The following is a 72,089-nucleotide window of genomic DNA, read 5'->3' as shown; positions in this document are numbered from 1 at the left end:
GCCAACGTTTACCGGAAACAGGCTCGACTTACTACTGGCAATGCGAACCAGACTCCTGCCCCGTTTGTACAAGGACCGGATAGCACCTAGTAGCGCGCCACCAATCCCGTACTCCCGGAGCACCCCCCAAAGGACGCCACGAGGGACACGGTCGAATGCCTTTTCCAGATCCACAAAGCACATGTAGACTGGTTGGGCAAACTCCCATGCACCCTCAAGCACCCTCGTGAGGGTATAGAGCTGGTCCAGTGTTCCACGACCAGGACGGAAACCGCATTGGACCTCTTGTATCAGAGGTTCTACCAACGGTCGTACCCTTCTCTCCAGCACCCTGGAATAGACTTTCCCAGGGAGGCTGTGTTCCCCTGTAGTTGGAACACACCCTCCGGTCACCCTTCTTGAAAAGGGGGACCACCGCCCCGGTCTGCCTATCCAAAGGTACTGTTCCCGACTTCCATGCAATGTTGAAGAGACGTGTCAGCCAAGACAGTCCCTCAACATCCAGAGCCTTGAGGAATTCTGGGCGGAACTCGTCCACCCCCGGAGCTTTTCCACTGGGGAGCGTCTTAACCACCCCAGATACCTCAGCCACGGTGATGGCACTGTCCATGTATGTGTCCTCAGACTCTGCTTCCTCTATGGAAGGTATGTCAGTGGGATTGAGAAGGGCCTCAAAGTATTCCTTCCACCGTCCAACTACATCCCCAGTCGAGGTCAGCAGGCCCCCGTCTCCACTGTAAACAGTGTGGACTGGGCACTGCTTCCCTTTTCTGAGGCGCCGGATGGTTTGCCAGAACCTCTTTGAGGCCGACCGAAAGTCGTGCTCCATGGCCTCACCGAATTCCTCCCACACCCGAGTTTTTGCCTCGACAACCGCCGAAGCCGCGAACCGTTTGGCCTGCCGGTACCTGTCAGCTGCTTCCGGAGTCCCACAAGCCATCAAAGCTCGATAGAACTCCTTCTTCAGCTTGACGGCAGCCCTGACCTCTGGTGTCCACCATCGGGTTCAGGGCCTGCCGCCGCGTCTGGCACCGACCGCCTTGCGGCCGCAGCTCCGGTCAGCTGCCTCAGCAATGGAGGCACGGAATATGGCCCATTCGGATTCAATATCCCGGTCCTCCCCCGGGATGCAGGTGAAGCTCTGCCGGAGGTGACAGTTGAAGACTCGACAAACGGGAGACTCTGCCAGACGTTCCCAGCACACCTTCACTACTCGTTTGGGTCTACCAGGTCTGTCCAGCATCCTCCCTCGCCATCTAATCTAACTCATCACCAGGTGGTGATCAGTTGACAGCTCAGCCCCTCTCTTCACCCGTGAGTCCAGAACATGCGGACGCAGGTCTGATGATACGACTACAAAGTCGATCATAGACCTGCGGCCTAGGGTGTCCTGGTGCCAAGTGCACTTATGGACATCCCTATGTTCGAACATGGTGTTAGTTATGGACAAACTGTGGTTCGCACAGAAGTCCAATAACATCACACCACACGAGTTCAGATCAGGGAGGTCGTTCCTCCCAATCACGCCCCTCCAGGTCACACTGTCATTGCCCACATGGGCGTTGAAGTCTCCCAGTAGAACGACGGAGTCACCAGCTGGGGTGCTCTCCAGCACCCCCCTGATGGACTCCAAGAAGGCCGGGTACTCCGAACTGCCATTTGGCGCGTACGCACAAATGACAGTCAGGACCCTTTCCCCACCCCGAAGGCATAGGGAAATGACCCTCTCGTTCACCGGGGCTGACTCCAACACAGAGGCACCAAGCCGGGGGGCTATTAATAAGCCCACACCAGCTCGACGCCTCTCCCCTGCAGCAACTCCAGAGTAGAACAAGGTCCAGCCCCTCTCGAGGAGTTTGGTTCCGGAACCCAAACTGTGGGTCGAGGTGAGTCCGACTATGTCTAGTGGGAATATCTCAACCTCTCGCACAAGTTCAGGTTCTTTCCCCACCAGAGAAGTGACATTCCATGTCCCAAGAACCAGATTTGGCTGCCGAAGACCAGGTCGCCTACGCACCCGCCCTTGACCGCCACCCAACACACAATGCACCGGACCCTTATGCTTGCCCCCGTAGGTGGTGGGTTTGCGAGGGGGAGATCCCATGTGGCTTCTTCGGGCTGGGCCCGGCCGGGCCATCCCGACTTGGGGGATGGATTCAAGAAAAAAAATCGTCTAAAGAAGCAACTCCAACACCTCAAATAAGACACAAATTGTTCTCTTTGGTGCTGCTTAGCGTTATCAAAATGTGTTCACATAAGTGAACACATGTCAATGAATTCAATGAATGTCAAGAGCTTTTAAATCAAATTAATTAAAGGTGATGTAAAACAATTGTTTTTGGGGGGTTAAATTGTGTGTACGCTTTTTATGTTTTGTAAAATTGAGAGCATAAATTGCTTATGGCTGTAGTAGTGTCTGACTACAGTATGTTTCCTTCTGCAGCAATAATAATTAAGACAACAAAGCCAGCTTCGGCTACTGTTGGCACGTGGGACCCCGGCTTCCTCCCAGACATTTCACAACCAAAGTTCTCCGAAAGTCTACGCCTTTAATAGTGTATCTTGCCCTGCAGCAGGAAGCTCCCTGGCTCTCACCTACACATGTGGGACAGGCATCCTTCGCAATTGGTGAGGGGGTGACTTTTATTTCTTTTTGGTTCATTATTTTATTGCTCCAAGAGTCTTCTTGGGATCCCAGTGGTGATTCACAGAGTTCGCTTGCAAGTTGCAACCCTTTGCATCTTCTGCATGAGCCAACCGCTTCACACTTCTCCTCCTCTTCTTCTTCTTCTTCCTAGTCAGTGAGCTGGCTGTCCTCTTTTTCTACGTGACTCACAAACAAATGCACTGATATAGATGTTCTCTGAGGCTGGTTAGTGCTCCCTTCTACCATTAACGGCTGCTAATGTAACATTAGCTGCATTTACATTGCAGAGTATGCAATTCTTATTCTGTATCTGTCCATTTACATATACTGTAGTCACTTCTATCTCTTTACAAGAAAGGTTTGGTTTTCTGCTGGTGATGGTAGAGTAGAATTTAGGTTGTCTGCATGAGGTTAGATCCACAGGGAAAGTGTTTTTAATTGGCCCACGTCACTTAAAAAGCATATTTTAACAAGAAAACAAAAAATAAAATTTTAAACAGCAAAAATGAAAACATCTTAATAAATTAATTAAATTAATTAAATCTTGATTTACAAGAATGAAGTAAATTTATTAAAATATTAAAAAATCTAACAAGAAAAACCAAAAAATAAAAGAATGTTGCAATGTTCACTGCAATTGATTTTAGTAGCATAAAGTTCAACTAGAAGGAGAAAAGGACAAAGTTATACTGTTTGAATAATAAAGTCATAATTATGAAAATAAATATTATTTTTTTAAATATTGTAATATTATGACCAAACACAAAATATTTATTTTTATATATATTATTAATATTTTGGGGGAATTAGGTTTGGGAAAAGGTATAATATTATGGAAATAAAGTAAACAGCAAAAATGGAAAAATCTGCAGTGATTTTACAAGAATAAAGTTAAAATATTAAAATAAAAAACACAAGAAAAATTCAAAAAATAATGTTGTAATGTTCATCGCAATTCATGTCATTTTAGTAGCATAAAGTTCAACTATTAAAGGAGAAAAAGACAAAGTTATTGTCACGCCCTGTGTGGGTTCGTGCGTGACAGTTTGTCTATGTTCTCTGTCTGGGCTATGGTTTCCCTTTTGAAGACTCTTATTTTGTACTTGACTTCCTGTTTTGCCGCCTCTGCCTTTGTTGCCATAGCTACCCACACCTGTCCCTAATTTGTGCGGTCTATTTAGTTCAGGTGTGTGCTTCTCGTTGTGTTGGATCATTATCATTTGTCCGTCAGCAAGTTGTGTTGCCTTATTTTCCTGCTGCTGCAATTAATGCTAAAAATAAATATTATTTACCGGCATTTGGTCCTGCTCTCTGCATCCTGGGGTCGCACCGCAACAAAGACATGCCCCGCCGTGACAGAATGATCCAACCATATGACGACGACCTCGCGGAGAGCGATTTTTGGACCTGGCAGCTCATCAAGGCCATGGAGGAAGAGGAGACGGCGATGCCGCCATGGGAGATGGAGGACTTGGTGTGCGGTCCGGACGACACGTTCGTTTCCACGGCTTGGCTGCATCCCGGACCCACCGACGGCACTCCAAACCCTCCGCGACGCCAACGCAAGCCGCGGCGCCACAGAGCGAAGCCAAGCTCGTCCTCCCCTCCACGCCAAGCGAAGGTGCACCCGTCCTCATGCCCTGCCGGAGTTCGACGAATGGACCCGGCAGTTTTTCAAGGCGATGGAGCAGGAGTGTGCAAGGTACACCCCGGAGGAACTGGAGACCATGGTGTGGGGGCCGGACGGCACCCTAGTGCCCATGGCGTCGGTGTTCCCGGTACCCGCTGCACACCCTCCGACGCGGCGGCGTCGCCGGCGCACGGCACGTCGCCAAGAGGTGTGGCCGCCCTCTTCCGCCTCGCCATGTCACGCCACGGCACAGCTCAGTCCTCTCGCTGCTGCCGAGTTGCAGCCCGTCGTGCATTCCCCGACGGCTCCCGTGCCAAGTGGCGAGGCGTCTCAGTTTCTTCCAGTGCCCAAGCCATACAGCCCCATGGGTTTCCAAGACCCGGCTCCCGTGCCAAGCTGCGTGGCGTCACAGATTCCTCCAGTTCCCAAGCCACGCAGCCCCAGGGGTTTCCAAGACCCGGCTCCCGTGCCAAGCTGCGTGGCCTCACAGATTCCTCCAGTCCCCAAGCCACGCAGCTTCAAGGTTCCTCAAACCCCGGCTCTCGCACAAAGCTGCGTGACTCCACAGATTCCTCCAGTCCCTAAGCCACGCAGCCCCAGGTGTTTCCAAGACCCGGCTCCCGTGCCAAGCTGCGTGGCATCCCGGATTCCGCCTGTGCCCAAGCCGCGCAGCCACTGGGGTTCCCAAGACCCGGCTCCCGTGCCAAGCTGCGTGGCATCCCTGATCCCGCCCGTGCCCAAGCCGCGCGGTCTCAAGCCTAAACAAGTGGCTGCGGCCGGGACTGCTGACCTGGAGGAGCCAGTGACCCTCCTCCAAGCCTCCCTCCTCCCTTCCCTGGTTTCGGCTCCCTCTGATGACGGCGTCTGGGATCCGCCTACGAGAGGGGGGGCTAGTACCACCTGCTGGGCTACGCTGGAGGCACAGCCCAGCCTGCCAATAGAAAGGGAGGATGGCGCCACCTGTGGGGGGAGTGAAAAGGCACAGCCCACTCTGCCGGCAAGACGAGGAGCAGGGCCTGCTGGAGCAGATGGAGAGGCTCTGGCAGGGCCGGACGCCTACTTCTTCGCCGTCTCCGCGTCAGGGCCGGACGCCTGCTTCTTCGCCGTCTCCGCGTCAGGGCCGGACGCCTGCTTCTTCGCCGTCTCCGCGTCAGGGCCGGACGCCTGCTTCTTCGCCGTCTCCGCGTCAGGGCCGGACGCCTGCTTCTTCGCCGTCTCCGCGTCAGGGCCGGACGCCTGCTTCTTCGCCGTCTCCGCGTCAGGGCCGGACGCCGCCTACCTCTAGACTCTCTGCCGGGGCTCAGGTTCTGCACCCAGGGCGCCCCCCTGAGGAGGCCTATCCCGCGCATAGTCGAGGAGAGTGCTTGCCACCTCCGCCGACCCAACCATTCCCTCCATCACTTGGAGGGGTCGTGCTGGCTCTGCCGGACCTGCCGCCCCGGCCGGCCCCCAGAAGGGTCCCGTCGGCGACCCACCTCCGGTCCCCCCACCACCCATCCCTCTTTGACTGAGAATTGTTTTGGACGTCTAGGATCCGTCCTTGAGGGGGGTGTACTGTCACGCCCTGTGTGGGTTCGTGCGTGACAGTTTGTCTATGTTCTCTGTCTGGGCTATGGTTTCCCTTTTGAAGACTCTTATTTTGTACTTGACTTCCTGTTTTGCCGCCTCTGCCTTTGTTGCCATAGCTACCCACACCTGTCCCTAATTTGTGCGGTCTATTTAGTTCAGGTGTGTGCTTCTCGTTGTGTTGGATCATTATCATTTGTCCGTCAGCAAGTTGTGTTGCCTTATTTTCCTGCTGCTGCAATTAATGCTAAAAATAAATATTATTTACCGGCATTTGGTCCTGCTCTCTGCATCCTGGGGTCGCACCGCAACAAAGACATGCCCCGCCGTGACAGTTATACTGTTTGGAAAATAAAGTCATAATTATGAAGATAAATATATTTTTTTAAATATTTTATTGTAATATTATGACCAAAAACAAAATATTTATTTTTATAGTATATTAATATTTTGGGGGAATTGGGTTTGGGAAAAAGTTATAATATTATAGAAATAAAGTCCCATAAACATAAAGAGAAATTTAAGACACAAAAAAAGAGAAAATTGCACATTTTTGTGCTTCACTGGGAAAAGTTGAATTATAACACTATATGCACATAAGTAGGACATGCATATATGTACGTACACGTCTACTGTACATCTTCATATACAGTAGGTGCCCACCCCATAACCTTATGTACCGCATGCTGAAATACCATCAAGACTTTTCAAGCACACCCAATGTGCCTCTGGGTTTATTAAAGTGAGGAAAGGGTGGTTCCTCCAGAGAAAAGGAGGAGGTGTGATGGCATCCTTCCTTTGAGGAAGCATATGGAGCGAGTTGGAGAGGAAACCTCGTTCCTCCAGAAGGCTAAAGCAACAGAGAGAGGAAGTCCAATTAATGAGATGGAATGTCAGCCATTTATTTGAGCTTGGTAATCCAACAGACACTTCTGAGGGTCTTTTTATGGGGAAAAACACGCCATTTCTTGAGGTTTTGTTCCTTCTATATATGAAAAGATTGTACTTTACAGTAGCAGTTCGAACATTGTGCCTTCACTTGATTGCGGCTTTTCATAAACGAAATCATTAATACATAATCGGCCTATTATTAGTCCAAAAATATGCATATTTAACCAAATTTTACATGGCCGAAATGTGCATTTTCAAGCATAAGAATGGCTAAATGTCCATCCATTCTTTTTCTATGCCACTTATCCTCATTAATGTTACAGGGGTATGCAGGAGCCTATCCCAGCTGACTTTGGGCACCTGGACTGTACTGGTCACCAGCCAATCACAGGGCACATATAAACAAACAACCATTCACACTCACATTCATACCTATGGACAATTTGGAGTCGCCAATTAACCTAGCATGTTTTTGGAATGTGGGAGGAAACCGGAGTACCATGAGAAAACCCATGCATGCCGGGGAGAACATGCAAACTCCACACAGAGATGCTCATCTGCAGATTCGAACCCAGGTTCTCCCAATGCTTCCCAACTGGGAACAAGAATAGATATTAATAGTAATCATAATCATAATACTTGCTCCAATTGTAGCCATAAGTCTAAAACTCATTTCTGTCTGAAGGTATTTGCTCAATTGTGCTAGCTAAAGACATAATATATAAGGTATAAGACATAGTCTCACAAATACAGACAAAAGATACTTATACACTCACCCACACAAAAAAAGAACTAACGTGACAACTGACAGTTAAGGTGGAAACATCGAGTACGCATATGACAGTTTGCTTTGCAACAAAGGAAAAGCAGAATGTTCCAGACGCCTTGATGCCCCTGCAAAGGAAAAGACGCCTTGATGCCCCTGCAAAGGAAAGATGCCTTGATGCCCCTGCAAAGGAAAGATGTCTTGATGCCACAGCAAACAAACAAAAGGAGAAACACCATGAAAGCGGTTCAAGCAAGGGCAGTGGCGAAAGCTGATTGGTCCAGGACTCCAACCTCGAGGCCGGGCAGGGAACGGAAGGGTGCTTTTTTGCAGCTGCGCTGTAATAAGACCCGCTTACTTGTAGGCATACAGGGACTGCAGATAAGCCCGGACGTTTGTAATAGGTATTGTTGTCAGGAATAAACAATCTGGTTCTCATTCTATAATTTGGCTCTTTAAGATTCCCTTATTCTCTATTCAAAACCCACTTAGAGTCCTCAGGGGGAGGATTTCTACAACTTGGCGCCCAATGTGGTAGAGGGGGGGACATCGGTCTTTGGTTGGACATCGGTCTTTGGTGTTGATTGACCTCTGAGGATGAACTTACTGTCGGTCTCTACTTCTCTGACGCGTCAAATAAAGGTACGCAGGAAACCTGTTGTATTAACCAAATTTCTGTGATTGACGATACCAAACTGCGGAGACAAATAGTAACGGTGGTCGATTTTGGTTTGTACTTGATTGAATTTATACGGTCTCTGTATTAATCTGTAGTGTAAGGTTGGACCTTATACTGGTTAGGGTTGGAGTCCCTTCGAGTCACCCTCTGTTTAGGTTATAAAGTCCCTCATACAGGTTTGAGTCCTGTATTGTATTTGAGTTGGAGGCACGTGAATTGAGAATTCACAAAGCACCAAAGGTCTAGGACCTTCTGATCTGGGATCAGGGTTGGGTTGGAGGCCCTTGAACTGAGAATTCACAAGGAACAAAGAGTATTACTCAGGGTTGTTTTACAATATGTATGGTTATATTTTGTGCATTTGTGCTTGTGTAAAATGGACGGTGAGAGAGTGTCAGGAGTTCTATGGTTGTGGGGGTCCACCGGATGGGAAGTCATTTGTTTACAAAAGTAGAAGGTGGTGAGAAGTTAATGTGGAGGAAGTACAGGAGAAATTCAGACAGATTGAGGGTGAATTATGTAATATATATTTTATATAGTATATATATTATATAATATGACATTGGCCAGTCTAGCTTTGGCGGCTCCATATTTACCTAAGAGTAAGTCCTCACCCACCAAACAAAGTGTGTCGTCTGCCCCTCCTCCCTATGAGGACAAGAACTCGGGTCTCGACCCATAATTCAGTTTCGAGGTGAGGCGGACTTTGACATTGACCCAGACAACGGACATGACGATGACAGGCCTCCCCGAGGCGACACTGGATAAGAGCAAAGACTCAACAATGTGGAAGAGACAGAAGCGGCCCGAAACCTACGTCTCTCATCCATGAGGCACAACAGACACCTGAAAAAAAACCTCAGAGTTGGCTTGCCAAGGAAGTGGACGAAAAGAACATTTTAAAAGGTAAAACACGGCAGGCGGAAAGGAAGAGGACGACAGAGGTGAGGGAACTTCTATACTTGTTCAGGAAATGAAAACATGTACACCCGCTAAAAGTAAATAGGGCCGGCAAATTTGTTGATTATGCTCCCATGCCTTTCATGGATGTGTGTGGCATGACAAAGCGGCTTCCATCATTTGCTGAAGGGGGTGCCCGTTGGATAGATGCACTGTTACAGGCAACTACTGGTCTCAATTTGGCATGGGGATGTATGCCAACTCTTGGCGGAAGTAACTGTTCCCTCACAAATGAATAACATCGCTGCAGCAGCGGACCTGGAACAGGTTCCGCTACATGATCCTTTTGGCCCATATTCAAAACAACTCTTTGATGTTCTGAGAAACGAATACCCCAGGCCGCGGCCAGCGGAAATGAAGGACTGGAACCAATACTATCTGGCCTAGGGGGGCCTGGGAAGCCCAGAAAGCAAGGACACGGCAGACCCTCTACTTCCAATGGTGGTGGATGGACACAATTGCATGGACTCGTTCATACGGGTGCTACCGTATCTACCACTAATCTACCATCAATGGTAAAATCAGCAAGTCCTGTCTAACATCACGCTGCATTTCATTGATGGGCTTCTCGGGGAAACCTTGTTTGCTGCCTTTCACCAAACCCTTCCAAACTGACCTGGTTGGACTCAACCTGAGACAGAGTTTGTCTATGCACCTGATACTCCTGTATGTCTCATTGGACGTGATCTTCTAACAGCAGTGCAAGCTACCATCCTGTTTGGCAAGAATGGACTCTCTTGTGACCTTTCCGGATCGAGCCACAGTAGACTGCAACACAGGTGGCAAAGGTGGACAATGGCTGATCAAACCACTTCCAGACGCTGACATCTATTGGGCTTGTTTGCTTCCTGAGACACCGGAACACCAGGGCGTGGCCTTGGCATTCAACAAACCCTGGATCTAACCTGTGGTGTGTACTTGCCTCCCTCTGACCAGTTACATTGCACATTGTTTTACAACCGTGATGATAACCAACAGTATAAAGATTAATTTAGTGACAGTGACGGCGAAGTGTGGTCTCTGGACTCCATACACTTGTACGTCGGTCCAGAAACGGTGGCATCATTTGTTGACCATTTGTTGACCTATCACCTATACAGCAGCTTTCTACGAGATGGGGCCCTCCTCGGTTCCACACATCTCATTTGGCAGTCGCTCCCGGACGCGAACAGCATCAACTGAGACCAATGGTAAAGCGATTGATGAATTTAACTGACTGGCAGCAATCCCAAATTCCACAGGTCTAGTACTCGCAGTCCACATGCGCGTTTCGTATCATGGGTCACTTTCAAGACCCAAGGCTGTCCTCCAGCACCAGGTGGTAACACGTGATCACAGTAACGAACACACTGACCATGAACTTGCGACACCGCTCCTTGATGCCTTCCGGGAGGGGGTGTGGTCAAAGGGGCCATGTCATACCATTGCACCCATTGAACTTGACATTGTGGATGACCCTGTCATATTTAAACCACAGTATCGATGGCCCACAGAAGCAGATGCGGGGATAGAGGCGACTCTATCCGGACTTTGGGAAGCGGGAGTGTTGGAAGAATCTGACTCTGTGTGGTCCACACCGCTGCGGCTCGTGTTGAAGGCAAACGGTAAAAGTTACCAAATGGTGCAGGATTTGAGATCCATTAATGACGCCACACGGACCCCTGTACTTCCAGTTCCTGATCCACACCGAATACTCACCTCTTTCTCCCACCTGCCAATGGTTCACGGTCATCGACCTCGCAAATGCATTCTTTTGTCTGCCATTGCACCTCAACAGCTGCAAATACTGCTTTCCGTTACAGAGGACTTTGAGATTACCTTTTACTTGCCTGTGACTCTGCAGATGTCTGTTTAGACGCCACAAAACTGCTGTTGCTGAAGTTACAGTCTAGGGTTCAAGATTTCGAGAAAGAAACAGCAGTGTTGTCGGCGCATAGTGACCTTCCTTGGCCGTGTCCTGTCCACCTCTGGCTACTCCATTTCAGACGACCATCAAGTGACCATCTTGCGGTACCCCAAACCCCACACCGTCAGAAATGCTTTTTTTCTTGGACTATGTGGTTATATAGCAGGATGTACATTCCTTTTATGGTGAACATACCGCTCCCCTGTGGGCCTTTGTCAAGACCAAGGGTTCCCAACATGGCAATGCGACACTTGACTGGACGACCGAGACCTCTGACTGCTTTATCCAACTTGTGCAGGCCATGGCGACAGCCTCGGCCCTGGTCGTCTCTGACCCAACTTTGCCCTTTCACCTTGATTTGTCTATCTCGGGGTCCGCTGCTAACGGCCGACTCCATTGAACAGCGGCATCAACATGGCTGACCACATGTCCTCAGACAACCTGACGGGTTGTCCGTTATGGTGGAGAAGACTACCTTGGGGCTCTTCGGGGATGGCCGGAGCCAGTACCAGTTGGTCGGGATTCCCGGGGGCCTTGAAGGGGACATAGACCTGAGAGAGGATAGCGCTGTTGTTCCAGTGAAATGAATGTTCCCAATGTCTCTATTTTCCTCACATTTTCTTCACTTAGTGTGTTACTGTGTGGTCTCTTTTAAGAGGCCATGAGGGGGAATGAAGGTATTTGAACAAAACACAGTCTCACAAATACAGACAAAAGATACTTATACACGCACCCACACAAAAAAGGACTGACTAACGTGACAACTGAGTTAAGGTGGAAACATCGAGTATGCATATGACAGCTTGCTTTGCAGTAAAGGAAAAGCAGAATGTTCCAGACGCCTTGATGTCCCTCCAAAGGAAAAGACGCCTTGATGCCCCTGCTAATGAAAGATGCCTTCATGCCCCAGCGAACAAACAAAAGGAGAAACACCATGAAAGCAGTTCAAGCAAGGGCAGTGGCGAAAGCTGATTTCTTCAGGACTCCAGCCTCAGGACTCCAGCCTCGAGTGTATAAAAGGCCGGGCAGGGAAAGGAAGGGTGCTTCCATACTGTGACATGCCTTTGTCTATATGTGCCCTGTGATTGGCTGGCGGCCAGTCCAGGGTGTAACCCTGCCTCTCGCCCGAGCTGGGATAGGCTCCGGCACCCCCCATGACCCTCGTGAGGATAAGTGGTAGAAAATGAATGAATAAAATATTTGCATGGCCCACCTGCAGTACCACCACGGTCCACACTTTGGGAATCACTGCCCTAGATAGATGGCTGGTTTTCAGTGACAGTGAAAATCTATGCACTCAGATAAGGGCCTATTGTCCCTTGAGAAGACGCACTGTAATGTTAGGGGTGAGCTTTTGTGTTAGGGGTGAGCTTTTGTGGCTGCCAATGGAATGGTCTCAGTGGTGATTATTGATGTGACTGCTGAAGGTATTTGCTCAATGACTACTGACAGTTAAGGTGGAAACATTGAGTTGACAGGGTATGTCTGTCGGGTATGACAGCTTGCTTTGCAACAAAGGAAAAGCAGAATGTTCCAGATGCCTTGATGCCACTGCAAACAAAGGAAAAGATGCCTTGATGCCCCTGCAAACAAACACCATGAGAGAAGTGGTTCAAGCAAGGGCAGTGACAAAAGCTGATTGGTGCCTCTTACACAATCTTGAGTGTATAAAACTGGCAGGGAAAGGGAGAGTGCTTTTTGCAGCTGCGCGCTTATTTGTAGGCATACAGGGGCTATTGTTGTCAGGAATAGAGTCCTCAGGGAGAGGATTTCTACACTGCTGGACAGTTGGTATGAAGATGAATGTGCCAATGTAAAAGGATTGTTGCCTAACAATGGTTGGTACACTCCTGCTCCTTTTGTTTGAGCAGGTAAAAAAATGCATATTTAATCCTTATGTTGCAACATCCTGCAGGAATGGTTTTGCATGTGTGCCCCTTACTTAACGTTAGAGGTCCTGGCTTGCAGAGGAAAGCAGACGTGCTCTTGGCTTTGTACCATCATGTTTGGGGAGAGGGTGGTGTAGGTAGTGCAGGGGGTCATCGTCATATCAGACAGGGTCATCCTGTGCTTCGGGGAAGCTCAAAAGAAAAAGGATGTGTTCCGTTGTGTTTGTGTGTGTTTGCGCCTGCAAAAACTCAACAGCAGGCAGTGATGGAAAAAGAAAAGGAACTGGACAGCAGGCATGACTTCCTGTTCTACGCAGGAAACAAGATGGCGGAGATGGAGGGCCCCTGGAACAATGCTGTGAAAATGAGCCACCACCCAGGTTAGGGAGCGAGGGGCTTGGAAATCAAAGGGCAGAGAGGTAGAGAGGCGCACGTCTCACATGCTGGAATACCGCTGACACTATTTGAGGAATTGGAATACCCACCCCCCAACTCAATGATGTGATGTCCGATAGATACCCTAGATCAGGGATTCCCAAACTTTACCAACTCAGGGCCCATTTGCGAAAGGTTGTCTATAGTATGTGCCCTGTGATTGGCTGGCGGCCAGTCCAAGGTGTACCCCCCAGCCAGTCCAAGGTGTGGCACCCCCCACGATCCTCGTGAGGATAAGTGGTAGAAAATGAATGAATGAATATTTGCAAAAATGAATCATATTTTCAATGACTTCTCATGGCCAACCTGCAGTACCACCACGGTCCACACTTTGGGAATCACTGCCCTAGATTGATGGCTGGTTTGCACAGTATAAGGCAGGACTGCTGGGGTCCGACAGTTATATCCCTAGTCACAAAAATCCAAAGAAAAGGCAAAACATTTAACCATTGACTGAGATTGACTTGTTTCATTGTATAAAAATACACTTAATGGTGTGTAGTCATCACGTACAGTATACCCTGTAAAGCGATCAACAGAGAAAGAGGAAGTTTACAGCTGTGTCTTTGTTTTCAGGATATTACGCAGGCTCTATATTTAGTTATGTGGCGTTAAAACAATCTGCCTGTTTGCTGTCCTTTGCGGAAAAGGAACCGTCATTGTCATTCGCTGCCACTTTCCAATAGTCTCCATTAACGAGTTACAATTTTTGTACCGAGTTGTGAAATGAGAGGAAATGCTGGACAAGATGCATTATGTAGGCCAGTAGCTTTTGAAAGCAAAGTTATTACATAATTAATCACTCACAGTGCTACTCCACCAGAGATTTCCATACGCTTTATTTTTATCCCCCTTCCCATTCTATCCACCTACGTTCTCCTGATAACGTGGAGCTGTGATAAAAAAGATGATTAGAAGAAGGAAAAATTCTAGCTTTAAACTAGAAAATTCCTGCAGAAATTTTGATGGACTTGCCAGCTGTGCTGTGAACCTCGGGCCCGGTGTGCCAACGGCTACTGTGCTAGCACCTAGCAAGAACGCCTCAAGTACCGAAAAGGTTGATGCAGTCCCATAGTGTCCCCACATCATGCCATGTGTCTGTCTGCATTTAGACATGAGTAAATTAGCTTAAATGCTAACATGCTAACTGCTGCCATGCTAGCACCTAGCAAGACAGCCTCAGGTCCTGAAAAGTTTGGGGCAGTCCCATAGTGTCCCCACATCATGCCATGTGCGTATTTGCCTTTAGACATGAGTAAATTAGCAAAAATGCTAACATGCTAACACTCATAATGCTAGCACCTAGCAAGACAGCCTCAGGTCTCGAAAAGTTTGGGGCAGTCCCATAGTGTCCCCATATCATGCCACGTGTGTATTTGCCTTTAGACATGAGTAAATTAGCTAAAATGCTAACATGCTAACAGTCATCATGCTAGCACCTAGCAAGACAGCCTCAAGTCCCAAAAGTGTCCAGGCGGTCCGATAGTGTCCCCACAGATAGTGTCCATGTATTTGCCTTTAGACATGAGTAAATTAGCTAAAATGCTAACATGCTAACAGTCATCATGCTAGCACCTAGCAAGAGACCCTCAAGGTTAGAAAGTGCCAAGGTTGTCCTGTAACATCCCTACATCATGCCATGTGTGTATTTGCCTTTAGACATGGCTAAATTAGCTTAAATGCTAACATGCTAACGGCTACCATGCTAGCAGCTAGCAAGAGGCCCTCAAGTTTAGAAAGTGCCAAGGTTGTCCTATAACCTCCCTGCATCATGCCATGTGTGTATTTGCCTTTAAACATGAGTAAATTAGCTTAAATGCTAACATGTTAACAGTCGTCATGCTAGCACCTAGAGTTTGGAAAGTGCCAAGGTTGTCCTATAACCTCCCTACATCATGCCATGTGTGTCTTTGCCTTTAGACATGAGTCAATTAGCTTAAATGCTAACATGCTAACGGCTACCATGCTAGCACCCAGCAAGAGAGCCTCAAGTTTAGAAAGTGCCAGGGTTGTCCTATAACCTCCCTACATCATGCCATGAGTGTATTTGCCTTTAAACGTGAGTAAATTAGCTTAAATGCTAACATGCTAACAGTCATCATGCTAGCACCTAGCAAGAGAGCCTCAACTTTAGAAAGTGCCAAGGTTGTCCTATAACCTCCCTACATCATGCCATGTGTGTATTTGCTTTTAGACATGAGTAAATTAGCTTAAATGCTAACATGCTAACGGGTACCATGCTAGCACCTAGCAAGAGAGCCTCAAGTTCAGAAACTGCCAAGGTTGTCCTATAACCTCCCTACATCATGCCATGTGTGTATTAGCCTTTAAATGTGAGTAAATTAGCTTAAATGCTAACATGCTAACAGTCGTCATGCTAGCACCTAGCAAGAGAGCCTCAAGTTTGGAAAGTGCCAAGGTTGTCCTATAACCTCCCTACATCATGCCATGTGTGTATTTGCCTTTAGACATGAGTAAATTAGCATGGTTGTCCTATAACCTTCCTACATCATGCCATGTGTGTATTTGCCTTTAGACATGAGTAAATTAGCTTAAATGCTAACATGCTAACAGTCATTATGCTAGCACCTAGCAAGAGAGTCTCAAGTTTAGAAAGTGCCAAGGTTGTCCTATAACCTCCCTACATCATGCCATGTGTGTATTTGCCTTTAGACATGAGTAAATTAGCTTAAATGCTAACATGCTAACGGCTACCATGCTAGCACCTAGCAAGAGGGCCTCAAATTTAGAAACTGCCAAGGTTGCCCTATAACCTCCCTGCATCATGCCATGTATGTATTTGCCTTTAAACATGAGTAAATTACCTTAAATGCTAACATGCTAACAGTCATCTTGCTAGCACCTAGCAAGAGAGCCTCAAGTTTAGAAAGTGCAGAGGTTGTCCTATAACCTCCCTACATCATGCCATGTGTGTATTTGCCTTTAGACATGAGTCAATTAGCTTAAATGCTAACATGCTAACAGTCGTAATGCTAGCACCTAGCAAGAGAGTCTCAAGTTTAGAAAGTGCCAAGGTTGTCCTATAACCTCCCTACATCATGCCATGTGTGTATTTGCCTTTAGACATGAGTAAATTATCTAAAATGCGAGCATGCTAACAGTCGTAATGCTAGCACCTAGCAAGAGAACCTCAACTTTAGAAAGTGCCAAGGTTGTCCTGTAACATCCCTACACCATGCCATGTGTGTATTTGCCTGTAGACATGAGTGAATTAGCTTAAATGCTAACATGCTAACAGTCATGCTAGCCCCTAGCAAGAGAGCCAGGAGGTTAGAAAGTGCCAAGGCTGTCCTATAACCTCCCTACACCATGCCATGTGTGTATTATCCTTTAGACATGAGTAAATTAGCTTAAATGCTAACATGCTAACGGCTACCATGCTAGCACCTAGCAAGAGGGCCTCAAGTTCAGAAACTGCCAAGGTTGTCCTATAACCTTCCTGCATCATGCCATGTGTGTATTTGCCTTTAGACATGAGTAAATTAGCTTAAATGCTAACATGCTAACAGTCATCATGCTAGCACCTAGCAAGAGGGCCTCAAGTTTAGAAAGTGCCAAGGTTGTCCTATAACCTCCCTACATCATGCCATGTGTGTATTTGCCTTTAGACATGAGTAAATTAGCTTAACATGCTAACATGCTAGCAATTAGCATTTAGCCACACAGAGTTCAGAAGTTTATCTAAAAAATGAGCCATCAATCACGTTTCTACGTGGCCGTATGGCTGAGCTACAAGGCTGTGAAGTCTTAAGTTTTTCTCTGCCATGTGCTGTTCTAAAAATAGAACAGGGTGTACCTAATCTAGTGGCCCATTTTTGAACGTTTCGGTTAATAGCGTCGCCATGGTTACACATGGTTACCCCTATAGTCACATTTATATTTGTATTACCCAATATAGTAGATATAATCAGAGGAAATAAGACATTTAGATATAAATAAAGCAACATGTTAGCAGTTCCTTGTTTTTTTCTGGAAAGTGTACTTTCTATGGTGGCTGTTTTCTCATCAGTGTTTTCTAAAGGCATTTTTAAATGGCTTTACATTGGTGTTTCACAAAAGAGTAGACATAATAAGGCCATTTAAAACTCACATTAAGTGTGCTCCCTATCAGACCTTAGTGGTGGGCGGACAGGAAGTGACATTGGAGGTTTAGTCTGTCGTGGGTTATGACTAAGGATCGATCGCTACATCGGTCGGCCGATATATCGGGCCGATATTTGCATTTTTCCCACGGCCGATACGCGCGTGGGTTCGCCGAGGTGTTTTTGCACCGCATGATTTACAGTCAGGCATCCGCCGGGGCAGCTTTGTGTTGCCCCGGCTGCAGAGGACCCCGCAACACACGTAGCCGCGGTACCCCGCCCCCACTGTTGAATCACATCAAGAGCGCGTTTTCACAAGTAATAGTTAGCTTGCTTTACCAAGCCCATCACATAACAGTTTACGCCATGGTGTGACAACAAGAAAGCCCAAAAACATCACATACCAACACAACAGACTAATCAAAGCACTCTCACTAGTTGAGCAGAACAAGAATGAACAACTATGCAACTTGAAATGGGTGTCGTGTTATGTGTGTGCGCTCTCTCCGAGCATGCACGCACAACACGCACAGAAGGAATTAGAGCAGCCGTGTCTGCTTATGAGAGGTCTTTATCGTGCACAACACGAACTTTAATGATGAGAGAAATGTTTTATATATCGTACAAAATTGTGTCAGTGTGATGTGTTTGTGTGTGTGGAGACGGGGGGGGGGGGGGGGGGTGCGCGTCACGCTGCGGAGGAGCAGTCATCACATTGATGTTAGAGAAATGTAAACTACGACAGAAATGTTTGCACATGGTTGAATATTTATTTTAAGGTTGATAATGCCGTTTAAATGTGTGTTAAAGAAAGCTGAATCCTACTGTGTTCAGTGTTTACATTTCAATAAATGTTTGTTTAAACATGAGACATGAAACATTTGTTATTATGGTCATTTTTTCATGTAAATTGAGGGATCAAAAGCAGTATCGGCCACAAATATCGGCCCAAGCAAAATCAGCCATCGGCTGAGGGTGATGGAAAAAAATCGGTATCGGCAACGGCCCCAAAAAAAAACATATCGATCGATCCCTACTTATGACCCCAACAGTAGCTCATGTTACTGTTATTTTATTAGTTTGTTAGCAATGTTTGAACCACTTCATGCTGAACCAGACTGGTCTGTATACCAATATCTTCAGGAATAGTCAAACCTTCATATCATGGTTTATCTCCATATTTCTGTTTTGCTTTGGATTTTTGGTGATGAAACCAAAGAAGGGTACGAGTGTTGTCAAAGAAAATAAGTATGACGATAACCATAGAACAGGAAATGGGACTTACGACACGGAAAATATGAGCAAACTTAACATCACCCAAATTTATTTTACCAAAGAGAAAGTAACATAACTAGCATGTAGCATGGAAATGACCAAGGATAACAAAAGACAGTATCACTCTGCAAACACCATCTTGCCGCCTCTCCATTACAGTATATGTGTCTATCGGTCATTATCCAAATTCATAGTAGTTTTACTACATTTTAGTTTTATTTAGTTAATACAGTTAATAATGGTTTGAATCTTTTTGACTTGGAACGCCATCACCTTTTAATGAACGTTTTCAGTCCATGCACAGCCACGGTGGTAACTTTTAATGTCATTTAGTTTGTCGAGCACAGGCAGGGGATGCTGTTGAGGAGTGACATTTCAAAGTATGACAAATGTACAGTGTGTTTAGTTAGCATTACGTGTGGCATCAAGGGATGGAAAAGGAGCAGCGCAAAAGTGTGTTCTTCCATACTTGACTTGCATTAGCCCTGTTGTCCTCATGACATTCTAGCTAATGCATGTTGATGTCATGCATGGCCAGCTCCTCCGCTTCCCGGTAAAAAGCATAAGTGTACATTATTACCTTTGCGAGGTAGATAGCCATCACTGCGGCTGTGTCCATTATGTAGTATACGTCTAAATGACTACATTATGGACAAAAAGCAGCATTTGAGCACATGTGACTGGCAATATTGACAACAGCCTTGACTATGTATCATGTTATGTTTAAGTAGCACCACAGCTTAGAAATAAATCAAGATGCCCAAGTGAAAAGAGTGCAATAAAGTTCATCATAGGGGCCGTAAAGGTCACTCATTCTATATGTCAAGGAGTAGTCCTGTAGTAGTTGAAAATGACACAGTGGCAAAATATGGCTATTTTCATTAGTATTGTACAGTCTTCAAAATGTAAAGTTTGCGGTACGTTCAAAAGTGGTTCTCGAGTGGTTGAAAAGTTTTCAGTACATGTTATATCCAGGGAGTTGAATCAGAGCATTTGCACATGGACCTGAAACAAGAAGGTTAAAATCAAGCGGGTCCAGTTGGTCTGATTCAACACTCAATAGGTAAGTGTAATAAAAACAGGAGGATTACTGCCTCTGAAGCCCCCCCCCCCAGGGCCCAGGCTAATAGAGCTGAAAGGGAATTGAAAATTACTGTACATTTTCTGTAAGCCACAGGTGTCCAGTTCATTTTACCACATTGTTATATTACTTTATAATTTTCCTGAACTAGAAAAGAGTACATTTGTCATACAGAATGTGAACATTTGATTAAATAAGCTTTGCTTCCTCCTACTGTATTTTGGACGTGAAAGGTTGTATGTATTTCAATGTAACTTAGACGAATGTTCACAATAAATTCAACCATTAACGTAGGGTATGGGGTATTTATACAGAAAGACACACTAAACCTTGCAATGCTACCTCACAATGTCCCGAGAATCACTCGTTAGCACTGATGAGTTCAACAGTTGTAATTTTAGACTTGATCAAATTTACTTAAGACTTGTCGGATCAAAACTTTAAAACGTGATATTTGCATCCACTTTTAGCCACAAATTAGTCACATAATTGTTGAAACCGTGAGGTTCAAAGTGTATAAAAAGTAGCGGTATATAGTACGGATGGTCCGGAATCTAGGGTGCTTTTTTTTAATTTGTGGGATGTGAGAGTCTAAAAGTGAGATTCTCCAAAGTTGTGTTCTCTTTTCACCCACAAACAGCTCTTGTGGTAGAATCTGTGGTTTCCATGGAGACAGAATCACCCAGATGGCTCTTCATGAGCAGTCTCTTGTCCATAACATGCACAGCTGTCCTTCACATTGCTTTCAATGATTATTGTTTTGTTTGTTTTTTTCACACTTGACTTGCATTGCTTTGGAGAAGAGTCGGAAGCGCTTTGTTTCAAGGTCGATCACCACCAGATGTAGCACGTTTATCGAGGCTCTTAGGTCACTTATTTAAACTGACGTCCGTTTTCCCCACCAAGTTTAGACGCGCTCTTCACGTCACTGCATCAAATATGGTCATTTCCACCTCTGCCGAGTGACTCAAAGGAGACATCTCCTCCATGTCTGTGTGCGGCGTGACGCAAGCAGCGCTGCATATATACAAACACCTACACATAGAAGTGTGCAAGAGAGGAAATTGCAGTGCCCACTCGCTCTTTACTCCACCTTGAAGTTTGGCTTAGTGGAGAACATTTGTACAATGTTTCTGAAAACGTATCATAATGTGTGTGTAAGCGGGTATAGTTTAGGCACATTTCTTAAGCTTCCAGTGCATCATTTGTGTTTGCAGTCAGGTATATTGTTCAGGCTGAGGCAGGGTGGACATTTGACTAAAACGTCCTTGATAATGTGCAAAATTAACAATCAATATTTTATGATTAGTAATGAGCAGAATAATGCTGCACAGAGGAGTTATAGAGCTATTGAGCGTAGGTTTGCCTGGATAGGCTAGTACAAAATATTGTAAATACTGTGGAACCTTGGTTAGCATTAAATGTACTCTAACTGAATACATTTTTCCATGAGAAATAATGCGAATTGAGATCATCCTTTGCGGACAACCAAAAACATTAACACAAACTACTTTTATAGTTCTACAATTGTAGTTTACACACAGAAAAAATATATGTGCAAATCATGAATGAAAGGGATACATGAACATTTTTATGTCACAGTTCTGCTCCTGCCTCCAGCTTGCTAGTTCCTGCCTTCTCCTGGTTTGCTTTTCCATGTTTTCCAGATGTCCTGGAGCGGGCTGGAGGCAGGAGGACTGGGCACACCTGAAGCCCATCTAATCAACTGCCCATTTAAGGCTGCCACTTGCAGCGGGAGGCGCTGGTTCCTCGTGATTGTGTCCTGCTAACCTACTGGCGCTTCAGTCAACCCAGCTCTCCCTAGCCGTCCAGCCGGCCTCCCGCTGATCTCTGTGATAGTTTCTGTTAGCTGTGCTCTGTGGCGAGATTTTTTGTTTGTCACCGTGTCTTTCCTCGCCACCACCTTGTTTTGCCCTTAGGGCAGTTTTTTCTTGGACTTTGCCTATTAAAGGACCAAAAGTGCAAATAAAAGGTTGTTTAATGCAAATATGGCAGCAGCAGGAAAACACAACAGCCACTACAAACCAAAGACAATTCGCAATGAAGCCACAACAGAAAGAGCACGCACCTGAACTAAATAGGGATAATGAAATTAGAAGCAGGTGTGTGAAAAGAGCAAGGGTAAGGAAAACGGAAGAGAACAACAAAGGAAGTGGTTACCAAAATAAGGGCATGGAAACTGGAACAGAGGGAAAGAAGGAAACTAAGAGAGCTGTCACGAGGGGGTGACATTTTACCTAGATTGAAGACTTAATAGTTGACAAAGGTTGTTATGAGGCAGAAGAGAGACAGAGATCCACAAGGAAGCCCCCTTTGTGTTTTGTTATGAATTATTTATTGAATTCACTAGTGTTTCTCACTTTGGAACTTTATTTTGGCTCTGTATGCATCTGTGATCAACTAGAGACTTGTGATGTAACAAAGAGCAATGACCTTGACTTTCGGTTCTGGTTTCCATGCAAGGCAGCAGCTAACACGTATGTTTCTGGTAAAAAATACATTACAAACACAGTCGGTTGGACTCCCACAGTGTATTAATAACTCAATAAGTATGCTAACCAGGAAATAGGCAAAATGTTGTCATACATTACTGACTTAAACTGAAAAATACGCTATCCGGGGCATATGCTAACTGAGGTTCCACAGTATGTATTTGAAAAACATACTTGTAAGAATATAGTAGCTGTTTAGAAAGAATATAACTATATTCAATGACACCCTACGTGTTTTACAGAGTGCATTGAGCTGTGTGAGAAATTTCAAGTCAATCCAACTTCGTATTTATCCACAGGCAACACTGTAGGGGTGCATATTTTATCCACAAATTCACCCTTTTGTGTGGCAGTGGTTCATGAATAAAAGAGCTCCATACATTTTCTCTCGGATACACACACACACTTCAGGAAGCTGAGTTTCCGTGATTTTAAAGGCCAGTGCACAAGAAAACAGCTATTGTTGCGGTATACTTAGTTGTGCATATCCAGCCACTTACAGAGAATGAACATCCACTGAGACAGAATAAACAATGTCAATTAGATGTATTGTCTCAGGAACACTGACCATATTTGCAGCACATCTGCCCATTGTTTACACTTGTTCATTACCATAGTCATTTTTTACACTTAAGATTTGTACGCCAGAACGTTTATACTACTCAACTTACCCAAGAGCCTAGCTTCGGATGACTCTTTTTAATAAACCTAACCCTCACAGTCTAAATAGATTGTAAACAGAGCACATGTCTTGCATGATTCACCCTTGGATTGAACGCAACAGTCAAGTCATGTTGCAGCTGGTCTGAGGGGGGCGTTTGCAGCACTGAAGCGATGAAGGCCAAAGGCCTCAGCTGAGTCATGAGCAATGCAACGCTATCAGACAGCGCCACCAGATGGTTGTTGCCTTGCTGCAGCCGTGATCGTCACAGTTAAATGTACAAATTAGAACTGCATTCAAATCTGTTCAAAAATTAAAAAAAAAGACCTTTCACCACTGCTGAATGTTCTGAATGTTAATTTATAAACAATGAAAAGTAATTAGGGTTAGAATGTGTTATCATGTAATGCAGTATGTGATGACACATTCCCTGAGTGGGTAGCTGCAGGACTAAATGACAAAAAAAAAGCAGCGTTAATGACATTTATCCACTTCAAAGCACAAAGAATCCGTGTAACCCACCTTTCCATAATCTGTGTCCGAGCAGTCTGTTTTTTTGCACATACACTGACAATTTTCTCACCTCATTCAAGATTTTTATTACAGGTCAACCTGTCACTGTCATAAAATTTCTTTAACACACAATGAAACAGGCAATAAGTAACACTTTATTATGCTAAAGTGTCATATCAGGGAAAAAAAACTACTGTTAATATTAAGACGTAATGGGGCCTTTTATACATTTTTTACATTGCATTCCAGTGAGGCAAAACACTCCATACATGGACTGGCGTGGGTTGGGGTAGGTTCCAGCTCACCTGCACTCAGAGAATGGATGGATGGTCTTGGTTCAAGCTGCATTAAAAAGAATCTGTTGTTGTTGTCATTTTATAATGTGCTGTGCAACAAAAATGAATAAACTCCTCCATAGTAGAAAATCAACCAAGGATAGTAACCCTAATAAATTAAAAGCAAAACATGCACAGGGTTGATGCTTTTGCTTGCTGAACTGCTGTTTTGTGAATTAATACTGACGTCTTTTTACATATTTTACATATTTTTGCATATTATAGAGTCATATTTTTGAGTAATGAGTGCTATTATTGTATGTAATAACTAATGAGCGTCTTGATTCTCCACATTGCCATTGCATAATAGAGCGACTTTAGGTACTTTCGGTGAGCTACTTGGGTTTTACTTTTATGACTGGCTACATTTAATTGTACTTTGTAAAGCATTAACCCGGTGTGCTGATTATGCTATTTTGTGGTAATTTGCCATTAAAAGACACATGATGTCTAAAATGAGCTGCTATAAAAGCACTAAGAGAGTATTATTTGGAGAATCATTTTTGGTCACCTGCTCAAAATCAGCTCCTCTCTTAGGTGATGCAGTGCAGCTCTACAGCACTTATTACAACACAAATTACAACCACAACAATAAACATGCTTCTGAATAAATGAAGTGCCAGAAAGTGAGCACTATGGCTTTTAATTATTTTACATTTATTACTTTTCTTAAATAAAGCTCTTGCATTAGAGATGGTGAGATGGTGTGCTTTTAATGTATATCCAAGAAATGACAATTTGAGCAATTTGACATTTGAATTCATTTGTAACGCTTTTCATAGCGTCCGTCCACTCCATCTTCAGGCTAATGGTTGATGTTCAGCTGATACCTTTGCCAGGGGTGCTGCTACAAATTCTACAAATGTCCCCATAGCTTGTCGTGTGTATGATTGACCAAGACGGTGTAGTGGTGTAAGTTGAATATGTGTATGTATGTGTATATATATATATATATATATATATATATATATATATATATATATATATATATATATATACGTATATATATATATATATATATATATATATATATATATATAAGGGTGCATCAAATTTGAATGGGAAATTTTAAATTCATAATATCAATTTGGCTGACATTCCATTTTTTTCTAATGAACATAAAAATGTCTTTTATAGATAGATAGATAGATAGATAGACTCCCTTTATTGTCATTGCACAAAAACACAGTAGTGAAATTGCCAACGAAATGTCTTTTGCAAGTTTTGAGGAAATCATTTCCAGGACCTGGAAATGTTGAGTACAATGAACTTCTATACAGCATCATTTTCTATAGGGTTATAAAAGGGGGTCCAGACCAAAGACCAAGCTGCGACTGCTAGTCTGAAAGGAACTAGTTGTTGAGGGCAGCATCTTCAGAGAGCTGGTGGCTTGTGCTGCATAAATGGACGTGAAGTGTATATCAAATTATGTAGGACTACAGTACTACTCTCAATAAATATGAGGCATCAGTAATACTGTCTACTCTATATTACTGTTGTTGATGTTATGCTTGCTCAGCCATTAGCTAACTGTCATTAGCAAACTGTAGGTAGCTAAAGTTAGCTACAGTAGAGGCAATGAGCACTAAATACCTATAAATATGACTACAAATCATTCAAATTACAAAGACAAAGCCACAAATTTGCTAGTAATATGTAATAGGAGTATAAATACCAACAAAAACAGAAAGATCACCATAGAGTTCTTGAGCTGCAGTCTTTGCTAACCTCAAATCTCCATGGCGACCGAACTGTTCACCACTTTATTCCACAAAAACAGATGTATGGTGGCCCCCCAAAATAATCATGTGTGTATATATATATATGTGTGTGTATATATATATACTATATATATATATATGTATGTATGTATGTATGTATGTATGTGTGTGTGTATATATATATATATGTGTGTATATATATAAGGATTCCCGTTATCTGTGGATGGTTTTGAATAGCGTCACGACTGAGGCGGTCATCCAGCTCTCTGATTGGCTGAGAGCCGTCATCCGGGTACTGCGATACAACTGGCTCATTAGCTGAAGGTACCAATATGGCGGAGGTAAGAGGGAAAACAGGAGAGAAGCATTCGATCTCAAATCGATATTTTTACAATTTGCCGTCGTATTTTCTCACTTTTATGCTATCGATTGGGTAGATTGTGTATTTTTCCTACTATATAGCGCGACTAGTCGTAAAATAGGTTATTTTTTTTAATCACATATATGCCCGAATGTGTAGAGTGATCCTTCACTACAAGGCCGCTACGCCTTCGCTCTCAGCTGCTTCGGCGTAGAGGCGGTTTAAATTGATACGTAAATTCAACATTAGCTTTGCTGGTTAAAATAATATAATACGCGTTTGGGATTAAGAAAAAAAGACTAATCGAGTTTGTATTTCGCCTCCGGGTTGTTGTACGGCTAACTAAAACTGCATCCAATATTATACCGCGCAAACGAAATGTGCATGTTTACAGGAATCGATGTTTAAGGTTGCCACTCAGATGTTAGCTTTCGGGCTAGCTAGCTTTCACTCTTGCTGGAGGCGGATTTTCCTTTTTTCTGCAAATGACACTTTGTATTCAGGAAACGTTTATCTTGCACACGTCCATTGACTTGTTGTACATCTTGACATGATGCTCCGGAATATACCGTTAGTATGAGACGTTAGCGCGGTTCCTGTTGAATTAGCCGCCTACTGTAGTTCAGGTAACGGTAAATGCTGCCTTCCTGCTCATCACAAGCCACACTTGTTGGATAACTTACTGTTTCCCACTGCTTCACTCTATAAATACTGTATTATTCTTATTACGTACCAACTTCACTTCGGACGTGTAATTTGTGGTGTTCTTTTCTTTCAGGCTTCCCTTGGGAGTTCAAGTCCAGGTAAGAAAAGGGTATTTTACTTCAAAATTCAAACATTGGTGTTGTGCTTCGTTCGTTTGTAATGTACTGTTAAGAACTTATAATTTACATTGTCATGTACTGTACATTTTGCAGCAATTCAAGTTGTCACAGATTAAATTTTTGTTGTTGTTGTTTCCTTAGTTGGCTCTTTATCTTCAGAAGATCATGACTTTGACCCAACTGCGGAAATGCTAGTCCATGAGTACGATGACGAGAGGACTCTGGAGGAGGAAGAGTCTCTTGAAGGAGGGGGGAATTTTAACTCTGAGATTGCAGATCTGGAGAAGGTACATTTATTATTAACTCTTTTGGGGGGAAGGATGCCCCCCAAGGATGTGTTGGAAGCCACAGTCATTTTTGTATTTTTTTGTATTTTGCATTTTTGTACACGGCTAGTCATAGTGCATCTGTCCAAAAAGTTGGGAGTGATAAGAGGAGCCAGTTGCGGTGCAGTTAGGTTATATAGTGTGACTTCTGCAAACATTTGTTTCAGATATTGACTGTCAACTGTGTAGATTGTATCATATTGTATTTATAAGCGCTTTCATTTGGAATAAAAAAAATTGATGATAAAATACAGTTAGGTGCATAAGTATTTGAACAGTGGTAGTATTGCGGGTTTTTATGATGAACAGTGAAGATTTATTTATTGAATTTTCATCACAAATGTGACATGTGACATCCGGCTCCTGCCAAACACACTTAACCGTGTCTGTAGCTAAAATTCTCCAGCACTTCAGTTATTCTTTCTAAAACATTACACTCCATCTTTACATATTGGCTGCAATTAGAGAAGAAAAGACAAAACTATTTTGAGACACCCAGAAAAGTGATTCGAAGTGCAGACTTGGAATGTATAAAATGTTTTTCATGCAGAGTATGTCAATTTCAAAGGGGTTTGGACAATTTGAGTGCAAATACAACCAAAGACAATATAACAAACTCTGTCATTGCCTACATGCTTCTGGATCTAACTGTATGTGCTATTCTGGGGGGAATGTGTATCTCCACTTTTTCCTCCTCGTTTTTCCCACTTGAACAATTATACAATTATTTTAAATGAAAAGTCAACATTTGCTACTTTTCATTTGGCAGGGAATACATTTTAATGTATATGTCAAGAAATCTGAAATCTGTTCACGTGCTGACTGTTTTTCCCTCTGTTCTCACTAGGAGGGTAATATGCCTTTGGAGGAGTTGTTGGCAATTTACCGCTATGAGGCGTCAGCTGGGTCCAGTATAGACAGTTCCTCTGGAGACCTCACGGATGAGCTGCCTGACATGACTTTGGACAAGGTGAATGTCATGCCCCCCCCCCCCCCCCCAGATGTTGGCTCTTTCTGAGAAAAAGCAGCCCTTTCTTGTAAAATTGTTTAGTCACTTTGTCGCATTTGTTCCTAGGAGGAAATTGCTAAAGACTTGTTGTCTGGCGATTACGAAGAGGAGACACAGTCTTCAGCTGATGATCTCACCCCTTCCGTCACCTCCCACGAAACCACCGATTTCTTCCCAAGGACACTTCGATGTAAGTGACCCACTTTTAAAATAGAATACAAACCACAAATAAAAAAATGTGTGGAGGAATATTGAAAATCATTGAGTCAAATCACAAGTAAAAATCATTGTTGTTGTCCAGCGAGAATCATCTATAAAATGTTTGAATTCAATTTACAGTTTTACCTCGATCCATTGCGCTTCGAACATCGCTCCCTCACTCTGTCACGTTTTTTCAAAAAGTAATTGATAAATGATTGCTGTGTCGTGGTTGACTGCGGTCTATTATTAGTCCAAAAATTGCATATTTAAGAAAATGTTGCATATTTTTGGTCTAAATTGAGCATTTTCAAGCATAAAAATGTTGTAGGTATACAGTTCAAGGCAATACAAGATTCTCCAATGACCACTAGGTGTCACTGGTAACACGCAATAGAGTTGATGCCAACGACAGGCTATTATTATTTTAAAATTACTTATTTCACTAAAGGCAGTATAATAAGTCATCTTAATAACATGGGTTACTATTGTACCCATACTCCAGCTAAAACTCGACTCTGCACCCCAGACAAAACTTCCTGTCTGGAAGACATTTATTGAAACACACATGAGTCTTAAATGGCTTATTTCTTTTTGTACTATATTGGGAAAATATGAGTGTAAAAGTGACTATAGGTGTGTATATATCATCTGTAGTGGCTTTTCAATGACATTGAAACACAATCTGATGTTTCATTCAAACTCAGTTTCCCATACTCACTCTTTTGTGGTGCCACAGATTCGGTGCAACTTTTTTCACCCCCTCCATTCACCCTTGCTCACAGGCACATCTTAATTTGCACTGTATGTTTTATGTTGTTGCTGCTTCTTAACACACCTCTTACGTGGAGAACAAACACGTCTATTGCTGCATGAACAGAAACTGGAAGTGAATAACTTCAATTTCTGCTTTTAAAGTTTACATTTTTGTGTCATAGCCAATTATGCAAATTAGATGATTATGTCATCTAGTGCTTTTGTTTTAAGGCTTATCAACAGAACATGAAGTTACTGATTTACAGACGTTAGCTTTGGATGCGCGTGTGGGCAGCGTGTAACAAACAGGCAATTTAGAAAATAACAAACATTGATGTTTCCTGGACTGCATGTTAGTGTGTGCTGATTTTAAGGATAATGTACACATCCTTATACATCGGACATCCACATGTGTTTGTGGTGGGCAGCCACAAATGAATGTATGGGAAACATTGCTGTATGACTTCAACAATGTCCATATTATATTACTAGCCTTGCCAGAGTACACCTCTCAGGTTGAACCTTCTCTCAGGTATATCCTTTTCCTCTCTTAGCCAATGCAATATCTGATGGGGATAAAGATTCAGAGTGTGATGATGATGGCCCGAGTTCAGAAGACTCCAGAAAGGTACATAACAGTTTCGAACACACCAAGATGATGGACTTCTAGTAGCTACTTTGGCATATGTGCATTATCTCTCTCTGTGTTGATTTGGTATTGCAGGAAATAATGGTGGGAGCAGAGTACCAAGCAGAGGTTCCTTCCACCGTCTGCCACTACACAGAAGGAGAGAAAGGTGACCATTCTTTCTTGTTTCTAACAATGCGGAGATTTACTGTCATTGTTGACTAATCTCCCTGTTGTTTAACTTGCAGTGTATGAAGATGAAGACGAGTTAATGTGGACTCCAGGTGCCTTGCCAGAGAGCAAAGTCAGGATGTTTCTGACTGACGTGCTGTCACGGACGACGGGTGAAAAGACGGGATGTGACAAACTGGGCATGCATGTTCGAGACAATGAGCAGGTGTTTTTTTATATATCTATATTTTATTCCATTCACTCTTCCTTCATATCTTTATGATGTCGTTCTCACAAGGGGTGCCAAATTTCAGCAGAAAAATAAAAATGGAATTAATGGGAAACAGTGGCCATTGATTTGCTACACAGTAAAAGCACTTTTATCTTAAATGTTACCTTTGTCTCATGTTTGTGTGCTTTTTCTATTAAAATGTCAAATTTTCTTCAACTTGACCGCTTTTATTCTTCTCACACAGGCTTTGTGTGAACTTGTCAAGTGCAACTACAACACCCATGAGGCACTTGAGCAATACTGTAGCCACCTAAAGTCCTCGAAAGGTAAGCAAAGTCAATGGCTGCCTAGAATTGAGATCTTTATTCTCAGGCATGATTTTAAACACACCATGTTCAGGTCCTTTTTGTTTGAAATAAAAAATCATTTGTTTAGTGTAGTAATAACACATCCTATTGATAGTCTTGGTCAGCATTTTCGTCATGTCACCATGCTGATTTTCTGCTGTGGTTTTATCACAGAAAAATCACCCCCATGGTCTGAAGAGGAGTGCAAGAACTTTGAACATGCGCTGCAGATGTATGACAAGAACTTTCACCTCATACAGAAACACAAAGTGAGTTGTGATGCCACAGCAAAGATACTCATGTATGGCTTATGGTTCTCACATCCTTTTTAAAAAAATGTTTTCATTGTCATTCTTTCCACATCAGGTCACAACGCGGACAGTAGCAGAATGTGTGGAGTTTTACTACATGTGGAAAAAGTCGGAGCGTTTTGACTTCTTTGTGCAGCAGAATCGATTCGGGAAGAAAAAGTACAGCAGCTATCCTGGTGTAACGTAAGTGGACAGATTGGCAACGGGTTCTGGTGCAACCCAAATGGGAACGACACTCCAGATAAATGAAATGCAACATGTTTTGTCTCCAGAGACCTGATGGACAGGCTTGTGGACGAAGCGGAGGGTCTGGTCGTGGACAGCTCGTCCTCCGTGTGCTCAGGAGGCGGCGGAGGAGGGAGGCTGGAAGCAACCACAGAACAGCAGCTCAGCCTGCTCAACTCCATCACTGCCAGCGACCTCACAGGTGAACTTTATCCTCGGAATTATACTGTCATTTTAAAACACATTTTAGGTGTGGGAACTAGCATGTACATTTTTTTAAAGCTTTTTTTCTTTCTGAAATGACAAATTTCAGGCGAAGTTTGTATTCCAAATATAACATGATGCTAAACCCCCCCCAAAGCAAAGCATGAATTTGATACTAATGGACTTTTTTGCAGCTTTGTCATTAGAACTTCTTATCTTTACCAAATATCAATGTGGCCCTTCCATTTTTCACGTTGTGGCCCTTGGCTGGTGTCCTCAGTATTGGCCACGCCTGTCTCAAACACTTGCCGCCATCATTCAGGATAAAGTTTGTGTCGTCTCAGCAGTCGTATGGAAGGCCAGGAGGTGGGTGATCAACAGTAGAGGTTGCTGTCAGCTGCAACCATGCCAAAACTCGACTGTCGTCCTCTCTCTCTTGCACATACACACGCAGTCAGGACTGACATGATGTCATGGTTTCAGAGTGTTGAAAATCATAAAAGTCAAGCCGCAACCCCAATACGAGTTAACACAGCTTTGTTTTTCCAGCGCTGAGCAACAGCGTAGCCACAGTGTGCAGCCCAGCAGAGGTCCTGGACTCGTACAGCTTTCCCCCCCTGGAGTCTCTCCACCGCGCCTCCCTCAACCACGACGAGCCACTCGGCTTCCCCTCCAATGGCGCAGACCCCGACTGCCTCAACATGCTGGACGCCGGCTTCTACCACTCGGACCTGGGTCAGCTGGGCAGCGTGTGTGTCAACAAGGACTGCGAGCGTCCCTCCAAGAGACTCAAGATGGCGCTGCCGGACTCCTTTATCAGCGACGTTTCTGTGGGCAACCTCGGCGTGGACTTTGAAGCCCGCCGGACAACGCCGCACCACCACCGGATAACCGGTGCCAAAGTGGCTGTGTCGGTCACAGACTTCGGGAGCTTGGCGGCAGCGGCCAGCGGAGAGCCTAACGGCTTTTTGGGGGCACATTCACGCCACCACACGCAGCACACTGCAGCACTTCAGTCAGAGTGATCCTCATCCTCAGCCCCCCCCCCTTTTTTTTTGCTTGTACATAGACTGACCTCACATTATATATACTGTATATATATATATATATATATATATATATAAATGTACATAAGATACTTTTGTTTTCATTTTTTGTGTAATATGACATCAGTGATGTCTCATATAGAACTAAAAATCTTGATTTCTCTCAAGAGTTTATAACAGCCATTTTATTGACGTGTTTGTGGTGGTGGTGGTGGTAACGTCCATGTACAGTTACGTAGGGGGAGGCCTGCAGATGTGTTATCTTCCTACTTTCCCCCTTCTTATCCTGCCATCCTTCTCAGCTGCCAAAATCATGCTCGCTCTTGGTGCTCGTCGCTCTTATTTCACGTGGTACTCGTTTGGTTTGATTCACAAGTGTTTTTGTTTACAGGTACTTGGCAGTCGAGCTGTTATGTTAGATGATTTTATGTTTTTTTTACTCCCAACATAAACAACTACAGTTCATGTTTTTAAAAAAATCAGTTTTTATTTTGTCAATATTACTGTAATTTTGGTTTATAAACAATTTTTTTCTTAAACTTTCAACCTATAGCCCATTTATGACTATTTTCAGTGAGGAAAAGGGAGCGCTTTCTTTGGCTGGAGCCAATCACAAACTATAAGAAAACTTGTGATGAGCTTGGTTCAAAGGCTAACATCACACAGCAATTTAACACCTAAAAGGTAGCTCGGAAATATATTTTCCAAACTGTTTTAATGGTGTATGGCAGGGGTCGGGAACCTTTTTGGCGAAGAGAGCCATGAAGGCCAGATATTTTAAAATGTGTATCTGTGAGAGCCATATACATTTTTTTAAACATTGAATGCAATAAAATGTGTGCATTTTTATGTAAGATCAACAGTTTTAGATAATGGGCTCTAATTACGTAGACCAGGCACACTACCCCACGCCAATGGGGTGTGGCCAGCACACTTTTGTGAGCAGCGCAGTGTCTAATAATAAATCAAATACTTGTTGCCATTAATACAACTTCTGCTGCTGCATAGTTTTGCACCGTACTCCGTAGATGTATTTCATTCTTTTGGCCATCTTCGTCAGAAGGCTTGGTTCTGCAGCTTTAGCTGTTAGACTGAAGGAGGAAAGTTTACATTTACATGTTTTTTTGACATCTCAATGACCGAGGTAGACTACAGCATTACCCAGTAATAATCAAGTTTTGGTGTTTGACCTGGAAAATATCATCAGGAAAGCTAGATATGGTTGGCCGTATTGCAGCAGAATATAGATGGACAAATTAAAATGCATAAGAAAGTTGTTGATTTTTAATATTATTTTTAACAGTCATTTCTGTGATGGTTTACTTTAAAATGTTAGCAAAAATAAATTTTTATTGTGGTAAGAAATGCTTGAGAGCCAGATACAGTCATCAAAAGAGCACTACCTGGCTCCCGAGCCATAGGTTCCCTACCTCTGGTGTATGGTGTATTTCTTCCCAGCAAAGCACTTCTTTGGCCAAGGGTTCTTTTTGTGCTACCTTTTTAGTGTTAAGTACGGTGCGATGATTTTAGCGTTCTTTCTAAATAGACACCCTGAGTCAGACTGGTGGGTTGAGGTTTATAGCTCAATTTCAAAAAGCTCCCTGGTCCTCACAGATTGGTGTGTGTCACAATATGCCGTTTTATGATGTGGACATGTGAGGCTAATACTTGTACAAATCTGTTTTTCATCTCCAAGTGTTAACTCTGGAAATTATGGTATGTTTTCACCCCAAAATATATGCTAGTGTTATTTTGTAAGCATGGCCAAAATGTCATAAATATTAAGTTTGGAGACATCAACATTGAATTGTAATTTGCATCGTTCCAACTTTTTCCAGTTTTTAACCAATTGGACTTTGACTCATGTTGCAAATGGAGTTGTTACCGCCCCCCCCCCCCCCCCCCCAATAACTCAGACCAGTATTGTTTATGAGACACCGACACAAGTGGGCGTCGGGAGAAAGGTGATTGTACACAGTGTTTACGTCATGTTATCTATGCATTGTTGCTGTGAACGGTTGTTTTTCAGGGCTCCGTGTGGTGTTTGCAGTGTCCTCATGTAACAAGAACACGTGACATCTTTCTTGTAAATAATCATTTAGCAACTTAGCCTTTATGCGGAAAAAAGTCTATGACCTGACCTCTTATGTTCATACAAAAGCTTATTTCCTTCCAATGACCATATGTTGTAGATATGTACAGGAATTTTGAGGTTTACTTTTGTTTGTATCTTTGAAATGTGCATGCTGGTCACGTCCCCCAAAATGATAAATGATTATTCGTGTTGTTTTAGCCTTTAAAAGTGGCAATGTTAAAAAAGCAGAACTATTCTACATGTCTATATATGTCTCGATGGTAAAGGGATGGCTGCTGCTCTTGGCGGTTCAAGTTTTTTGTTTGTTGACAAAAAAAAACCCATCATGCAGTAGGTCCTCCGAGCCGAGCTCTTAGTAGCTATAGCGGTGCATTGCTATTTATTATTTCACCTGTGGTTTGTACAGAACACTTGTAAGAATGTAAAGGCCATTATTATTAAGTTGTAGATTGAAGTAGCATTATGCTCACCACCCTGTGAACTCTGGCAAAAATGTGAGATTTTATTGATATGTGCGAATGTGCGTGTGTGTATGACTGAGCAGTAAGCAAAGTTTGTGTTTTTTCTGTCATTTGAGGTTTAAAAAAGATTTTAAAAGGTTATAGCAGATGTGGTTTTGGATAAGACGTTTCTATGAGAAATACATAAAACACCTTTGTGAATAAAAACCTACATAAATGTATATGGAGAATTGTAGACAATCAAAGGCATCACTAAGAAATGTTAAAGGAAAGGAAGTTATCTATTGTTTATAAGAATTGTACAGACATTGACATTTGCTTTTGCCCTCTGTTTGTTAAAACATTATTTTTTATGTTCTGTTCTACTTTAATACCTTGTGTACAGATCCAGAAATAAACGCTCTGGAAAAACAATTGTTTTTAGTGTTTGGGTTTTGATGATGGTTTCAAATTAGCCAACTTGTGTTTAAAAGAATTAGGGCTAGGGTTCCAGTTTGTTGAAAAAAAATAGGGTTATGTTTTCCAGTTAGGCCAGGATGTTCATGTTTACAGCCCTAACAAGTGATTTAGTTTTGCTCAGAGGATGGTGAGAGTCCTAAGCCAGAATGACGTATACATACTAAATACACATACATACAGTACATACAGTTGTGCTCAGAAGTATTCATACCACGATCATTTTTGGGGTATTTCCTATATATTTCTTTCTAGATTCCATTTATTCTACAACAAATTACATAAAGTTACAACAGGTTTTAACAATCACAGTATAAATATTTGAGACGAGTGTCTTTCTTATTTCTGCTTTATTTCACAAATTTGCAAAACATCTCATGTTCAAAAGTATTCATACTAAGGATCGACCGATAGATCGGCAGGTGTTGTGCCGAGTTTTGCATGCCTGCACGCTCAGTTAAAACCGAAAATATGTGACGCAGCGGTGTTTTTTCGCCACAGGACTTCACGATAATGAAGATATTATACTTTGTGTCTCCTTTATCATTTACTATGAGACATCTCAAGTACACAGTATATGAAAGCTTGGATTTATTGGCTTGGTATTTGTTAGGTATGTCAAGCATTTGACGCATGCGTATCCAGGAATACGGTGAGTGGAGCGGGTTAGACATTTACAATGTAATTGTAGCGCTTTGTAACACATTTCTTCCGCCATTTAGGTATTTCTGCATAACTGACAAATATGAAATATGGAAGTATTTACCTATTCATTTTGTGGCCAGGGGCTGACGTAATTTCTATGAGGCATGAAGCAACAGTCGATCTCACCCGTTTGACATACTTTGGACTGTAAAATGAAAAATAAAAGTGTTGAACTTGGGAGCTCCACTCATTCATTCATTATGTGGCAACACAATGGTTATTTGGTGAATTTTAAATTCCCCATCAACAAATATGGGTGCATGTGTGGCAGTGGAAGAATACTGGCTTACACCAGAGATTTGAGGACCAGACAACGCCACCCTGGGAATTTCACCCAGAGAGTCAGTTTCTTTTTCTATTCCCTCTTAAAGCATACACAGGTTCATTATACTCATGAGGCTGGAGACATGGTTCACATTATAAAAAAAATTAATTGATTTTATTGACAAGTTTTAATATCTTTTTAAAATACCACACACAAGAAGGGGAAGCGGGAAACCTAATCAGGTGCTGAGGCTTACCAGGTGGACAATGGGCTAGTGAAGAGGGGATCCAAAAAGCACCCAGTCACACGTGACACACACACACAGGGTGGTGCAAAGAAAACCAAATCCCGGAGGAGCACCGCGCACAGAAAGAGGGGATACCGCCACCCAGACCACCAGCACCACCACCGATCCTCAGCAACTGAAAAGGGAATAAAACAATTAGTGGGGTCAAAAACCAAATAATAAAGCAATTAAACAACAACAAAATTATACTAACTAAATTGAAAGTTGAGCCAATAAACACAAATTAAACAAGCAAAACATATGATAAACAAAAGAAGGAACAACTCAAGGAAAACCCACCCAATTCCCAAAATCAAATAAGGCAACTAGGCCAGAAAATATAACCAAGTCAAAATAATCCTAAAACAAAAAGGTAAATTTATAGAAATAATCTAAACAAAAGCGAAAGGAAAACCTATGCAATTGTAACTGAACAAAAAGGGATCTACAACCCCACCACTAAAACACACATAATAGAAGCGAAACTCTAAAATAATAATAAGAACTGCACCTAGCGTCTGCCTGTCAGGAGAGGCCGAGCGGCCTGGCAAGTCGGTCACAGTCCAGCCCGCAGCGGATCACAGCAGGCAGAACAGTCCAGAGCGCAGACAGAGGCTAACAGCGCTAAGCTCCCAGCTAGGTGAAGCCACAAGACCGAGCAGTAGCGGAACAGGCCAGTAGCAAGCCATAGCACAGCAGCGGGAGAGCAGTCAGTCAAGGCAAGCTGCGACAGCGCAGACGAAGCAGCGGAAGCAACCACAGAGACAAAAACAGCGGAGACAAAGCAGCGGGACAAAGTAGCGGAGACAAAGCAGCGGGATTCTCAGACGGCTGGCGATGACATCACATGCAGCGGCGTGTTAGCTGGCATTCAGGCAGATTACACCTTCTAAGCAGACACACAGGCACATGAGAGGAGCGAGGGAGGGAGTAAACCCAGGCGGCTACGGGCGTCTCACCACAATAGGACGCCGAAAGACACGTATACCCCAGCAGCACACCGATCACTGTCTCAGTTGGACACTTGACCCGGAAGTACACAGACGGAAGTGCAGAGGAAGAAGCAGTGAGAGGAGCGCTGCTTAAATACTCTCCACCTACACAATGATTGGCCAGCAGTGAGCTCTGTTTAACGGAACACACTGTATAGGGAGATATGGATATACTCCTATGCTGCTACACATGCATTCAGGGCAGATTTTTGACCTGCCGAGATTTGCATCCACCCCTATTTGGGCTGAGATAACTTCTACATGTCTATAGTTCACATGATTTACTTTAAATACATCCACCTATCATGTGGACTTTATCATTTGAACAAAAAAGTTCCCTAACAGCAAATATGGGGTGCATACATTTTACGGCAGGGCGGATTTTGTGCCTGCCGAGATTTGCATGCACCCCCTACTTGGACCAGCGTAACTTCTACATGTCTACAGTTCACTTGATTTACTTTAAAGACATCCATTTCTCATGTGGACTTCATCTTTGGACCAAAAAATTCCCATATAGGAAATATGGGGTGCATGCATTTTACGGCAGGGCGGATTTTTGACCTGCCGAGATTTGCATGCACCCCCTACTTGGACTAAGATAACTTCTATATGTCTATAGTTAAAATGATTTACTTTAAAGACACCCTCCTCTCATGTGGACTTCATATTTGGACCAAAAAAGTTCCCATATTAGAAATATGGGGTGCATGCATTTTACGGCAAGGCGGATTTTGTGCCTGCCGAGATTTGCATGCACCCCCTATTTGGACTAAGATAACTTATACATGTCTATAGTTCACATGATTTACTTTAAAGACATCCACCTCTCATGTGGACTTCATCATTGGACCAAAAGAGTTCCCATATTAGAAATATGGGGTGCATGCATGTTACAGCAGGGCGGATTTTTGACCTGCCAAGATTTGCATGCACCCCCTATTTGGACCAGCGTAATTTCTACATGTCTATAGTTCACATAATTTACTTTAAAAACATCCATCTCTCATGTGGACTTCATCTTTGGAGCAAAAAAGTTCCCATATTGGAAATATGGGCTGCATGCATTTTACGGCAGGGCGGATTTTTGACCTGCCGAGATTTGCATGCACCCTCTATTTGCTGATGGGGACCTTCTTTTGTAAATTATGACATCCACATGAGAGATGGATGTCTTTAAAGTAAATCTATATCAAGAACTATAGACATGTAGAAGTCATGCTGGTCCAAGTAGGGGGTGCATGCAAATCTCGGCAGGTCAAAAATCAGCTCTGCCGTAAAATGCATGCACCCCATATTTGCTGTTGGGGAACTTTTTTGGTCCAAAGATGAAGTCTACATAAGAAGAGGGTGTCTTCAAAGTAAATCATGTGAACTATAGACATGTAGAAGTTATCCTAGTCCAACTAGGGGGTGCATGCAAATCTCGGCAGGTCAAAAATCCGCCCTGCCATAAAATGCATGCACCCCATATTTGCTGTTAGGGAACTTTTTTGGTCCAAAGATGAAGTCCACATGACAGATGGATGACTTTAAAGTAAATCATGTGAACTATAGACATGTAGAAGTTATATTAGTCCAAGTAGGGGGTGCATGCAAATCTCGGCAGGTCAAAAATCCGCCCTGCCATAAAATGCATGCACCCCATATTTGCTGTTAGGGAACTTTTTTGTTCAAATGATAAAGTCCACATGAGAGATGGATGTCTTTAAAGTAAATCATGTGAACTATAGATATGTAGTAGTTATCTCAGCCCAAATAGGGGTGGATGTAAATCTCGGCAGGTCAAAAATCTGCCCTGCCGTAAAATGCATGCACCCCATATTTCCTAGATGGAAACTTTTTTTTTCAAATGATGACATCCACATGAGAGATGGATGTCTTTATAGTAAATTATAAGAACTATAGACATGTAGAAGTTATACTGGTCCAAGTGGGGGGTGCATGCAAATCTCGGCAGGTCAAAATCCACCGGCTGTAGAATGCATGCACCCCATATTTGCTGATGGGAAACTTTTTTGGTCCAAAGATGAAGTCCACATGATAGGTGGATGTATTTAAAGTAAATAATGTGAACTATAGACATGTAGAAGTTATCTCAGCCCAAATAGGGGTGGATGCAAATCTCGGCAGGTCAAAAATCTGCCCTGCCAGAGAATGCATGCACCCATATTTGTTGATGGGGAATTTAAAATTCACCAAATAACCATTGTGTTGCCACATAATGAATGAATGAGTGGAGCTCCCAAGTTCAACACTTTTATTTTTCATTTTACAGTCCAAAGTATGTCAAACGGGTGAGATCGACTGTTGCATCATGCCTCATTCATGCCTCATAGAAATTACGTCATCTCCTGGCCACAAAATGAATAGGTAAATACTTCCATATTTCATATTTGTCATTAGTTATGCAGAAATACCTAAATGGCGGAAAAAATTTGTTACAAAGCGCCACAATTACATTGTAAATGTATACACCGCTCCACTCACCGTATTCCTGGATTCCTGGATTTTGTGGTCAAAATTTTCTCCATATATGGCACACGTGTGCCACGTCCAAAAAAGCACTCCACTCGCTCAGAGAAGGCCTCCGAAGAACGTTTTGGCACTTATGGAACGCACTTAGTGTGATGTGCTTTATTGCTTGGCACACACAACCATTGTTCGAAAATGCTCTTTATTCGCTTTGAAAAAAATTGTGAGCAAAGGATGTTACGGCCGTCCATTGTGAGGCAGCGGAAGGTGCCATGCAGGATGCTCATTCCAAGTGTACCTGGCGCAGCTTCGCATCTAGTCCTATATGCAACAGTTTGACGTGGCTGAGAAGCACCGCTGTGGAGTTAGAGCGAAAATGAGACAAAGTGTTTCACTCGCTGTGATAATGTATATCAAGCAAGCTATAGGCTTTGTGGTAAAAATCTTCTCCATATATGGCACATGTGTGCCACGTCCAGAAAAGCACTCCACTTGCTCAGAGAAGGATGGAGTTAGGGTAAGGGTTAGGGTTAGGGTTAGGGTTAAGGGTTAAAGGTTAGGGTTAGGGTTAGGGTTAGGGTTAGGGTTAGGGTTAAGGTTTTGGCACTTATGGAACACAATTAGTGTGATGTGCTTTATTGCTTGTCACACACAACCATTGTTCGAAATGCACTTTATTCACTCTCAAACACATTGTGAGCAAAGGATGATACGGCAGGTCATTGTGAGCCAGAAGAAGGTGCCAGGAGGCTCATTCTAAGTGTGCCTGGCGCAGCTTCGCATCTAGTCCTATCTGCAACAGTTTGACGTGGTGGAGTTAGAGTGAAAATGAGACAAAGTGTTTCACTCGCTGTGATAATGTACTTCAAGCAAGCTATAGGCTTTGTGGTCAAAATTTTCTCCATATATGGCACATGTGTGCAACGTCCAAAAAAGCACTCCACTCGCTCAGAGAAGAGCGTTTTGGCACTTATGGAACACATTCAGTGTGATGTTCTTTATTGCTTTTCACACACATCCATTGTTCGAAATGCACTTGATTAACTCTCAAACACATTGTGAGCAAAGGATTACACGGCAGGTCATTGTGAGCCAGGGGAAGGTGCCAGGAGGCTCATTCCAAGTGTGCTTGACGCAGCCTTGCATCTCGTTCTATATGCAACAGTTTGATGTGGCTGAGAAGCACTGCTGTGGAGTTAGAGCGAAAATGAGAAAAAGTGTTTCACTCGCTGTGGTAATGTATTTGAAGCAACCTATAGGTTTTGTGGTAAAAATCTTCTCCATATATGGCACATGTGTGCCACGTCCAAAAAAGTACTCCACTCGCTCAAAGAGCGTTTGGGCACTGATGGAACACATTTAGTGTGATGTGCTTTATTGCTTGTCACACACATCCATTGTTTGAAAATTCACTTTATTCACTCTCAAACACATTGTGAGCAAAGGATGATACGGCAGGTCATTGGGAACCAGGGGAAGGTGCTAGGAGGCTCATTCCAAGTGTGCTTGCCGTAGCTTCGCTTCCCGTGCTATCTGCAACAGTTTCTTGTGGCTGAGAAGAACTGATGTGGAGTTAGAGCGAAAATTAGAAAAAGTGTTTCACTCGCTGTGATAATGTATTTCAAGCAACCTATAGGTTTTGTGGTAAAAATCTTCTCCATATATGGCACATGTGTGCCACGTCCACAGAAGCACTCCACTCGCTCAGAGAAGAGCGTTTTGGCAGTAATGGAACACATTTAGTGTGATGTGCTTTATTGCTTGTCACACACATTAATTGTTTGAAAAATCACTTTATTCACTCTCAAACACATTGTGAGCAAAGGATAATACGGTAGGTCATTGTGAACCAGGGGAAGGTGCCAGGAGGCTCATTCCAAGTGTGCTTGACACAGCTTCTCATCCCGTTCTATATGCAACAGTTTCATGTGGCTGAGAAGCACTGCTGTGGAGTTAGAGCGAAAATGAGAAAAAGTGTTTTACTCGCTGTGATAATGTGGTAAAAATCTTCTCCATATATGGCACATGTGTGCCACGTCCAAAAAAGCACTCCACTCGCTCAGAGAAGAGCGTTTGGGCACTTATGGAACACATTTAGTGTGATGTGCTTTATTGCTTGTCACACACATCCATTGTTTGAAAAATCACTTTATTCACTCTCAAACACATTGTGAGCAAAGGATGATACGGCAGGTCATTGTGAACCAGGGGAAAGTTCCAGGAAGCTCATTCCAAGTGTGCTTGACGCAGCTTCCCATCTCGTTCTATATGCAACAGTTTCACGTGGCTGAGAAGCACTGCTGTGGAGTTAGAGCGAAAATCACAAAAAGTGTTTCACTTGCTGTGATAATGTATTTCAAGTTACCTATAGGTTTTGTGGTAAAAATCGTCTCCATACATGGCACATGTGTGCCAAGTCCAAAAAAGCACTCCAGTCGCTCAGAGAAGAGCGTTTTGGCACTAATGGAACACATTTAGTGTGATGTGCTTTATTGCTTGTCACACACATCCATTGTTTGAAAAATCACTTTATTCACTCTCAAACACATTGTGAGCAAAGGATTATACGGCAGGTCATTGTGAGCCAGGGGAAGTGCCAGGAGGCTCATTCCAAGTGTGCTTGCCGTAGCCTCGCTTCCCGTGCTATCTGCAACAGTTTCATGTGGCTGCGAAGCACTGATGTGGAGTTAGAGCGAAAATGAGGAAAAAGTGTTTCTCTCGCAGTGAAAATGTATTTCAAGCAAGCTATAGGCTTTGTGATAAAAATTTTCTCCATATATGGCACATGTGTGCCACGTCCGAAAAAGCACTCCACTCGCTCAAAGAGCGTTTTGGCACTTATGAAACACATTTAGTGTGATGTGCATTATTGCTTGGCACACACAACCATTGTTCGAAAATGCACTTTATTCGCTCTCAAAAACATTGTGAGCAAAGGATGATACGGCAGGTCAGAGTGAGCCAGCGGAAAGTGCCAGGAGGCTCATTCCAAGTGTGCCTGACACAGCTTTGCATCCCGTTCTATCTGCAACAGTTTCATGTGGCTGAGAAGCACTGCTGTAGAGTTAGAGCAAAAATGAGAAAAAGTGTTTCTCTCGCTGTGAAATCGTATTTCAAGCAAGCTATAGGCTTTGTGGTAAAAAAAATTTCCATATATGGCACATGTGTGCCACGTCCAAAAAAGCACTCCACTCGCTCAGAGAAGAGCGTTTTGGTACTTATGGAACACATTTAGTGTGATGTGCATAATTGCTTGGCACACACAACCATTGTTCGAAAATGCACTTTATTCGCTCTCAAAAACACTGTGAGCAAAGGATGATACGGCAGGTCATTGTGAACCAGCGGAAGGTGCCAGGAGGCTCATTCCAAGTGTGCCTTACGCAGCTTCGCATCCCGTTCTATCTACAACAGTTTCATGTGGCTGAGAAGCACTGCTGTAGAGTTAGAGCAAAAATGAGAAAAAGTGTTTCTCTCGCTGTGATAATGTATTTCAAGCAAGCTATAGGCTTTGTGGTAAAAAAACTTCTCCATACATGGCACATGTGTGCCACGTCCAAAACAGCACTCCACTCTCTCAGAGAAGAGCGTTTTGGCACTTATGGAACACATTTAGTGTGATGTGCATTATTGCTTTGCACACACAACCATTGTTCGAAAATGCACTTTATTCGCTCTCAAAAAATTGTGAGGAAAGGATGATACGGCAGGTCAGAGTGAGCCAGCGGAAGGTGCCAGGAGGCTCATTCCAAGTGTGCCTGACGCAGCTTCGCATCCCGTTCTATATGCAACAGTTTCATGTGGCTAAGAAGCACTGCTGTAGAGTTAGAGCAAAAATGAGAAAAAGTGTTTCTCTCGCTGTGATAATGTATTTCAAGCAAGCTATAGGCTTTGTGGTAAAAATCTTCTCCATACATGGCACATGTGTGCCACGTCCAAAAAAGGACTCCACTCGCTCAGAGAAGAGCGTTTTGGCACTGATGGAACACATTTAGTGTGATGTGCACTATTGCTAGGCACACACAACCATTGTTCGAAAATGCACTTTATTCGCTCTCAAAAACATTGTGAGCAAAGGATGATACGGCAGGTCAGAGTGAGCCAGCGGAAGGTGCCAGGAGGCTCATTCCAAGTGTGCCTGACGCAGCTTCGCATCCCGTTCTATCTGCAACAGTTTCATGTGGCTGAGAAGCACTGCTGTAGAGTTAGAGCAAAAATGATGAAAAAGTGTTTCTCTCGCTGTGAAAATGAATTTCAAGCAAGCTATACACTCAAAAAAAAAATGTTTAGCCTCAACAAAAAAAATCAACGCAACAGTTTCCATTAGTCTTTCTTAGTTATGACAACTTAATTTGAAATTGCTTTGAACCAACAAACAATATTGCATTGCACGAAATAGCTTTTCCTCTTCACTCAAAGCTTATTTTAAGTAATGCTTACTGAATAATTGTTGTCATAGGGACAAGTTTTTAAGTTCGTAACTCAAAAAAATATGTTGAGTCAACAGACTTAATCATTTTATTCAAAGTAGTTTAATTTGTTGTCTACTTAATTATAATAACAATGCACACAGCTTTACAGCTTTTTAAGTAGCAGTAACTTAATATATATATATATATATATATATATATATATATATATATATATATATATACATACACTTCATTTTTTCTTTTTGGTATTTTTTGTACTTTCAAGAAAGACAGTTCAACCACTGCTTTTGTGCAATTAGCTGCATATTTTTATTTTGAACGTGAGTGTTGCAAAAAAAAAAGTAAGAAAACAATCTTACATTTCAACTGCTCCTCTGTGACAAAAGTTTGTAATTCTTATGTATGTTTGTGTGAGCAGCTCAAAATAACCACATACAAAGTCTTCATAGATATATAACAGCAAAAGACAACTCGTCCAATGTTATGGCAAGAGACAAACTGCAAAAGAATGAAAGCTGGCAAATGAAGGAAAGAGTTTCTGACCTGACACCTTGCTGAGCTTCACGGGAGTGATTTCTTGATAAATGGGATCTCAGGCTACCCCATGTTTTAAATGAACAAAAACAGTGCTGGTGAATGCATGGCAGACGTTCCCCACCATGTCCATGACGCAACCTGTAGTGTCTTAGCAACCCAGTTTGTGTAGAAGTTTCAAATCTACAAAGTTTGCAATCACAACCCATATTTCAAAACAATGACACATTTAACAAATGTAAATCTGATTAAAGTAATTTAAGATTACATCATTGCATTTACATGATGATAAATTTCCACCTCCAGATTTAAACAGGTAGACAAGATAAAGAATGTACTTACTACTTTGATTCATCTCAGAACATCAGATCACCATTTGGGGGAAAGTCCAGCTGCACATGTGAATGAACAAAATATATTTTTTTCTGGAAAAAAATTGGCTGTGGCACTTGGGTAACAGTTGCTGTAGATAGCAGTTACACGGCTAAACTAGCGTGTAAGAGGAAGAATACAACTAACATGTGGTAACAGTGCTATACAAGCTAGCAGTCACATGTTTAAACAAGCTAAGTTTGACTTATCTCAATGAAAGTCTACTGTGACTAATTTAAAGCCATCACTTCAGTAGAACAATTAGAAATACATTTTACTCACCATGAAATGTTGCTTCAGCCTCCTGCACTGTCTTGTCTTGTAGGAGATGGAACTTAAAATGGAAAGGTAAATGTTGACAAAAATTATGTTACCAAGCTAATTTTATTAAGTCATGGCAACTTGAATTTTGTTTTAAGCTTACCAACAATAAAATTTGAGTGTATATGACATGCTAAATTAAGTTCATGGAATAGCCAACATTATTATTTGAACATAACTTAAAAAAATAAAGTTAGCAACTGAGAAAGTTTATCTAAATCAATTAATTACATTTTTTACATTGCATTTATGTATTAAATCAAGTGGCGTCAAAAGATACTCTGAATTATTTTTTAGAGTGTAGGCTTTGTGGTAAAACTTTTCCCCATATATGGCAAATGTGTGCCACGTCCAAAAAAGCACTCCACTCGCTCAGAGAAGAGCGTTTTGGCACTTATGGAACACATTTAGTGTGATGTGCATTATTGCTTGGCACACACAACCATTGTTCGAAAATGCACTTTATTCGCTCTCAAAAACATTGAGAGCAAATACTGATACGGCAGGTCAGAGTGAGCCAGCGGAAGGTGCCAGGAGGCTCATTCCAAGTGTGCCTGACGCAGCTTCGCATCCCGTTCTATCTGCAACAGTTTCATGTGGCTAAAAAGCACTGCTGTAGAGTTAGAGCAAAAATGATGAAAAAGTGTTTCTCTCGCTGTGAAAATGTATTTCAAGCAAGCTATAGGCTTTGTGGTAAAAATTTTCTCCATATATGGCACATGTGTGCCACGTCCGAAAAAGCACTCCACTCGCTCAGAGAAGAGCGTTTTGGCACTTATGGAACAAATTTTGTGTGATGTGCATAATTGCTTGGCACACACAACCATTGTTCGAAAATGCACTTTATTCGCTCTCAAAAACATTGTGAGCAAAGATGATACGGCAGGTCAGAGTGAGCCAGCGGACGGTGCCAGGAGGCTATTCCAAGTGTGCCTGACGCAGGCTTCGCATCCCGTTCTATCTGCAACAGTTTCATGTAGCTAAGAAGCACTGCTGTAGAGTTAGAGCAAAAATGAGGAAAAGGTGTTTCTCTCGCTGTGATAATGTATTTCAAGCAAGCTATAGGCTTTGTGGTAAAACTTTTCCCCATATATGGCACATGTGTGCCACCTCCAAAAAAGCACTCCACTCGCTCAGAGAAGAGCGTTTTGGCGCTTATGGAACACATTTAGTGTGATGTGCATTATGCTTTGCACACACAACCATTGTTCGAAAATGCACTTTATTCGCTCTCAAAATCATTGTGAGCAAAGGATGATACGGCAGGTCAGAGTGAGCCAGCGGAAGGTGCCAGGAGGCTCATTCTAAGTGTGCCTGACGCAGCTTTGCATCCCGTTCTATCTGCAACAGTTTCATGTGGGTGAGAAGCACTGCTGTAGAGTTAAAGCAAAAATGAGAAAAAGTGTTTCTCTCGCTGTGATAATGTATTTCAAGCAAGCTATAGGCTTTGTAGTAAAAATTTTCTCCATACATGGCACATGTTTGCCACGTCCAAAAAAGCACTCCACTCGCTCAGAGAAGAGCGTTTTGGCACTTATGGAACACATTTAGTGTGATGTGCATTATTGCTTGGCACACACAACCATTTTTCGAAAATGCACTTTATTCGCTCTCAAAAACATTGAGAGCAAATACTGATACGGCAGGTCAGAGTGAGCCAGCGGAAGGTGCCAGGAGGCTCATTCCAAGTGTGCCTGACGCAGCTTCGCATCCCGTTCTATCTGCAACAGTTTCATGTGGCTAAGAAGCACTGCTGTAGAGTTAGAGCAAAAATGAGAAAAAGTGTTTCTCTCGCTGTGAAAATGTATTTCAAGCAAGCTATAGGCTTTGTAGTAAACATTTTCTAAATACAGGGCACATGTGTGCCACGTCCAAAAAAGCACTCCACTCGCTCAGAGAAGAGCGTTTTGGCACTTATGGAACACATTTAGTGTGATGTGCATTATTGCTTGGCACACACAACCATTGTTCGAAAATGCACTTTATTCGCTCTCAAAAACACTGTGAGCAAAGGATGATACGGCAGGTCAGAGTGAGCCAGCGGAAGGTGCCAGGAGGCTCATTCCAAGTGTGCCTGACGCAGCTTCGCATCCCGTTCTATCTGCAACAGTTTCATGTGGCTAAGAAGCACTGCTGTAGAGTTAGAGCAAAAATGATGAAAAAGTGTTTCTCTCGCTATGAAAATGTATTTCAAGCAAGCTATAGGCTTTGTGGTAAAAATTTTCTCCATATATGGCACATGTGTGCCACGTCCAAAAAAGCACTCCACTCGCTCAGAGAAGAGCGTTTTGGCACTTATGGAACACATTTAGTGTGATGTGCATTATTGCTTGGCACACACAACCATTGTTCGAAAATGCACTTTATTCGCTCTCAAAAACACTGTGAGCAAAGGATGATACGGCAGGTCAGAGTGAGCCAGCGGAAGGTGCCAGGAGGCTCATTCCAAGTGTGCCTGACGCAGCTTCGCATCCCGTTCTATATGCAACAGTTTCATGTGGCTAAGAAGCACTGCTGTAGAGTTAGAGCAAAAATGAGGAAAAAGTGTTTCTCTCGCTGTGAAAATGTATTTCAAGCAAGCTATAGGCTTTGTGGTAAAAATTTTCTCCATATATGGCACATTTGTGCCACGTCCAAAAAAGCACTCCACTCGCTCAGAGAAGAGCGTTTTGGCACTTATGGAACACATTTAGTGTGATGTGCATTATTGCTTTGCACACACAACCATTGTTCGAAAATGCACTTTATTCGCTCTCAAACACATTGTGACCAAGGATGATACGACAGGTCATTGTGAACCAGCGGAAGGTGCCAGGAGGCTCATTCCAAGTGTGCCTGATGCAGCTTCTTATCCCGTTCTATATACAACAGTTTCATGTGGCTGAGAAGCACTGCTGTAGAGTTAGAGCAAAAATGGTGAAAACGTGTTTCTCTCGCTGTGATAATGTATTTCAAGCAAGCTATAGGCTTTGTGGTAAAAACAAATTCTCCATACATGGCACATGTGTGCCACGTCCAAAACAGCACTCCACTCGCTCAGAGAAGAGCGTTTTGGCACTTATGGAACACATTTAGTGTGATGTGCATTATTGCTTGGCACACACAACCATTGTTCGAAAATGCACTTTATTCGCTCTCAAAAACACTGTGAGCAAAGGATGATACGGCAGGTCAGAGTGAGCCAGCGGAAGGTGCCAGGAGGCTCATTCCAAGTGTGCCTGACGCAGCTTCGCATCCCAATCTATCTGCAACAGTTTCATGTGGCTAAGAAGCACTGCTGTAGAGTTAGAGCAAAAATGATGAAAAAGTGTTTCTCTCGCTGTGATAATGTATTTCAAGCAAGCTATAAGCTTTGTGGTAAAACTTTTCCCCATATATGGCACATGTGTGCCACGTCCAAAAAAGCACTCCACTCGCTCAGAGAAGAGCGTTTTGGCGCTTATGGAACACATTTAGTGTGATGTGCATTATGCTTTGCACACACAACCATTGTTCGAAAATGCACTTTATTCGCTCTCAAAAACATTGTGAGCAAAGGATGATACGGCAGGTCAGAGTGAGCCAGCGGAAGGTGCCAGGAGGCTCATTCCAAGTGTGCCTGACGCAGCTTCGCATCCCGTTCTATCTGCAACAGTTTCATGTGGCTAAAAGTGTTTCTCTCGCTGTGATAATGTATTTCAAGCAAGCTATAGGCTTTGTGGTAAAAAAATTTCTCCATACATGGCACATGTGTGCCACGTCCAAAACAGCACTCCACTCGCTCAGAGAAGAGCGTTTTGGCACTTATGGAACACATTTAGTGTGATGTGCATTATTGCTTGGCACACACAACCATTGTTCGAAAATGCACTTTATTCGCTCTCAAAAACACTGTGAGCAAAGGATGATACGGCAGGTCAGAGTGAGCCAGCGGAAGGTGCCAGGAGGCTCATTCCAAGTGTGCCTGACGCAGCTTCGCATCCCGTTCTATATGCAACAGTTTCATGTGGCTAAGAAGCACTGCTGTAGAGTTAGAGCAAAAATGATGAAAACGTGTTTCTCTCGCTGTGATAATGTATTTCAAGCAAGCTATAGGCTTTGTGGTAAAACTTTTCCCCATATATGGCACATGTGTGCCACGTCCAAAAAAGCACTCCACTCGCTCAGAGAAGAGCGTTTTGGCGCTTATGGAACACATTTAGTGTGATGTGCATTATGCTTTGCACACACAACCATTGTTCGAAAATGCACTTTATTCGCTCTCAAAAACATTGTGAGCAAAGGATGATACGGCAGGTCAGAGTGAGCCAGCGGAAGGTGCCAGGAGGCTCATTCCAAGTGTGCCTGACGCAGCTTCGCATCCCGTTCTATCTGCAACAGTTTCATGTGGCTAAGAAGCACTGCTGTAGAGTTAGAGCAAAAATGAGAAAAAGTGTTTCTCTCGCTGTGATAATGTATTTCAAGCAAGCTATAGGCTTTGTGGTAAAAAAATTTCTCCATACATGGCACATGTGTGCCACGTCCAAAACAGCACTCCACTCGCTCAGAGAAGAGCGTTTTGGCACTTATGGAACACATTTAGTGTGATGTGCATTAATGCTTTGCACACACAACCATTGTTCGAAAATGCACTTTATTCGCTCTCAAAAACATTGTGAGGAAAGGATGATACGGCAGGTCAGAGTGAGCCAGCGGAAGGTGCCAGGAGGCTCATTCCAAGTGTGCCTGACGCAGCTTCGCATCCCGTTCTATATGCAACAGTTTCATGTGGCTAAGAAGCACTGCTGTAGAGTTAGAGCAAAAATGATGAAAAAGTGTTTCTCTCGCTGTGAAAATGTATTTCAAGCAAGCTATAGGCTTTGTGGTAAAACATTTTCTCCATATATGGCACATGTGTGCCACGTCCAAAAAAGCACTCCACTCGCTCAGAGAAGAGCGTTTTGGCGCTTATGGAACACATTTAGCGTGATGTGCATTATTGCTTGGCACACACAACCATTGTTCGAAAATGCACTTTATTCGCTCTCAAAAACACTGTGAGCAAAGGATGATACGGCAGGTCAGAGTGAGCCAGCGGAAGGTGCCAGGAGGCTCATTCCAAGTGTGCCTGACGCAGCTTCGCATCCCGTTCTATCTGCAACAGTTTCATGTGGCTAAGAAGCACTGCTGTAGAGTTAGAGCAAAAATGATGAAAAAGTGTTTCTCTCGCTGTGAAAATGTATTTCAAGCAAGCTATAGGCTTTGTGGTAAAAATTTTCCCCATATATGGCATATGTGTGCCACGTCCAAAAAAGCACTCCACTCGCTCAGAGAAGAGCGTTTTGGCGCTTATGGAACACATTTAGTGTGATGTGCATTATGCTTTGCACACACAACCATTGTTCGAAAATGCACTTTATTCGCTCTCAAAAACATTGTGAGCAAAGGATGATACGGCAGGTCAGAGTGAGCCAGCGGAAGGTGCCAGGAGGCTCATTCCAAGTGTGCCTGACGCAGCTTCGCATCCCGTTCTATCTGCAACAGTTTCATGTGGCTAAGAAGCACTGCTGTAGAGTTAGAGCAAAAATGAGAAAAAGTGTTTCTCTCGCTGTGAAAATGTATTTCAAGCAAGCTATAGGCTTTGTGGTAAAACATTTTCTCCATATATGGCACATGTGTGCCACGTCCAAAAAAGCACTCCACTCGCTCAGAGAAGAGCGTTTTGGCACTTATGGAACACATTTAGTGTGATGTGCATTATTGCTTGGCACACACAACCATTGTTCGAAAATGCACTTTATTCGCTCTCAAAAACACTGTGAGCAAAGGATGATAAGGAAGGTCAGAGTGAGCCAGCGGAAGGTGCCAGGAGGCTCATTCCAAGTGTGCCTGACGCAGCTTCGCATCCCGTTCTATCTGCAACAGTTTCATGTGGCTAAGAAGCACTGCTGTAGAGTTAGAGCAAAAATGATGAAAAAGTGTTTCTCTCGCTGTGAAAATGTATTTCAAGCAAGCTATAGGCTTTGTGGTAAAACTTTTCCCCATATATGGCACATGTGTGCCACGTCCAAAAAAGCACTCCACTCGCTCAGAGAAGAGCGTTTTGGCGCTTATGGAACACATTTAGTGTGATGTGCATTATGCTTTGCACACACAACCATTGTTCGAAAATGCACTTTATTCGCTCTCAAAAACATTGTGAGCAAAGGATGATACGGCAGGTCAGAGTGAGCCAGCGGAAGGTGCCAGGAGGCTCATTCCAAGTGTGCCTGACGCAGCTTCGCATCCCGTTCTATCTGCAACAGTTTCATGTGGCTAAGAAGCACTGCTGTAGAGTTAAAGCAAAAATGAGAAAAAGTGTTTCTCTCGCTGTGATAATGTATTTCAAGCAAGCTATAGGCTTTGTGGTAAAAAAATTTCTCCATACATGGCACATGTGTGCCACGTCCAAAACAGCACTCCACTCGCTCAGAGAAGAGCGTTTTGGCACTTATGGAACACATTTAGTGTGATGTGCATTATTGCTTGGCACACACAACCATTGTTCGAAAATGCACTTTATTCGCTCTCAAAAACACTGTGAGCAAAGGATGATACGGCAGGTCAGAGTGAGCCAGCGGAAGGTGCCAGGAGGCTCATTCCAAGTGTGCCTGACGCAGCTTCGCATCCCGTTCTATATGCAACAGTTTCATGTGGCTAAGAAGCACTGCTGTAGAGTTAGAGCAAAAATGATGAAAAAGTGTTTCTCTCGCTGTGAAAATGTATTTCAAGCAAGCTATAGGCTTTGTGGTAAAACATTTTCTCCATATATGGCACATGTGTGCCACGTCCAAAAAAGCACTCCACTCGCTCAGAGAAGAGCGTTTTGGCACTTATGGAACACATTTAGTGTGATGTGCATTATTGCTTGGCACACACAACCATTGTTCGAAAATGCACTTTATTCGCTCTCAAAAACACTGTGAGCAAAGGATGATAAGGAAGGTCAGAGTGAGCCAGCGGAAGGTGCCAGGAGGCTCATTCCAAGTGTGCCTGACGCAGCTTCGCATCCCGTTCTATCTGCAACAGTTTCATGTGGCTAAGAAGCACTGCTGTAGAGTTAGAGCAAAAATGATGAAAAAGTGTTTCTCTCGCTGTGAAAATGTATTTCAAGCAAGCTATAGGCTTTGTGGTAAAAATTTTCCCCATATATGGCACATGTGTGCCACGTCCAAAAAAGCACTCCACTCGCTCAGAGAAGAGCGTTCTGGCGCTTATGGAACACATTTAGTGTGATGTGCATTACGCTTTGCACACACAACCATTGTTCGAAAATGCACTTTATTCGCTCTCAAAAACATTGTGAGCAAAGGATGATACGGCAGGTCAGAGTGAGCCAGCGGAAGGTGCCAGGAGGCTCATTCCAAGTGTGCCTGACGCAGCTTCGCATCCCGTTCTATCTGCAACAGTTTCATGTGGCTAAGAAGCACTGCTGTAGAGTTAGAGCAAAAATGAGAAAAAGTGTTTCTCTCGCTGTGATAATGTATTTCAAGCAAGCTATAGGCTTTGTGGTAAAAAAATTTCTCCATACATGGCACATGTGTGCCACGTCCAAAACAGCACTCCACTCGCTCAGAGAAGAGCGTTTTGGCACTTATGGAACACATTTAGTGTGATGTGCATTATTGCTTTGCACACACAACCATTGTTCGAAAATGCACTTTATTCGCTCTCAAAAACATTGTGAGGAAAGGATGATACGGCAGGTCAGAGTGAGCCAGTGGAAGGTGCCAGGAGGCTCATTCCAAGTGTGCCTGACGCAGCTTCGCATCCCGTTCTATATGCAACAGTTTCATGTGGCTAAGAAGCACTGCTGTAAAGTTAGAGCAAAAATGATGAAAACGTGTTTCTCTCGCTGTGATAATGTTTTTCAAGCAAGCTATAGGCTTTGTGGTAAAACTTTTCCCCATATATGGCACATGTGTGCCACGTCCAAAAAAGCACTCCACTCGCTCAGAGAAGAGCGTTCTGGCGCTTATGGAACACATTTAGTGTGATGTGCATTACGCTTTGCACACACAACCATTGTTCGAAAATGCACTTTATTCGCTCAAAAAAACATTGTGAGCAAAGGATGATACGGCAGGTCATAGTGAGCCAGCGGAAGGTGCCAGGAGGCTCATTCCAAGTGTGCCTGATGCAACTTCGCATCCCGTTCTATCTGCAACAGTTTCATGTGGCTAAGAAGCACTGCTGTAGAGTTAGAGCAAAAATGAGAAAAAGTGTTTCTCTCGCTGTGATAATGTATTTCAAGCAAGCTATAGGCTTTGTGGTAAAAAAATTTCTCCATACATGGCACATGTGTGCCACGTCCAAAACAGCACTCCACTCGCTCAGAGAAGAGCGTTTTGGCACTTATGGAACACGTTTAGTGTGATGTGCATTATTGCTTGGCACACACAACCATTGTTCGAAAATGCACTTTATTCGCTCTCAAAAACACTGTGAGCAAAGGATGATACGGCAGGTCAGAGTGAGCCAGCGGAAGGTGCCAGGAGGCTCATTCCAAGTGTGCCTGACGCAGCTTCGCATCCCGTTCTATCTGCAACAGTTTCATGTGGCTAAGAAGCACTGCTGTAGAGTTAGAGCAAAAATGATGAAAACGTGTTTCTCTCGCTGTGATAATGTATTTCAAGCAAGCTATAGGCTTTGTGGTAAAACTTTTCCCCATATATGGCACATGTGTGCCACGTCCAAAAAAGCACTCCACTCGCTCAGAGAAGAGCGTTTTGGCGCTTATGGAACACATTTAGTGTGATGTGCATTATTGCTTGGCACACACAACCATTGTTCGAAAATGCACTTTATTCGCTCTCAAAAACACTGTGAGCAAAGGATGATACGACAGGTCAGAGTGAGCCAGCGGAAGGTGCCAGGAGGCTCATTACAAGTGTGCCTGACGCAGCTTCGCATCCCGTTCTATCTGCAACAGTTTCATGTGGCTAAGAAGCACTGCTGTAGAGTTAGAGCAAAAATGAGAAAAAGTGTTTCTCTCGCTGTGATAATGTATTTCAAGCAAGCTATAGGCTTTGTGGTAAAAAAATTTGTCCATACATGGCACATGTGTGCCACGTCCAAAACAGCACTCGACTCGCTCAGAGAAGAGCGTTTTGGCACTTATGGAACACATTTAGTGTGATGTGCATTATTGCTTTGCACACACAACCATTGTTCGAAAATGCACTTTATTCGCTCTCAAAAACATTGTGAGGAAAGGATGATACGGCAGGTCAGAGTGAGCCAACGGAAGGTGCCAGGAGGCTCATTCCAAGTGTGCCTGACGCAGCTTCGCATCCCGTTCTATCTGCAACAGTTTCATGTGGCTAAGAAGCACTGCTGTAGAGTTAGAGCAAAAATGAGAAAAAGTGTTTCTCTCGCTGTGATAATGTATTTCAAGCAAGCTATAGGCTTTGTGGTAAAACTTTTCCCCATATATGGCACATGTGTGCCACGTCCAAAAATGCACTCCACTCGCTCAGAGAAGAGCGTTCTGGCGCTTATGGAACACATTTAGTGTGATGTGCATTATGCTTTGCACACACAACCATTGTTCGAAAATGCACTTTATTCGCTCTCAAAAACATTGTGAGCAAAGGATGATACGGCAGGTCAGAGTGAGCCAGCGGAAGGTGCCAAGAGGCTCATTCCAAGTGTGCCTGACGCAGCTTCGCATCCCGTTCTATATGCAACAGTTTCATGTGGCTAAGAAGCACTGCTGTAGAGTTAGAGCAAAAATGAGAAAAAGTGTTTCTCTCGCTGTGATAATGTATTTCAAGCAAGCTATAGGCTTTGTGGTAAAAAAAATTCTCCATACATGGCACATGTGTGCCACGTCCAAAACAGCACTCCACTCGCTCAGAGAAGAGCGTTTTGGCACTTATGGAACACATTTAGTGTGATGTGCATTATTGCTTTGCACACACAACCATTGTTCGAAAATGCACTTTATTCGCTCTCAAAAACATTGTGAGGAAAGGATGATACGGCAGGTCAGAGTGAGCCAGCGGAAGGTGCCAGGAGGCTCATTCCAAGTGTGCCTGACGCAGCTTCGCATCCCGTTCTATCTGCAACAGTTTCATGTGGCTAAGAAGCACTGCTGTAGAGTTAGAGCAAAAATGATGAAAAAGTGTTTCTCTCGCTGTGAAAATGTATTTCAAGCAAGCTATAGGCTTTGTGGTAAAACTTTTCCCCATATATGGCACATGTGTGCCACGTCCAAAAAAGCACTCCACTCGCTCAGAGAAGAGCGTTCTGGCGCTTATGGAACACATTTAGTGTGATGTGCATTATGCTTTGCACACACAACCATTGTTCGAAAATGCACTTTATTCGCTCTCAAAAACATTGTGAGCAAAGGATGATACGGCAGGTCAGAGTGAGCCAGCGGAAGGTGCCAGGAGGCTCATTCCAAGTGTGCCTGACGCAGCTTCGCATCCCGTTCTATCTGCAACAGTTTCATGTGGCTAAGAAGCACTGCTGTAGAGTTAGAGCAAAAATGAGAAAAAGTGTTTCTCTCGCTGTGATAATGTATTTCAAGCAAGCTATAGGCTTTGTGGTAAAAAAATTTCTCCATACATGGCACATGTGTGCCACGTCCAAAACAGCACTCCACTCGCTCAGAGAAGAGCGTTTTGGCACTTATGGAACACATTTAGTGTGATGTGCATTATTGCTTGGCACACACAACCATTGTTCGAAAATGCACTTTATTCGCTCTCAAAAACACTGTGAGCAAAGGATGATACGGCAGGTCAGAGTGAGCCAGCGGAAGGTGCCAGGAGGCTCATTCCAAGTGTGCCTGACGCAGCTTCGCATCCCGTTCTATATGCAACAGTTTCATGTGGCTAAGAAGCACTGCTGTAGAGTTAGAGCAAAAATGATGAAAACGTGTTTCTTTCGCTGTGATAATGTATTTCAAGCAAGCTATAGGCTTTGTGGTAAAACTTTTCCCCATATATGGCACATGTGTGCCACGTCCAAAAAAGCACTCCACTCGCTCAGAGAAGAGCGTTTTGGCGCTTATGGAACACATTTAGTGTGATGTGCATTATGCTTTGCACACACAACCATTGTTCGAAAATGCACTTTATTCGCTCTCAAAAACATTGTGAGCAAAGGATGATACGGCAGGTCAGAGTGAGCCAGCGGAAGGTGCCAGGAGGCTCATTCCAAGTGTGCCTGACGCAGCTTCGCATCCCGTTCTATCTGCAACAGTTTCATGTGGCTAAGAAGCACTGCTGTAGAGTTAGAGCAAAAATGAGAAAAAGTGTTTCTCTCGCTGTGATAATGTATTTCAAGCAAGCTATAGGCTTTGTGGTAAAAAAATTTCTCCATACATGGCACATGTGTGCCACGTCCAAAACAGCACTCCACTCGCTCAGAGAAGAGCGTTTTGGCACTTATGGAACACATTTAGTGTGATGTGCATTAATGCTTTGCACACACAACCATTGTTCGAAAATGCACTTTATTCGCTCTCAAAAACATTGTGAGGAAAGGATGATACGGCAGGTCAGAGTGAGCCAGCGGAAGGTGCCAGGAGGCTCATTCCAAGTGTGCCTGACGCAGCTTCGCATCCCGTTCTATATGCAACAGTTTCATGTGGCTAAGAAGCACTGCTGTAGAGTTAGAGCAAAAATGATGAAAAAGTGTTTCTCTCGCTGTGAAAATGTATTTCAAGCAAGCTATAGGCTTTGTGGTAAAAATTTTCCCCATATATGGCACATGTGTGCCACGTCCAAAAAAGCACTCCACTCGCTCAGAGAAGAGCGTTTTGGCACTTATGGAACACATTTAGTGTGATGTGCATTATTGCTTGGCACACACAACCATTGTTCGAAAATGCACTTTATTCGCTCTCAAAAACACTGTGAGCAAAGGATGATACGGCAGGTCAGAGTGAGCCAGCGGAAGGTGCCAGGAGGCTCATTCCAAGTGTGCCTGATGCAGCTTCGCATCCCGTTCTATCTGCAACAGTTTCATGTGGCTAAGAAGCACTGCTGTAGAGTTAGAGCAAAAATGAGAAAAAGTGTTTCTCTCGCTGTGATAATGTATTTCAAGCAAGCTATAGGCTTTGTGGTAAAAAAATTTGTCCATACATGGCACATGTGTGCCACGTCCAAAACAGCACTCCACTCGCTCAGAGAAGAGCGTTTTGGCACTTATGGAACACATTTAGTGTGATGTGCATTATTGCTTGGCACACACAACCATTGTTCGAAAATGCACTTTATTCGCTCTCAAAAACACTGTGAGCAAAGGATGATACGGCAGGTCAGAGTGAGCCAGCGGAAGGTGCCAGGAGGCTCATTCCAAGTGTGCCTGACGCTGCTTCGCATCCCGTTCTATATGCAACAGTTTCATGTGGCTAAGAAGCACTGCTGTAGAGTTAGAGCAAAAATGATGAAAACGTGTTTCTCTCGCTGTGATAATGTATTTCAAGCAAGCTATAGGCTTTGTGGTAAAACTTTTCCCCATATATGGCACATGTGTGCCACGTCCAAAAAAGCACTCCACTCGCTCAGAGAAGAGCGTTCTGGCGCTTATGGAACACATTTAGTGTGATGTGCATTATGCTTTGCACACACAACCATTGTTCGAAAATGCACTTTATTCGCTCTCAAAAACATTGTGAGCAAAGGATGATACGGCAGGTCAGAGTGAGCCAGCGGAAGGTGCCAGGAGGCTCATTCCAAGTGTGCCTGACGCAGCTTCGCATCCCGTTCTATCTGCAACAGTTTCATGTGGCTAAGAAGCACTGCTGTAGAGTTAGAGCAAAAATGAGAAAAAGTGTTTCTCTCGCTGTGATAATGTATTTCAAGCAAGCTATAGGCTTTGTGGTAAAAAAATTTCTCCATACATGGCACATGTGTGCCACGTCCAAAACAGCACTCCACTCGCTCAGAGAAGAGCGTTTTGGCACTTATGGAACACATTTAGTGTGATGTGCATTATTGCTTGGCACACACAACCATTGTTCGAAAATGCACTTTATTCGCTCTCAAAAACACTGTGAGCAAAGGATGATACGGCAGGTCAGAGTGAGCCAGCGGAAGGTGCCAGGAGGCTCATTCCAAGTGTGCCTGATGCAGCTTCGCATCCCGTTCTATCTGCAACAGTTTCATGTGGCTAAGAAGCACTGTAGAGTTAGAGCAAAAATGAGAAAAAGTGTTTCTCTCGCTGTGATAATGTATTTCAAGCAAGCTATAGGCTTTGTGGTAAAAAAATTTCTCCATACATGGCACATGTGTGCCACGTCCAAAACAGCACTCCACTCGCTCAGAGAAGAGCGTTTTGGCACTTATGGAACACATTTAGTGTGATGTGCATTATTGCTTTGCACACACAACCATTGTTCGAAAATGCACTTTATTCGCTCTCAAAAACATTGTGAGGAAAGGATGATACGGCAGGTCAGAGTGAGCCAGCGGAAGGTGCCAGGAGGCTCATTCCAAGTGTGCCTGACGCAGCTTCGCATCCCGTTCTATCTGCAACAGTTTCATGTGGCTAAGAAGCACTGCTGTAGAGTTAGAGCAAAAATGATGAAAAAGTGTTTCTCTCGCTGTGAAAATGTATTTCAAGCAAGCTATAGGCTTTGTGGTAAAACTTTTCCCCATATATGGCACATGTGTGCCACGTCCAAAAAAGCACTCCACTCGCTCAGAGAAGAGCGTTCTGGCGCTTATGGAACACATTTAGTGTGATGTGCATTATGCTTTGCACACACAACCATTGTTCGAAAATGCACTTTATTCGCTCTCAAAAACATTGTGAGCAAAGGATGATACGGCAGGTCAGAGTGAGCCAGCGGAAGGTGCCAGGAGGCTCATTCCAAGTGTGCCTGACGCAGCTTCGCATCCCGTTCTATCTGCAACAGTTTCATGTGGCTAAGAAGCACTGCTGTAGAGTTAGAGCAAAAATGAGAAAAAGTGTTTCTCTCGCTGTGATAATGTATTTCAAGCAAGCTATAGGCTTTGTGGTAAAAAAAATTCTCCATACATGGCACATGTGTGCCACGTCCAAAACAGCACTCCACTCGCTCAGAGAAGAGCGTTTTGGCACTTATGGAACACATTTAGTGTGATGTGCATTATTGCTTGGCACACACAACCATTGTTCGAAAATGCACTTTATTCGCTCTCAAAAACACTGTGAGCAAAGGATGATACGGCAGGTCAGAGTGAGCCAGCGGAAGGTGCCAGGAGGCTCATTCCAAGTGTGCCTGATGCAGCTTCGCATCCCGTTCTATCTGCAACAGTTTCATGTGGCTAAGAAGCACTGTAGAGTTAGAGCAAAAATGAGAAAAAGTGTTTCTCTCGCTGTGATAATGTATTTCAAGCAAGCTATAGGCTTTGTGGTAAAAAAATTTCTCCATACATGGCACATGTGTGCCACGTCCAAAACAGCACTCCACTCGCTCAGAGAAGAGCGTTTTGGCACTTATGGAACACATTTAGTGTGATGTGCATTATTGCTTTGCACACACAACCATTGTTCGAAAATGCACTTTATTCGCTCTCAAAAACATTGTGAGGAAAGGATGATACGGCAGGTCAGAGTGAGCCAGCGGAAGGTGCCAGGAGGCTCATTCCAAGTGTGCCTGACGCAGCTTCGCATCCCGTTCTATCTGCAACAGTTTCATGTGGCTAAGAAGCACTGCTGTAGAGTTAGAGCAAAAATGATGAAAAAGTGTTTCTCTCGCTGTGAAAATGTATTTCAAGCAAGCTATAGGCTTTGTGGTAAAACTTTTCCCCATATATGGCACATGTGTGCCACGTCCAAAAAAGCACTCCACTCGCTCAGAGAAGAGCGTTCTGGCGCTTATGGAACACATTTAGTGTGATGTGCATTATGCTTTGCACACACAACCATTGTTCGAAAATGCACTTTATTCGCTCTCAAAAACATTGTGAGCAAAGGATGATACGGCAGGTCAGAGTGAGCCAGCGGAAGGTGCCAGGAGGCTCATTCCAAGTGTGCCTGACGCAGCTTCGCATCCCGTTCTATCTGCAACAGTTTCATGTGGCTAAGAAGCACTGCTGTAGAGTTAGAGCAAAAATGAGAAAAAGTGTTTCTCTCGCTGTGATAATGTATTTCAAGCAAGCTATAGGCTTTGTGGTAAAAAAATTTCTCCATACATGGCACATGTGTGCCACGTCCAAAACAGCACTCCACTCGCTCAGAGAAGAGCGTTTTGGCACTTATGGAACACATTTAGTGTGATGTGCATTATTGCTTGGCACACACAACCATTGTTCGAAAATGCACTTTATTCGCTCTCAAAAACACTGTGAGCAAAGGATGATACGGCAGGTCAGAGTGAGCCAGCGGAAGGTGCCAGGAGGCTCATTCCAAGTGTGCCTGACGCAGCTTCGCATCCCGTTCTATATGCAACAGTTTCATGTGGCTAAGAAGCACTGCTGTAGAGTTAGAGCAAAAATGATGAAAACGTGTTTCTTTCGCTGTGATAATGTATTTCAAGCAAGCTATAGGCTTTGTGGTAAAACTTTTCCCCATATATGGCACATGTGTGCCACGTCCAAAAAAGCACTCCACTCGCTCAGAGAAGAGCGTTTTGGCGCTTATGGAACACATTTAGTGTGATGTGCATTATGCTTTGCACACACAACCATTGTTCGAAAATGCACTTTATTCGCTCTCAAAAACATTGTGAGCAAAGGATGATACGGCAGGTCAGAGTGAGCCAGCGGAAGGTGCCAGGAGGCTCATTCCAAGTGTGCCTGACGCAGCTTCGCATCCCGTTCTATCTGCAACAGTTTCATGTGGCTAAGAAGCACTGCTGTAGAGTTAGAGCAAAAATGAGAAAAAGTGTTTCTCTCGCTGTGATAATGTATTTCAAGCAAGCTATAGGCTTTGTGGTAAAAAAATTTCTCCATACATGGCACATGTGTGCCACGTCCAAAACAGCACTCCACTCGCTCAGAGAAGAGCGTTTTGGCACTTATGGAACACATTTAGTGTGATGTGCATTAATGCTTTGCACACACAACCATTGTTCGAAAATGCACTTTATTCGCTCTCAAAAACATTGTGAGGAAAGGATGATACGGCAGGTCAGAGTGAGCCAGCGGAAGGTGCCAGGAGGCTCATTCCAAGTGTGCCTGACGCAGCTTCGCATCCCGTTCTATATGCAACAGTTTCATGTGGCTAAGAAGCACTGCTGTAGAGTTAGAGCAAAAATGATGAAAAAGTGTTTCTCTCGCTGTGAAAATGTATTTCAAGCAAGCTATAGGCTTTGTGGTAAAATTTTTCCCCATATATGGCACATGTGTGCCACGTCCAAAAAAGCACTCCACTCGCTCAGAGAAGAGCGTTTTGGCACTTATGGAACACATTTAGTGTGATGTGCATTATTGCTTGGCACACACAACCATTGTTCGAAAATGCACTTTATTCGCTCTCAAAAACACTGTGAGCAAAGGATGATACGGCAGGTCAGAGTGAGCCAGCGGAAGGTGCCAGGAGGCTCATTCCAAGTGTGCCTGATGCAGCTTCGCATCCCGTTCTATCTGCAACAGTTTCATGTGGCTAAGAAGCACTGCTGTAGAGTTAGAGCAAAAATGAGAAAAAGTGTTTCTCTCGCTGTGATAATGTATTTCAAGCAAGCTATAGGCTTTGTGGTAAAAAAATTTGTCCATACATGGCACATGTGTGCCACGTCCAAAACAGCACTCCACTCGCTCAGAGAAGAGCGTTTTGGCACTTATGGAACACATTTAGTGTGATGTGCATTATTGCTTGGCACACACAACCATTGTTCGAAAATGCACTTTATTCGCTCTCAAAAACACTGTGAGCAAAGGATGATACGGCAGGTCAGAGTGAGCCAGCGGAAGGTGCCAGGAGGCTCATTCCAAGTGTGCCTGACGCTGCTTCGCATCCCGTTCTATATGCAACAGTTTCATGTGGCTAAGAAGCACTGCTGTAGAGTTAGAGCAAAAATGATGAAAACGTGTTTCTCTCGCTGTGATAATGTATTTCAAGCAAGCTATAGGCTTTGTGGTAAAACTTTTCCCCATATATGGCACATGTGTGCCACGTCCAAAAAAGCACTCCACTCGCTCAGAGAAGAGCGTTCTGGCGCTTATGGAACACATTTAGTGTGATGTGCATTATGCTTTGCACACACAACCATTGTTCGAAAATGCACTTTATTCGCTCTCAAAAACATTGTGAGCAAAGGATGATACGGCAGGTCAGAGTGAGCCAGCGGAAGGTGCCAGGAGGCTCATTCCAAGTGTGCCTGACGCAGCTTCGCATCCCGTTCAATCTGCAACAGTTTCATGTGGCTAAGAAGCACTGCTGTAGAGTTAGAGCAAAAATGAGAAAAAGTGTTTCTCTCGCTGTGATAATGTATTTCAAGCAAGCTATAGGCTTTGTGGTAAAAAAATTTCTCCATACATGGCACATGTGTGCCACGTCCAAAACAGCACTCCACTCGCTCAGAGAAGAGCGTTTTGGCACTTATGGAACACATTTAGTGTGATGTGCATTATTGCTTGGCACACACAACCATTGTTCGAAAATGCACTTTATTCGCTCTCAAAAACACTGTGAGCAAAGGATGATACGGCAGGTCAGAGTGAGCCAGCGGAAGGTGCCAGGAGGCTCATTCCAAGTGTGCCTGATGCAGCTTCGCATCCCGTTCTATCTGCAACAGTTTCATGTGGCTAAGAAGCACTGTAGAGTTAGAGCAAAAATGAGAAAAAGTGTTTCTCTCGCTGTGATAATGTATTTCAAGCAAGCTATAGGCTTTGTGGTAAAAAAATTTGTCCATACATGGCACATGTGTGCCACGTCCAAAACAGCACTCCACTCGCTCAGAGAAGAGCGTTTTGGCACTTATGGAACACATTTAGTGTGATGTGCATTATTGCTTGGCACACACAACCATTGTTCGAAAATGCACTTTATTCGCTCTCAAAAACACTGTGAGCAAAGGATGATACGGCAGGTCAGAGTGAGCCAGCGGAAGGTGCCAGGAGGCTCATTCCAAGTGTGCCTGACGCTGCTTCGCATCCCGTTCTATATGCAACAGTTTCATGTGGCTAAGAAGCACTGCTGTAGAGTTAGAGCAAAAATGATGAAAACGTGTTTCTCTCGCTGTGATAATGTATTTCAAGCAAGCTATAGGCTTTGTGGTAAAACTTTTCCCCATATATGGCACATGTGTGCCACGTCCAAAAAAGCACTCCACTCGCTCAGAGAAGAGCGTTCTGGCGTTTATGGAACACATTTAGTGTGATGTGCATTATGCTTTGCACACACAACCATTGTTCGAAAATGCACTTTATTCGCTCAAAAAAACATTGTGAGCAAAGGATGATACGGCAGGTCAGAGTGAGCCAGCGGAAGGTGCCAGGAGGCTCATTCCAAGTGTGCCTGACGCAGCTTCGCATCCCGTTCTATATGCAACAGTTTCATGTGGCTAAGAAGCACTGCTGTAGAGTTAGAGCAAAAATGATGAAAAAGTGTTTCTCTCGCTGTGAAAATGTATTTCAAGCAAGCTATAGGCTTTGTGGTAAAACATTTTCTCCATATATGGCACATGTGTGCCGCGTCCAAAAAAGCACTCCACTCGCTCAGAGAAGAGCGTTTTGGCACTTATGGAACACATTTAGTATGATGTGCATTATTGCTTGGCACACACAACCATTGTTCGAAAATGCACTTCATTCGCTCTCAAAAACACTGTGAGCAAAGGATGATACGGCAGGTCAGAGTGAGCCAGCGGAAGGTGCCAGGAGGCTCATTCTAAGTGTGCCTGACGCAGCTTCGCATCCCGTTCTATCTGCAACAGTTTCATGTGGCTAAGAAGCACTGCTGTAGAGTTAGAGCAAAAATGATGAAAACGTGTTTCTCTCGCTGTGATAATGTATTTCAAGCAAGCTATAGGCTTTGTGGTAAAACTTTTCCCCATATATGGCACATGTGTGCCACGTCCAAAAAAGCACTCCACTCGCTCAGAGAAGAGCGTTCTGGCGCTTATGGAACACATTTAGTGTGATGTGCATTATGCTTTGCACACACAACCATTGTTCGAAAATGCACTTTATTCGCTCTCAAAAACACTGTGAGCAAAGGATGATACGGCAGGTCAGAGTGAGCCAGCGGAAGGTGCCAGGAGGCTCATTCCAAGTGTGCCTGACGCAGCTTCCCATCCCGTTCTATCTGCAACAGTTTCATGTGGCTAAGAAGCACTGCTGTAGAGTTAGAGCAAAAATGATGAAAACGTGTTTCTCTCGCTGTGATAATGTATTTCAAGCAAGCTATAGGCTTTGTGGTAAAACTTTTCCCCATATATGGCACATGTGTGCCACGTCCAAAAAAGCACTCCACTCGCTCAGAGAAGAGCGTTTTGGCGCTTATGGAACACATTTAGTGTGATGTGCATTATTGCTTGGCACACACAACCATTGTTCGAAAATGCACTTTATTCGCTCTCAAAAACACTGTGAGCAAAGGATGATACGACAGGTCAGAGTGAGCCAGCGGAAGGTGCCAGGAGGCTCATTACAAGTGTGCCTGACGCAGCTTCGCATCCCGTTCTATCTGCAACAGTTTCATGTGGCTAAGAAGCACTGCTGTAGAGTTAGAGCAAAAATGAGAAAAAGTGTTTCTCTCGCTGTGATAATGTATTTCAAGCAAGCTATAGGCTTTGTGGTAAAAAAATTTGTCCATACATGGCACATGTGTGCCACGTCCAAAACAGCACTCGACTCGCTCAGAGAAGAGCGTTTTGGCACTTATGGAACACATTTAGTGTGATGTGCATTATTGCTTTGCACACACAACCATTGTTCGAAAATGCACTTTATTCGCTCTCAAAAACATTGTGAGGAAAGGATGATACGGCAGGTCAGAGTGAGCCAACGGAAGGTGCCAGGAGGCTCATTCCAAGTGTGCCTGACGCAGCTTCGCATCCCGTTCTATCTGCAACAGTTTCATGTGGCTAAGAAGCACTGCTGTAGAGTTAGAGCAAAAATGAGAAAAAGTGTTTCTCTCGCTGTGATAATGTATTTCAAGCAAGCTATAGGCTTTGTGGTAAAACTTTTCCCCATATATGGCACATGTGTGCCACGTCCAAAAATGCACTCCACTCGCTCAGAGAAGAGCGTTCTGGCGCTTATGGAACACATTTAGTGTGATGTGCATTATGCTTTGCACACACAACCATTGTTCGAAAATGCACTTTATTCGCTCTCAAAAACATTGTGAGCAAAGGATGATACGGCAGGTCAGAGTGAGCCAGCGGAAGGTGCCAAGAGGCTCATTCCAAGTGTGCCTGACGCAGCTTCGCATCCCGTTCTATATGCAACAGTTTCATGTGGCTAAGAAGCACTGCTGTAGAGTTAGAGCAAAAATGAGAAAAAGTGTTTCTCTCGCTGTGATAATGTATTTCAAGCAAGCTATAGGCTTTGTGGTAAAAAAAATTCTCCATACATGGCACATGTGTGCCACGTCCAAAACAGCACTCCACTCGCTCAGAGAAGAGCGTTTTGGCACTTATGGAACACATTTAGTGTGATGTGCATTATTGCTTTGCACACACAACCATTGTTCGAAAATGCACTTTATTCGCTCTCAAAAACATTGTGAGGAAAGGATGATACGGCAGGTCAGAGTGAGCCAGCGGAAGGTGCCAGGAGGCTCATTCCAAGTGTGCCTGACGCAGCTTCGCATCCCGTTCTATCTGCAACAGTTTCATGTGGCTAAGAAGCACTGCTGTAGAGTTAGAGCAAAAATGATGAAAAAGTGTTTCTCTCGCTGTGAAAATGTATTTCAAGCAAGCTATAGGCTTTGTGGTAAAACTTTTCCCCATATATGGCACATGTGTGCCACGTCCAAAAAAGCACTCCACTCGCTCAGAGAAGAGCGTTCTGGCGCTTATGGAACACATTTAGTGTGATGTGCATTATGCTTTGCACACACAACCATTGTTCGAAAATGCACTTTATTCGCTCTCAAAAACATTGTGAGCAAAGGATGATACGGCAGGTCAGAGTGAGCCAGCGGAAGGTGCCAGGAGGCTCATTCCAAGTGTGCCTGACGCAGCTTCGCATCCCGTTCTATCTGCAACAGTTTCATGTGGCTAAGAAGCACTGCTGTAGAGTTAGAGCAAAAATGAGAAAAAGTGTTTCTCTCGCTGTGATAATGTATTTCAAGCAAGCTATAGGCTTTGTGGTAAAAAAATTTCTCCATACATGGCACATGTGTGCCACGTCCAAAACAGCACTCCACTCGCTCAGAGAAGAGCGTTTTGGCACTTATGGAACACATTTAGTGTGATGTGCATTATTGCTTGGCACACACAACCATTGTTCGAAAATGCACTTTATTCGCTCTCAAAAACACTGTGAGCAAAGGATGATACGGCAGGTCAGAGTGAGCCAGCGGAAGGTGCCAGGAGGCTCATTCCAAGTGTGCCTGACGCAGCTTCGCATCCCGTTCTATATGCAACAGTTTCATGTGGCTAAGAAGCACTGCTGTAGAGTTAGAGCAAAAATGATGAAAACGTGTTTCTTTCGCTGTGATAATGTATTTCAAGCAAGCTATAGGCTTTGTGGTAAAACTTTTCCCCATATATGGCACATGTGTGCCACGTCCAAAAAAGCACTCCACTCGCTCAGAGAAGAGCGTTTTGGCGCTTATGGAACACATTTAGTGTGATGTGCATTATGCTTTGCACACACAACCATTGTTCGAAAATGCACTTTATTCGCTCTCAAAAACATTGTGAGCAAAGGATGATACGGCAGGTCAGAGTGAGCCAGCGGAAGGTGCCAGGAGGCTCATTCCAAGTGTGCCTGACGCAGCTTCGCATCCCGTTCTATCTGCAACAGTTTCATGTGGCTAAGAAGCACTGCTGTAGAGTTAGAGCAAAAATGAGAAAAAGTGTTTCTCTCGCTGTGATAATGTATTTCAAGCAAGCTATAGGCTTTGTGGTAAAAAAATTTCTCCATACATGGCACATGTGTGCCACGTCCAAAACAGCACTCCACTCGCTCAGAGAAGAGCGTTTTGGCACTTATGGAACACATTTAGTGTGATGTGCATTAATGCTTTGCACACACAACCATTGTTCGAAAATGCACTTTATTCGCTCTCAAAAACATTGTGAGGAAAGGATGATACGGCAGGTCAGAGTGAGCCAGCGGAAGGTGCCAGGAGGCTCATTCCAAGTGTGCCTGACGCAGCTTCGCATCCCGTTCTATATGCAACAGTTTCATGTGGCTAAGAAGCACTGCTGTAGAGTTAGAGCAAAAATGATGAAAAAGTGTTTCTCTCGCTGTGAAAATGTATTTCAAGCAAGCTATAGGCTTTGTGGTAAAATTTTTCCCCATATATGGCACATGTGTGCCACGTCCAAAAAAGCACTCCACTCGCTCAGAGAAGAGCGTTTTGGCACTTATGGAACACATTTAGTGTGATGTGCATTATTGCTTGGCACACACAACCATTGTTCGAAAATGCACTTTATTCGCTCTCAAAAACACTGTGAGCAAAGGATGATACGGCAGGTCAGAGTGAGCCAGCGGAAGGTGCCAGGAGGCTCATTCCAAGTGTGCCTGATGCAGCTTCGCATCCCGTTCTATCTGCAACAGTTTCATGTGGCTAAGAAGCACTGCTGTAGAGTTAGAGTAAAAATGAGAAAAAGTGTTTCTCTCGCTGTGATAATGTATTTCAAGCAAGCTATAGGCTTTGTGGTAAAAAAATTTGTCCATACATGGCACATGTGTGCCACGTCCAAAACAGCACTCCACTCGCTCAGAGAAGAGCGTTTTGGCACTTATGGAACACATTTAGTGTGATGTGCATTATTGCTTGGCACACACAACCATTGTTCGAAAATGCACTTTATTCGCTCTCAAAAACACTGTGAGCAAAGGATGATACGGCAGGTCAGAGTGAGCCAGCGGAAGGTGCCAGGAGGCTCATTCCAAGTGTGCCTGACGCTGCTTCGCATCCCGTTCTATATGCAACAGTTTCATGTGGCTAAGAAGCACTGCTGTAGAGTTAGAGCAAAAATGATGAAAACGTGTTTCTCTCGCTGTGATAATGTATTTCAAGCAAGCTATAGGCTTTGTGGTAAAACTTTTCCCCATATATGGCACATGTGTGCCACGTCCAAAAAAGCACTCCACTCGCTCAGAGAAGAGCGTTCTGGCGCTTATGGAACACATTTAGTGTGATGTGCATTATGCTTTGCACACACAACCATTGTTCGAAAATGCACTTTATTCGCTCTCAAAAACATTGTGAGCAAAGGATGATACGGCAGGTCAGAGTGAGCCAGCGGAAGGTGCCAGGAGGCTCATTCCAAGTGTGCCTGACGCAGCTTCGCATCCCGTTCAATCTGCAACAGTTTCATGTGGCTAAGAAGCACTGCTGTAGAGTTAGAGCAAAAATGAGAAAAAGTGTTTCTCTCGCTGTGATAATGTATTTCAAGCAAGCTATAGGCTTTGTGGTAAAAAAATTTCTCCATACATGGCACATGTGTGCCACGTCCAAAACAGCACTCCACTCGCTCAGAGAAGAGCGTTTTGGCACTTATGGAACACATTTAGTGTGATGTGCATTATTGCTTGGCACACACAACCATTGTTCGAAAATGCACTTTATTCGCTCTCAAAAACACTGTGAGCAAAGGATGATACGGCAGGTCAGAGTGAGCCAGCGGAAGGTGCCAGGAGGCTCATTCCAAGTGTGCCTGATGCAGCTTCGCATCCCGTTCTATCTGCAACAGTTTCATGTGGCTAAGAAGCACTGTAGAGTTAGAGCAAAAATGAGAAAAAGTGTTTCTCTCGCTGTGATAATGTATTTCAAGCAAGCTATAGGCTTTGTGGTAAAAAAATTTGTCCATACATGGCACATGTGTGCCACGTCCAAAACAGCACTCCACTCGCTCAGAGAAGAGCGTTTTGGCACTTATGGAACACATTTAGTGTGATGTGCATTATTGCTTGGCACACACAACCATTGTTCGAAAATGCACTTTATTCGCTCTCAAAAACACTGTGAGCAAAGGATGATACGGCAGGTCAGAGTGAGCCAGCGGAAGGTGCCAGGAGGCTCATTCCAAGTGTGCCTGACGCTGCTTCGCATCCCGTTCTATATGCAACAGTTTCATGTGGCTAAGAAGCACTGCTGTAGAGTTAGAGCAAAAATGATGAAAACGTGTTTCTCTCGCTGTGATAATGTATTTCAAGCAAGCTATAGGCTTTGTGGTAAAACTTTTCCCCATATATGGCACATGTGTGCCACGTCCAAAAAAGCACTCCACTCGCTCAGAGAAGAGCGTTCTGGCGTTTATGGAACACATTTAGTGTGATGTGCATTATGCTTTGCACACACAACCATTGTTCGAAAATGCACTTTATTCGCTCAAAAAAACATTGTGAGCAAAGGATGATACGGCAGGTCAGAGTGAGCCAGCGGAAGGTGCCAGGAGGCTCATTCCAAGTGTGCCTGACGCAGCTTCGCATCCCGTTCTATATGCAACAGTTTCATGTGGCTAAGAAGCACTGCTGTAGAGTTAGAGCAAAAATGATGAAAAAGTGTTTCTCTCGCTGTGAAAATGTATTTCAAGCAAGCTATAGGCTTTGTGGTAAAACATTTTCTCCATATATGGCACATGTGTGCCGCGTCCAAAAAAGCACTCCACTCGCTCAGAGAAGAGCGTTTTGGCACTTATGGAACACATTTAGTATGATGTGCATTATTGCTTGGCACACACAACCATTGTTCGAAAATGCACTTCATTCGCTCTCAAAAACACTGTGAGCAAAGGATGATACGGCAGGTCAGAGTGAGCCAACGGAAGGTGCCAGGAGGCTCATTCCAAGTGTGCCTGACGCAGCTTCGCATCCCGTTCTATCTGCAACAGTTTCATGTGGCTAAGAAGCACTGCTGTAGAGTTAGAGCAAAAATGAGAAAAAGTGTTTCTCTCGCTGTGATAATGTATTTCAAGCAAGCTATAGGCTTTGTGGTAAAACTTTTCCCCATATATGGCACATGTGTGCCACGTCCAAAAATGCACTCCACTCGCTCAGAGAAGAGCGTTCTGGCGCTTATGGAACACATTTAGTGTGATGTGCATTATGCTTTGCACACACAACCATTGTTCGAAAATGCACTTTATTCGCTCTCAAAAACATTGTGAGCAAAGGATGATACGGCAGGTCAGAGTGAGCCAGCGGAAGGTGCCAAGAGGCTCATTCCAAGTGTGCCTGACGCAGCTTCGCATCCCGTTCTATATGCAACAGTTTCATGTGGCTAAGAAGCACTGCTGTAGAGTTAGAGCAAAAATGAGAAAAAGTGTTTCTCTCGCTGTGATAATGTATTTCAAGCAAGCTATAGGCTTTGTGGTAAAAAAAATTCTCCATACATGGCACATGTGTGCCACGTCCAAAACAGCACTCCACTCGCTCAGAGAAGAGCGTTTTGGCACTTATGGAACACATTTAGTGTGATGTGCATTATTGCTTTGCACACACAACCATTGTTCGAAAATGCACTTTATTCGCTCTCAAAAACATTGTGAGGAAAGGATGATACGGCAGGTCAGAGTGAGCCAGCGGAAGGTGCCAGGAGGCTCATTCCAAGTGTGCCTGACGCAGCTTCGCATCCCGTTCTATCTGCAACAGTTTCATGTGGCTAAGAAGCACTGCTGTAGAGTTAGAGCAAAAATGATGAAAAAGTGTTTCTCTCGCTGTGAAAATGTATTTCAAGCAAGCTATAGGCTTTGTGGTAAAACTTTTCCCCATATATGGCACATGTGTGCCACGTCCAAAAAAGCACTCCACTCGCTCAGAGAAGAGCGTTCTGGCGCTTATGGAACACATTTAGTGTGATGTGCATTATGCTTTGCACACACAACCATTGTTCGAAAATGCACTTTATTCGCTCTCAAAAACATTGTGAGCAAAGGATGATACGGCAGGTCAGAGTGAGCCAGCGGAAGGTGCCAGGAGGCTCATTCCAAGTGTGCCTGACGCAGCTTCGCATCCCGTTCTATCTGCAACAGTTTCATGTGGCTAAGAAGCACTGCTGTAGAGTTAGAGCAAAAATGAGAAAAAGTGTTTCTCTCGCTGTGATAATGTATTTCAAGCAAGCTATAGGCTTTGTGGTAAAAAAATTTCTCCATACATGGCACATGTGTGCCACGTCCAAAACAGCACTCCACTCGCTCAGAGAAGAGCGTTTTGGCACTTATGGAACACATTTAGTGTGATGTGCATTATTGCTTGGCACACACAACCATTGTTCGAAAATGCACTTTATTCGCTCTCAAAAACACTGTGAGCAAAGGATGATACGGCAGGTCAGAGTGAGCCAGCGGAAGGTGCCAGGAGGCTCATTCCAAGTGTGCCTGACGCAGCTTCGCATCCCGTTCTATATGCAACAGTTTCATGTGGCTAAGAAGCACTGCTGTAGAGTTAGAGCAAAAATGATGAAAACGTGTTTC

The 72,089-nt window shown here is 43.7% G+C and overlaps 1 protein-coding gene across 3 annotated transcripts; it reads left to right on the top strand.

Moving 5' to 3' along the window:
* Positions 1 to 25,797: 25,797 nt before the first annotated feature.
* Positions 25,798 to 35,179, top strand: mier3b (mesoderm induction early response 1, family member 3 b). 3 transcript variants are annotated; one of them, XM_058071471.2, is made up of 13 exons: positions 25,798 to 25,912; positions 26,711 to 26,735; positions 26,898 to 27,043; positions 27,930 to 28,052; positions 28,158 to 28,281; positions 29,600 to 29,673; positions 29,770 to 29,842; positions 29,922 to 30,070; positions 30,321 to 30,402; positions 30,598 to 30,692; positions 30,790 to 30,917; positions 31,007 to 31,161; positions 31,713 to 35,179. In XM_058071471.2, the coding sequence occupies exons 1-13, from the start codon at positions 25,904 to 25,906 to the stop codon at positions 32,186 to 32,188; spliced, it is 1,659 nt and encodes a 552-aa protein (XP_057927454.2). In that variant the 5' UTR covers positions 25,798 to 25,903; the 3' UTR covers positions 32,189 to 35,179. The 3 variants fall into 3 exon arrangements, with proteins under 3 accessions (XP_057927454.2, XP_078645713.1, XP_078645714.1); XM_078789587.1 differs by lacking the exon at positions 25,798 to 25,912 and adding an exon at positions 26,417 to 26,558; XM_078789588.1 differs by lacking the exon at positions 25,798 to 25,912 and adding an exon at positions 26,484 to 26,502.
* Positions 35,180 to 72,089: the final 36,910 nt, after the last annotated feature.

The sequence above is a fragment of the Doryrhamphus excisus genome, linkage group LG3, assembly GCF_037039965.1.
Source record: "Doryrhamphus excisus strain RoL-2023G ecotype Guam linkage group LG3, RoL_Dexc_Guam_v1.1, whole genome shotgun sequence".
NCBI lineage: Eukaryota > Metazoa > Chordata > Actinopteri > Syngnathiformes > Syngnathidae > Doryrhamphus > Doryrhamphus excisus.
This window is presented reverse-complemented; position numbering and strand designations above follow the sequence as displayed.

Excerpts from the sequence above, each read along its gene's own strand:
- mier3b (XM_058071471.2), top strand. Across the intron at positions 29,674-29,769 it reads GTTCAGAAGACTCCAGAAAG|GAAATAATGGTGGGAGCAGA; the intron begins GTACATAACAGT and ends TTGGTATTGCAG. Across the intron at positions 30,403-30,597 it reads CCACCTAAAGTCCTCGAAAG|AAAAATCACCCCCATGGTCT; the intron begins GTAAGCAAAGTC and ends GTTTTATCACAG.